This window comes from Nicotiana sylvestris, chromosome 7 (assembly GCF_000393655.2).
Source record: "Nicotiana sylvestris chromosome 7, ASM39365v2, whole genome shotgun sequence".
NCBI classification, from domain to species: Eukaryota; Viridiplantae; Streptophyta; class Magnoliopsida; order Solanales; family Solanaceae; genus Nicotiana; species Nicotiana sylvestris.
The window spans coordinates 22,103,982-22,176,070 of record NC_091063.1 but is presented as its reverse complement, the minus strand read 5'-3'; the positions used below and the strand labels follow the sequence as shown (position 1 = coordinate 22,176,070).

Below are 72,089 nucleotides of genomic sequence, written 5' to 3'. Positions count from 1 at the left end.
CCGAGACTTCCTTGGGGTAGAGTCATTCTTTTTCGGCCAACAGCGCCCTTTGCGGGTTTTCGCTGGCTGACCTCTCTCATTTCTCTTCCTGTCATCGCTTGATAGCACTCTTTGTGAGTTTTTTTACTAAACAAGCTCTCTCATTTTGGTTTCTCTTCTCCCGTCGCCTCGTGGTGCCCGAAGGTTTTCACCGCCGAGACTCTCTCATTTTATTTCTCTCAACTCAGGGTGTGCCGGTTTCCATTTGTGATGCTTATTGGTTTCCCACTATCTTTGGTAATTGATTTGAAGGCTTGTACTTGGTAAAGAGAGGTAGCTGATACTAACTTCTAAACTGCTCGACGTGCCCCGGTTTCAATTTCAGGGTGAATGGGATTTTATTGTTGGTGTGACTGAACCTCAGGGAGAGGCTGCCTACGTATCCTTTCGGAATCAAGTCAAACGTAGTTCAGGCCTCAATCAATGTTTTGTTTTTTGTTTTTTTTTTTTTAACTTTTTTTTAGAGAGGATTGGGTAGTGTTTGGGAGTAGTGGGGGATAAAACCTTCGCCATTTTCAAATGTGTCAGGATCACGGGAGTATGATCTAGACGTAGTATCTCTTGACTGCATCTGCATTTACTGCTGTGTCGGGGTCATTTCCTTCGATATCACCTAAATACAAGGCTCCTCTCGGCAATATCTTCCTTACGATGTATGGGCCTTTCCAATTTGGGGCAAACTTTCCTTTTGCTTCTTCATGATGCGGCAGAATACGCCTTAGTACCAGCTGACCTACTTCGAAATTCCGGGGTCGGACTTTCTTGTTGTAAGCACGGGCCATCCTTCGTTGGTATAACTGTCCGTGACAAACTGCGGCCATTCGCTTTTCATCAATCAACGTCAATTGCTCCAGTCGAGCCTTAACCCACTCGCTGTCTTCGATTTCTGCTTCGACAATGATTCGAAGCGAAGGAATTTCTACCTCTGCCGGTATTACAGCCTCGGTCCCATAAACCAAAAGATAAGGAGTCGCTCCCACCGATGTGCGTACCGTAGTGCGGTACCCCAATAATGCAAAAGGTAACTGCTCATGCCACTGTCGGGAACTTTGGATCGTTTTCCTCAAAATCTTCTTGATGTTTTTGTTTGCCGCTTCCACAGCACCATTGGCTTTTGGCCGATAAGGAGTGGAATTCCTATGCGTTATCTTGAATTGCTCGCATACATCTCCCATCAAGTGACTGTTCAAGTTTGCTGCGTTATCTGTAATGATAGTCGCAGGAATACCGAAGCGACAGATAAGATTTGAGTGTACAAAATCCACCACAGCTTTCTTAGTGACCGACTTGAGAGTGACAGCTTCTACCCATTTTGTGAAGTAATCGATGGCAACCAGTATAAACCTGTGTCCATTCGAAGCCTTCGGTTCGATTGGTCCAATGACGTCCATGCCCCATGCGACAAATGGCCAAGGTGCGGACATGGGATGCAACTCCGTGGGAGGTGCATGAATCAAATCACCGTGCACCTGACACTGATGACACTTCCGGACAAAGCTAAAGCAATCTTTTTCCATGGTCATCCAGTAATAACCTGCTCGAAGGATTTTCTTCGCTAAGACATACCCGTTCATGTGAGGTCCGCACACACCTGCGTGTACTTCGTGCATGATCTTTCTCGATTCCTCGATATCGACACATCTTAGGAGATTGAGGTCTGGGGTCCTCTTATATAACAATTCACCGCTTAGAAAGAAACCACTTGCATGTCGCCTAATGGTCCTCTTCTGATCTCCAGTAGCGTGCTCGGGGTACTCTTGTGTCTTCAGGAATTTCTTGATGTCATGGTACCAAGGCTGCGTATTTGATCCCGCCTCGATTACACTGCAGTAACCGTGTCTTTCCTTGATTTGGATTTCCAAAGGATCGACGTGGGCGTTGCCCGGGTAGGGTAGCATTGAAGCCAAAGTAGCAAGTGCATCTGCCAGTTCATTGTGGCACCTCGGAATATACCTGAACTCTATTGATGTAAAGCGCTTGCTGAGGTCCTCCACATGTTGTCGGTATGGGATAAGTTTGACATCCCGAGTTTCCCATTCGCCTTGAGCTTGCCGGATGATCAGGTCAGAATCTCCCATAATCAGTAAGTCTTCGACATCCTGATCGATTGCCATATGCATGCCCATAATGCAGGCTTCATACTCAGCTGTATTGTTTGTGCAAAAGAAACGCAGTCTAGCTGTGGCGGGATAATGCTGACCGGAAGGCGAGATCAAAATTGCCCCAATCCCTACACCCTTGGCGTTCACGGCTCCGTCAAAGAACATCTTCCAAACATGAGCTTCCTCCGAGATCACTTCTACGGTGTTTACTTCTTCATCTGGAAAGTAGGTATCCAATGGCTGGTATTCCTCATCGACCGGATTTTCGGCCAAATGATCTGCTAACGCCTGGGCTTTCATTGCCGTGCGAGTGACATAAACTATGTCGAATTCCGTAAGCAAGATTTGCCATTTAGCCAATCTCCCAGTAGGCATTGGTTTCTGAAATATATACTTCAAAGGATCCAACCTGCTTATGAGGAACGTAGTGTGGGCTTGGAGATAATGTCTCAGCTTTTGAGCAACCCATGTGAGAGCGCAACATGTCCTTTCCAACAGTGTGTATTTGGCCTCGTAGCCGGTGAATTTCTTGCTCAAGTAGTAGATTGCTTGCTCCTTCTTTCCGGTTACATCGTGTTGCCCGAGGACGCAGCCGAAAGAGTTCTCCAAGACTGTCAGATACAAGAAAAGTGGCCTCCCTGGTTCTGGAGGGACCAAGACCGGGGGATTCGAAAGGTATTCTTTGACTTTATCAAAGGCTTCTTGACACTCAGTCGTCCATTTGATCACCGCATCTTTCCTTAACAGCTTGAATATGGGCTCACACGTGCTTGTCAGCTGGGCAATGAACCGACTGATGTAATTCAACCTGCCCAACAGACTCATCACGTCTTTCTTTGTTCTCGGGGGAGGTAGATCTCTGATGGATTTTATCTTAGTTGGATCTAGCTCGATTCCTCTCCTGCTTATGATGAAGCCCAGAAGTTTGCCCGACGGAACTCCGAAAGCGCATTTGGCTGGGTTTAGCTTCAAATCATACTTCCTTAATCTCTCGAAGAATTTCCTCAAGTCTTGGATATGATTATCCTGCGTCTTAGACTTGACTATCACATCGTCTACGTACACCTCTATTTCCTGATGCATCATGTCATGGAAAATGGCAGTCATGGCCCTCATGTAAGTAGCCCCCGCATTCTTCAAACCAAATGGCATGACCCGGTAGCAGTAGGTGCCCCAAGGCGTGGTGAAGGCAGTTTTCTCGGCGTCCTCTTCATCCATCAGTACCTGATTATACCCAGCGTAACAATCTACGAAAGACTGTATCTCGTGCTTGGCGCAATTATCAACGAGGATGTGGATGTTGGGCAGTGGGAAATTATCTTTAGGACTTGCTCTGTTCAGATCTCGGTAATCTACACATACCCGAGTTTTCCCGTCCTTTTTCGGTACTGGAACCACATTTGCCAACCAAGTTGTATACTGGACCACCCGAATTACTCCCGTTTTCAGTTGTTTGGTGATCTCCTCTTTAATCTTGTCACTGACCTCAGTTTTGAACTTTCGTTGCTTTTGTTGAACTGGGGGACAGTCAGGATGAATCGGCAATTTATGAACCACTAGATCAACACCTAGCCCCGGCATGTCATCATATGACCAAGCAAACACGTCTTTAAATTCAAAAAGAAGTTGAATTATCACCTCTCGCGTTTTCTTGTCCGTGTGAATGCTTATCTTGGTCTCCCGGATTTATTCCGGGGTTCCTAAATTTACCGGTTCAGTGTCATTTAGATTCGGCTTAGGTTTATTCTCTAAATATTCCAACTCTCGGTTTATCTCCCTAAAAGCCTCTTCCGCATCATATTCTGGTTCTGGGTTCATTAATTCGCAGTTAAATAGCTCATTGTGATCTGGGCGTGAAGTCCACAAGCATGTCATATTTAAAGCCGCATTATTAGGACTGAAAAGAAAGATAAAAGGCAAAATAACAAAAAATTAGAACAAAAGAAATAATAGGAAAGCAACGATGATTTTTTTTATTTTCTTTGGAAAGTTGGAAGACAACAATGTTTACAACTAGGGATTCAAAACAACAAAAAGAAGAAAACGTTCAAGTTATGTCCTGGAGATAACTTGTGACACAGGAAAGGTGGCAGGACAGGTCTACCCGGACTTCCGTCTAGTCGGGAATGGCGTGGCCTCCCAGTTTTGGAGTTTGGCGTTTGGCCCCATGTACATCATCTCAGCAGTGCTTGTGCCTTCACCTGGTTGAACCATGTGGACCTCGTAGAGCATTTCCCTCATTGCCCCACATATCTCCTCGATTTCCTCAGCTGTGAAGACCTCATCATCTTCTTCTTCAACGTACCTTGGCCTGATGAAAGTTGCATATAAATCCGGCAGTGGTTGAGGTAACTTCCAACCCTCATTTCTCATTTTCTTTGCCCATTCTTCGTCTGCTGGAGTAGGTTTGAAACCTAGTCCAAAAGGTTTCTTGGTGACTGGCAAGGTAATGGGTTCTGTTATTCCTTGGAGGGTTCGTCCAAGTCCTTTACCTGGCCTAAATCCATGCCGGATCATCTCTTTGGCCACCATAACCGAGGCGTTAGATAAGAAAGGCTGGGGGCAGGGTATTCCCTCTTCGTGCTGCTCGGCCAGTACAATCTCGAAAGCTTGATAGACCGTATGTTCGCTCCCTTCTTTCGGTTCAAAATACGGGATGGACGGGTCCCGATAAATGGCATGTTCATCTTCCCCATGGACCACGATCTCTCGGTCTTCGTACTCGAACTTCACCATCTGGTGAAGAGTGGAAGGCACGGCTCCTGCCGCATGGATCCAAGGTCTGCCAAGGAGAAAATTGTAGGATGTGTCCATGTCGATCACCTGGAAGGTTACTCGAAATTCGACTGGTCCTATGACCAACAACAGGTCTATTTCTCCCATGGTATCTCTCTTGATGCCGTCGAAAGCTCTTACGCAGACATTGTTGGGTCGGATTCTTCCGGTCCCAATTTCCATCCTTTGTAGCGTGGAAAGCGGGCAAATGTCAACACCTGATCCCCCATCCAACATTACCCGCTTGACATAATAGTCTTCGCATTTAACTGTTAGATGCAAAGCCTTGTTGTGTGCCGCTCCTTCCGGGGGTAGATCGTTCTTGCTGAAGGAGATTTGGTTGACGGCGAAGAATCTTTCCGTCATCCGCTCTAATTGCTCAACCGAGGTTTCAACTGGCACATATGCTTCATTCAGGGTCTTCAGTAAGATCTTTTGATGCTCGGCCGACCTCATCAATAATGATAGCATGGACACTTGCTCGGGGTACTTGCGCAGTTGATCTATCACTTCGTAATCCGGCATTTTCATTTGTTGGAAGAACACTTCCGCTTCTTCAACACTTACGGGCTTCTTTGGCGGGAAGCGCCTTTGTGTGGCGTTGTTCAGTTCTTGGGTATTTGAATACCTTCCAATGAAAGTATTTTCTGGAAGTTCTCCCATGACCTCTTTACCTTTGTACATTACCAAAGTCTTTTGATAATTCCACGGCACTGTGGACGGGTTGGTCATTGGCTTTTGTGGCACGCGTCCGATAACCACTGGCTCATTCAGCCGAGGTGGTTGAATCGTCCCCCGGACCACATAGGCCCCTTTCGGCACGTACATAGGTTTTGTCTTTTTGATCCCGAAGTTCTGCGCCTTCTCAGCTCGACCTCGTGGTATGTAAAGAACTTCATTTTTTACAGGTACCACTTTCTTCTCTACCTTCTTTTCAGGCTTGTTCTTTATAGCCTTGACCTCTTCCCCCTTTTCTGGTTTCTGGTCCATTTCGGGCCTCTTCCCCGTGTCGACAATGGCAATTATAGCTTTCAAAGCAGGATCGAACTCTTTGTCTTCACAAATCATTCCGATCAGCGGCCCATTATTGTGAGCAGGTAATGGATTGTTAGTTACGTTCGGGATCTCCTCGTCCCTTAGCACTATTTTCCCTTGCTCTATCAAATTTTCGACCACTCTTTTCAACGACCAGCAGTCATTTGTATCATGTCCCTCGGCCCCTGAATGATAGGCGCATCTGACTCCGGCTTTGTAAGAAGGTGATGTTGGGTTTTGCCTCGTTTGAGGGATTGGTTGTAAGAAACCCAACTGGACTAGCTTCGGGAACAAAGTAGAGTATTGTTCACCGATGGGCGTGAAAGTTCGCCTTCGAGGGTGGCTCCTGGGGGCGGAAGTTATTCTGCGGGGGTTGTGGGTTATAGTGGTTGCGGTAAGGAGGCTGATTTCTGGGAGGTGGAGCTGGGCCTCGGTTGGCTTGTTGTGGTGGATGGTTATAAGGTTGGGCATTCATGACCATATAAGGTTGATGAGCATATGCCAAATTTGAGTGGGGGTAGTAGTGTTGTGGGGCTCTTTCCGGAAAATGGGGCCTGGGATGACGATACTCCCTTGCTTCAGAGGCTGCCATAGTCGTTTCTTCCTTCTTCTTCCCCCTTGTCGTTCCTCCGGACCCGCTTTGGACGGCCTGGGAGGTCGCCCTTATGGCTGCTTGACTCAGAATCCTACCTGTTTTCAAACCATTTTCCACCATCTCTCCAATCTTGATCGCTTCCGCGAATGGCTTACCCATGGCTGACATCATGTTTTGGAAATAGTCAGACTCTTGAGCCTGGAGAAAGGTAGTGACCATTTCCACTTCATCCATGGGAGGTTTCACTCTCGACGCCTGTTCACGCCACTTAATAGCATACTCTCTAAAGCTTTCCGAAGGCTTCTTCTTCAAATTCGACAGAGAGTTTCGGTCTGGCGCAATGTCGATGTTATACTGGAATTGTTTTACAAAATCTCTGGCGAGATCATCCCATATATGCCATCGGGACATTTCCTGATCCATATACCATTCCGAAGCTATCCCTACTAGACTTTCCCCAAAATATGCCATTAGCAGTTCTTCTTTTCCGCCGGCTCCCCGCAATTGGTTGCAGTATTTCTTAAGATGTGCAATGGGGTCACCGTGCCCATCGTATTTCTCGAACTTGGGGGTCTTGAAACCCGTTGGCAGGTGCACGTGAGGGAACATGCACAGGTCGGCGTAAGAGACGCTCTTTTGTCCGCTCAATCCTTGCATATTCTTCAAACTTTGTTCAAGGCTTCTCATTCTCTTGGCAATCTCATTTTGTTCTGCAATTCTGGGGTTCTGATCCTGTCCCGGTGTAAGCTCGCACTGAGGCGGTAGAGGATTAGTACCGGTAGCAAACCTAGTTGGTTCCATTGAGAACGATGGTGCTTGGAATGTAAAAGAGGATGAGTCAAAGCTTGGTTTGTACGTGGTAGGCTGTGCTGTAATCGGGCAAGGCGATGCAGTAAAGATGTTCATGCTTGCATCAGTGGATGACATTCGGGGATGAGGCTCAGAAGGCGATCCAGCAGAGAAGGCTGAGGTGGCTGGGTACCCAAATGGGGTAGCAGGATAATTTATGGGGACATTAGACGTTCCACTTGACCTGGAGAATAATTCCGGGAATCCGGGGACGACACTTGGCGGCTCTTTCCCATTATTCCAGTCGTCCAGCATTTCCAACATGCGGAGCCGTAGGATTCTATTTTCCTCCGCAGTCGCGGATTCAGGTGTGAGGACGGCTGAGATTGAGCTCTCCTCAGAAATAGGGATCGTTTGCAATGGGATTTCTGAAGACATTCCCACACTTCCTTTTGACCTGGTGAAGTAAGTGTGAGTACCGCTTCTGGCCTTAGCAACAGGTAGTTGAACGCTTCTCCTTGACCTCGTGAAATATGAGTGCGAGGCCAGACTTTCACCAAACCAACCGTCTTTTCAAAAACCCTGGAAATACTCAACGACAAACGCACGGTTAATTTGTAGAAAATAACAGATAGTTAATTTCATGTTGGGCATGATGCACCTATACAGTTAAGTGGATTACTATATGTTTGCTACGAGAGCATGCGTCATTCCGGCATTTTATTAGTTTTTTTTTCTTTTCTTTTTCTTTTTCTCTTTTGTTTTTCTTTTATGTTTTTTTTTATTTTGCAGTAAAAGAAATGCGACCGGATCCGATGAGGATTGCCTACGTATCACGATGCCTATGTGAATCAGATCATTACGTAGTTCGAAAAACACAAATGATCGTAAAAGAAACAACCTCTTTATTGTTGAAAATGTTCTATTACAAACTACATTTGCAAAAGAAAAAACGAACTTTGAAAATAAACCTAGATTCAAAAATAGACTAAAAATCACCCGGATGGGAAAAACAAGCAGAAGATGCTAAGATACAGATTTGACCTATGAATGCATTATGGTTTTAAAAATTGGTGTCCGCGGGGCATCGTTCGGCCTTGCCGCGGTCCTAGGCGTGAGATCCCTCTCAAGTTGCTCCAGCTCGTGCATAGTCTGCTTGACATAACCCATTACTGCTGAGAGGACGGTAACGCTGGACATGTTCTCACATCGTAGACATCGTCTGGTGATGGCATGGGCAATGGCCTTGATCCTATCTCTGGTTTGCTTCTTCTCCACGAGTAGGCGTTTTATCTGATCGCTGCATGTCTTAAATACTTGAGCATCTTGTATATGCTGATGCTTCAGTCGCCGTACTTCCAACTTCATCTGGGCTATTGAGTCGTACCAGTATCTGCTCTCCATTTGGAAGTCCTTGGCCTGACTAGCTGCTTTGATCTCAAGTGCAACCATCTCTCTCTTTACTTTAGCCACAGTCTTCTCGTGGTTGCCTTCCAATTGATTCAGGTACCGGCGATGCTCATCTGCTCTTGCATCCCACTGTGCTCTGAGCTCTGCTATGATGTTTTCAGATTCCTCTTAACCATCTTGCCATTCCCTGATTTCACCTTTTAGCCTCTTTATCAGCTGCTCGTCTGATCGACGCCTTGGTTGTTTATCCGCATCCACCCTTATCTGTTTGATCTGGGCTCTGAGCATTTCATTTTCTTGAATTAACCTGTTCCGCTCTCCTAGATCGGTAGCAACTTGCACGTTGTGTTCATATTTCAAGCTTTCTACTTGTTGCTTTAACCTGCTGATTTCGGCGCAATAGCCTCTTTCCTTTGCTAACCAATCCCACTGCCTTTGTGATGATTCGGTAAAATTCCGGATGTGGGGTCTCTTAGCCGGCCTTTCATGCTCGGATTCCCTTCTATACCATGCAAGGTAACCTGGCGCCGTCTCTCCTTTGGCTCGATCCCGCACGCAAGTATCTGATTTCAAATATTGACACTCACTCCAGATTTGGCGAATCTTTGCTTCTGGGAATTGTCCGTTAGGACTTATCTCAACTGCTTGAGCGCTAAGATCTTCCTCATGAGGTACTGTCTGGCATCTTCCGAACTGTCTCAAAACTCGGCAGGGTGCGTAAGGTTGAATGCTCTTAAGCCCCATCAGCAAGAAATGAGTTTTAGCTGCAGACATATATAGGATCTCATCAACAGGCAACCATCCCAACGTCCATTGTATTTGGCTGGCCGTAAGAGCTTGAAAGAATGAAGTCCATGCCAAGACTCCTTTGGGCAAAATGATCTCTTTGGTTCTCGTGTAAGATTCTTCTATGCAGGTCTTTTCCGGGGAACCATGGCTCAAAATCTCGGAATGATGGCAGAGGTGCTCGGTCATCCATATCTGTAGGAGCAAGTTACAACCTTCGAAGAAATCTCCCCCAGCTTTACAAGCTGTAAGAGCTCGAAAGATGTCAGACACCACCATAGGCGCGAGAGTACTGTCACTTTGCGTGAGTAAAGTGCTGACGACCCCGGATATCTTCAAATCAATGTTTCCGTCTTTCCTTGGAAATACCAGAAGGCCTAGGAACATCATCATGAACGCTACCCGTCTGTGCTTGTCCCACTTCTGACGAACTCCTTTGCTGCACAGTTTGTTGATTGGATTATTGAATCCCCCTCGTGACCGTACCTATCATATATGAAGCATGGAGTACAAAATCCGGCTGCCAGATCCGGGTTGTGGACTGTTCTAGGTATTTTCAATGAATCTAGGAACCGATGTACCGTGACGACTCTTGGGGCGACCAAGTATTTTTCCCTCAAGGGAAGTTCAGTATTCCCGATGTATCCGGCCATTTCTTCCAAAGTCGGGGTGAGTTCAAAATCAGAGAAATGGAAAACATTGTGCGCCGGGTCCCAATAGGTAACCAAAGCTCTTATGATATCTCCCCGAGGCTGGATTTCCAATAAACCCACAAGACCTTTCAGATATTTCTTAACCTCATTTTGTCCTTCAACACCTAGATCATTCCACCATAGCCGTAACTTGACAGGGATTTTGGTCATTATTGAAAAATGTTCATTTTGCATCGTGCTCATCCTGCACATTTATTAAGGTGATTTTAACAAAAATGACTGACTCAAAATATTTTACAGAGGGGACCAAGCTTTGAACACGGCCTTTAAGCACTTCGGGGACGAAGATTTTAAGGCTGTGTGGGTCTACTAGATAAAAATGCTAAACAAGACCCAAAGGTGGCTATTTATGCAAAGTCAGCCTTCCGGCGTCCCTTTCGGGAACATTCGGCTATTTATGACAAAACAGCGTCACCCGATTTATTTACGACTCTTTTTTAAAGTTTGAAACGCATTTTGAAACGCATTTTTATTTATTTAATGATTTTGGCTATTTTAGCAAAAATGGGGTTGAACCCGACGAGGGTTGCCTACGTATCTCACATCCGGTGAGAATCAAACCGGTGTAGTTCGGGCATATCATGAATCAAATAAACCTAGAAATCAAGAATAAGTATTTTTATTATTTTTGAAAAGAGCTAAAGACTAAAGAAAATATTTATTATTATTTTTTAGGCAATATTTGGACTATTAGTCTGAATTTATAAAAAGGGGTACTACAAAGAAACAACACATTTTTTTTGAATTATGAATTTTCCGTTTTTTTTTTACTTTTAAATAAATACCTTCTTCTTTTTTTATTTTGGAAATGATAAAAAAGAAAATTTTTGTATTTTTTTTTAATAATTCAAACTAAGAAAACAAATTTTGTTTTTATTCTTTTCTTTTTTAGAAAAATTCCGGCGAGGTTTTGACACTACTTGGACATTGGTTTTATTTTTCCAAAATAAGTAATTATCTCCCTACGCTGCTATTTTCTTTTTTAGGAACCGGTCAGCATGCGGAACTGAAGCAAATAAATGCGCAAAACAGATAGGAATGCAGCAGGGTGGTCTTTTCATTTCAGGTTGCCTGTCCTAGACGGACCCAACCCCTGTGTTGAGCCCCCTAAGTCAAATGCAACATGATGCAGATAAGCGTTCCTACTAGGGATCCGGCATGAAGTGAAGTTATTCTAGGTTCGTAACCTGGGTATTTGTTCTAGACTGTGTACCCGAGCGGACAACTCGAGTCGAGGAGGGGGCTACGTACCGGGGACCCGCGAGATCGTCCGGCTTTGTAACTTGTCCGACCTCTTTCTTATTTCAGGTATTGACACTAACAGAATAGGGAGTCTCGACCAGCGAGCTTCTCCCCGGAGGTAAGAAGAGAAGGGTTTCGGCACAGTTTATATACAGTTCAGATAATATCAAAGCGGTAAAAGACAACATTTAGCACGTTATGCAAAAACATGTAATAAAGATCAGATAATAAAGCCAAATATAACAATTATTCTAAGCTCGAATTCTTGAACCCTGAACCAGTGGTTCTGGGTTTACTCCCCAGCGGAGTCGCCAGAGCTGTCACACCTCCTTTTTGCGCGCCCCGCCCCGAAGGGTAAAATGCGCGAGGGGAGTTTTTCCAATTTAAGTGACAATATTCGAAATGAGATTATTTATTTAATTCAGAGTCGCCACTTGGGAAAGGTTTGGCTTTTGGTGTCCCAAGTCACCGGTTTATCTTGAATCCCAAATCGAGGAAATTTTCGACTTTTCCAAATGAAGTCTGCGAACCAGAAATTCTAAGTAAGGAATTCTGTTGACCCGAGGGAAGGTGTTAGGCACCCTCGAATCCCGTGGTTCTAGCACGGTCGCTTAAATTGTTATAATGGCTAAATATCTGATTTAAATACATGTTATGACTTACGTGCTTTTATTAAGTTTAAACCGCTTTTATTATTATCGTTTATTTTTTTTATAGAATTTGCAACGTCGCGAAAATGTATCTCGAACCACGTCGCAATCAATGCGCCTGTAGTTGTTGACCATTTCGACTCCGTTGAGATTTGGATTCGGGTCACATCAATGTGCACCCGAGTTTTAAGAATGTAATTTAATTAAGTCGTGCCTAAAGGGTCTAGCGCGTTATTATTTTGTAGAAGGCCATGAAATTCACTAAACGGCCTATCCTGAATTCTAAATAATTATTATGGTTATTTATTGAGGGCCCCGCAATTTTGCATTTTTATTTGGCGAGGCTCATCTCTATTTTAGAAAAGGATATCCTAAAGTGGCTACATTTCTAATACATTTGTCTCTAGGAAGATAAAGGAGAAAAATACTAAACTTACTTGTTTAAGCAACTAACATACTAAATCCCTACTATATATGATGAATCCAAATTTTTGCTTGATCGCCTAATTGGTTGTTTATGAGGTAAGAGCTATCTCATGCCTCGCCTTTAAGGAATGAATAAGTTTTGTTAATTTGCTAAGGGGATTGCAAGCAAACTAATAACGTACACTAAATTTGCATTAAGAAACGACCTTCCAGTTCGGATTGCAGAACTAGCCCATTTGGTATTGATAAATGAAATTAGTTGTTTATTAGGAAAACCACTATTGATTGAACTCAGAAAAGTAGTCGCGTTATTTCGAAACGATGAATCTATATTGAAGCTCATATCGAAACTATGTAGAAAACAAGTAGTCCAGTAGAAGGGTCAGCATACATTATTACCTTGTTAATGTAACGCTGCAAAAGAATTAGTTTGGGGCACATCTTATCTTGGAGTCAAATAGAAACGAATGTAGCAGATTCGATGGTTCAGTGATCTAGGCAAAAATACATACATGTGCTTGCTATGATTCTATGTTTATGGTATCATAACTGAAACAAAGCTAACGATTGCATGCTTTAAAACACATCTGATTTATCAAGCCAATGCTATCTACTTGTTCATCTCAACTTAGAATACATGTTAATTTATACAGAATGTTTGCAGTTTGCAGTTAAACAAATACAGGCCCAACTAACATTCAACCTATTTTTAACACCAATGTTATAACATAAACAAATGTTCATTTCTTTATTTCTTTATTTCTGCTTCAACTTCAAACTTTCAACAATACATGGTTTCAGAGGTTGTGTACCTGGAAATATTTGACAATTGAAGAAGAGGGCAATCAGCAGAGTAACAATGACAACAAGTGCAGCAGCAGTAACAGCAGGTAACAAAATCCCAATGCAAGATGCAGTTATAGCCAATGGGAAGAGGTAACAAAATGACAGCAACAAACAGGGGAGTGGGCTCAGAACTCAAACGGTCTAACTCCAAAAGAAAACAAACCAATAAGAACCAAACAGCAGAAACCTGACTGATACTTGAGAGGAAATCAACACTTATTTGAAACAGGTCAAACAAACTGGGAATCGAACAATTAGCAGGAAGAAAAGACAGTTTATGCTTTCTGTATAGCCACCCTCTATCTCCTTTCTTTCCAAAATCCAAAATCAATGTTCAGTTTTGAACTTATGCTTGAATTATCAAAAGAAACCTTTTCCAGTTCCCTCTATCTCCTTTCCTAACATCAGGTGGTATTCTTTTCCTCTCCTCTCTGTATGTGTATATCTCTGTGTGTGCTTATTTGTATGTATTTCAAGCTCTCTGTTTTCTCTTATATCCTCACCGTCTGTGTATCCCCCCGTCTGTATGTATATATATCTGTGTGTATTTTTCCACCCCCTATCTCTGTATCTATTCTTCCTTTATAAGCCTTTACATTACCCCTTTTAACAGCCTGTTTAGAATATCACAACACCCCTCCCATGTGCCTTCCATTTTCAGATCCCAATTGGCTAATTAAGTATGAACAAAACCCATGATATTCCCTGGCCGACTCACTTTTAGTAATGTTTATTATTTCTGAGGTTAAAGTAGAGTACGGGCAGCAGGGTATAATCTGACAGTATGTGCTGTCAAACCATTTTTAAATCAAAAGCTCTTTTATGCAGGAAGCAGGCTGTGCACAATGCACATGCTATCAACTCAGATTTCAATTAACAATCTACCCTCAGATTCAAATATAGCGACTATAAGTGAACCTACTTGATCCTTACTTTGATTCAACAAAGTTGCAGCAAGCAACAGGTGCAATCGTTAACATTTGAACTACTGAAATTAATTGACGACATTTGTCGACTCGACTATACTAGTTATAACTCATACAGTCGTAACCAAAAATCAGACATTTAATAGTATCGACACATGATTCGAATTATACTGACTGAGCAAAGTGATATTCGAGGAACCAATTGCTCAATCAACATTTGAAGCTCAATTATTGCACAACAAAATACATACATACACGCTTATCAGAACAAGTAGAAGAAGATACTCAAACAAACGACAAAGGTTCAGGCAAAGTGGACAGGGCATAGTTGATAAAATTCGGGGACAACCATTACACAACAACAATAACAGCCTTTCAAACAAACATGGACTAAAGAACAAAGAAAAGAGAACAGAACTCACCTCAAATCTCGAAAAATCAAAAATCTTAACTCGGACTCGGTCAGGCTTTTCTTAAGGCTGAACGGACTTTAATCGAAGTGTTTCTCAGATGAGAAACACTTTGATTAAGGTCCATTAGACCTTAATCCTTTGGTTTGAACAAAACAACGGACCAGTGACGAGGAACCCTAAGGTTCGAAAACCAAATCCGGGATTCATGCTTCCCTGGTCAGATTCGGACCAAACCAAGTATGGTTTGGTCACGAGGGGGGTCTGGGGAGTGTCTGGTATGAATTTAAGGCAGATCGGTGTAGATTAGGTTCCGACTCGAATCTTCAAATGAAGATTCGAGAAGGTGGGATAGGATTCGAGGTGTGTGGTTGGTAGATTTGGGTTCAGGACGGCACGGGGGTTCTATGGTGTTAAGGGAGAGGTCACCGGCGTCCGTGACGCCGGCTTTCATGGTGAAGGATACAGGGGCGGCTAGGGTTTGAAGGGGACGGGTTTGGTGAAGACGAAGGCTGGGGTGTTGGATAGGGGGCAGGGTATGGTAAAGGGTTTATATAGTTAGTGGGTAGGTGGATCCTGGCCGTTGGATGAGATGCGATGAAGGGCCAGGATCCTTCAGCTTGAAGGAAACTGTGTCGTTTCATCTTTTAGAGGGTTTGGGTCAATCTGGGTGGAAACGGGTCGGGTTCCTTAGTGGGTTATGGGGAATTGATCTTGACCATTGATCAATTTGAGATCAACGGCCCAGATCAACCTGTATTAATACGACGTCGTTTGGACTCTCTGGGTGTTCAGCTGGTGTGGATCGGGCAGGCTTGGTTTTGGGCTATTTGTTTGGGCCAATTTTAATAAATTGGCCCAATCCGGAAGAAGAAACCCCCCTTTTTTATTGTTATTTCTTTTTCTTCTTTATTTTAAAAACAAAACTAAGCAACAAAATCAAATTGAAATTAAATACACACTCAATACAATTATTTGCACACACACTAAAATATTTCAAAGCAGGTAAAATCAAACAAAACAAAATTACGGACGAAGATGCCTATTTATGATTTTCTATTTAACGACCGGATTATGGTTCGAATTATGCATGACGCACACATTTTTTTGTATTTTGTTTTAATGAGGTAAAAATGGGCAAAAATCACAAATAATTAACGAAGTGCCATGTAAAAATCCAAAAATTGTACAGCAGGGCCAATTATTATTATTTTTTATTTCTTTTGGAGCGATTGTCGTGTGAAGCAAAAATCACGTGCTCACAGTATCACATTTGAATTATTGTACTTGAAAAGTCAAATCATTGCCTTGTTGATAATTCATAAGTGTTGTGGGTAATTGTTGGTCCCAATTGATGTGTGTTTGATTCACCTTAGGTTGGCTGAAATAACTATTTTCTTGTGGAGGTGGGAATAACCTTAATTGCTTGAGGACAAGCAAAAGCTTAAGTTTGAGGAAGTTGATAAGTAAAGAATTTGACTACTTATTTGCACCCTTTTACTTTCATTTTAGCTCAAAAAAACTAAAAGGTATTCTCAAGAACTGATAGAATGTGCTTACTAGCAGGATTATTGGAAAATGAGCCAAAGAGATGAAAATCAACTCAAGAAGGAGTAATTTTGGACAAGGACTAAAACAAAACAAAAAAGAGCAAAGTGTGAACCACACAATATTGTGTGCGGCTGCAGAGCATGAAGAGGACTCTGGTGGATTTTCTTTGCAAAATGCGGACCACACAATTATTGTGCGGCCGTAGAAGATGAGGTTCAGAGATATGTGATTTTGGTCCATGAAGAAATGTGGACCATTATTGTGCGGCCGCATAATCAAAAGTGCGGCCCACTCAGAAATGTATGGTCCGCAGAAGTCTCTCACGTCAAAGCTCAAGCTCAAGAGTGCGACCACACTCATAAATATGCGGTCCACAGAATGTGAAGAAGTGTGGCTTAAACTAGAATTGTGCGGCCGCAGAAGTCCATCCTGTTAAGCCAACATCAAAGTGCAGACCGAATACAGAATTGTACAGCCACAGAACCTCCACATGGGCAATTTTGTTCAATATTTTCTGCTGTGTATAAATAGTCTTTTTTGTCAAAATTAGGTTAAGTTTTGAACACCAAAAAGTAAATAGCCATTTTATCTTTACTACTTTGGGTAACTTTGTGATAGTTTATCATTTTAGCATTGGAATTTCTTTCCTTTATCATTTAATATGAGTTTAATCTTCTTTTTCCTCTTTAATTTCTTCATTTTTATCTATGAATAACTAAATTCTTAGCTAGAGTTGTGACCCAACCCTAGTGTGGGTACCTAATAGGTGTTTAATTTAGGGCATGTTTGTGATTGAGTGAGTGATATTTAGCCTAATTCTTGCTTGGAATTAAGAATTAATGGTTGCAAACATTGATTCATGCCTAATTGACTTAGACTCTACTTGAGAAAGAGAGACTAAGTCTAATAAAACTTGGCCAACAAGGAATTGGGGTGAACTCAAGAAATCGATAGCCCCAATTAAAGGGTTAAATCTAGATATAGTAAGACCCGACTTGAGCATCTATCACTTGTTTTTTGCATTGCCCATTTGGATTTGAGGAAGCTAAATTAGGCAAAACCACTCTAACTACCGGGAGGTATAAAGTGGGTAATTGCGTGTGATTGATATATTACTACCCTGACCAATCAAACTTACCCTAAATCCCACAATCCATTAGGTAACTACCTAGGTGGAAGTTACGGCCCTAGATCTTTTATAATCTTGAAAAACAACAATACCGAAAATATCATTCTCTAGCTTTTCATTTGCAAACATTAGCATAAAAATTAGAAGTAGAAAGAAACAACCAAACATGTGGAAGTGCATTTTGGGCACATCATACACTTGGTCTAGATATATACTTAATCCAATATAAGCTCTCTATGAAAATCGACCCTGACTCACGTTTGGTAATTATAGTTGCATCGACCGCTTCATAATCCCAATTAGTAGTGTGAATTTGGGCGACATCACAAATCGACAAAAACCCTAGCTTTAATATGTAGGACCAACACGACAAAGGACCACCAAAAATAAAAGTAACATAAATAAATCTAGAAATGTACAAAAAATAGCTCATATAACATAAAAACATCACACGCAATAGACATAAAGTTGTCAGTTCCCAAATATTCCCTAACCCTACAATTTAATAACTTAAAGCTGTAAATACTTACTTTAATCGAATGATATTGCAAGATAGTGCTGGAAATCAAAGGTGTTCATGTTTTGTGTGCACCAAATCGGACCAAACCACGGACCCTAAAGAAACCCTAAAATCGCCATTTGATGGTTTAGATAGAGAAAATGAGAGAAATGGTAAAAATAAATGTTTTGTCCTTGGGTATAAGGTAAAAGAACTGACTCACATAAAAAATAGTGGGTCGGATCGGTTAAATGGTAGAAAATTACCCAAATACAATGTCAGCCCCACTATGCCACGTGAACAAATGAAAGAACGCCACATTATTTAATTAGAGACCCACATGAAGTTCCGTTAGTCGCGGGAGGTAAATTTGATAATAAAATTAGCATCCTATATATTTTCAGACGGATAGATGGACAGAGGGATTTTATAAACCATTTACCATACGATAGGGGTACTTTAGGCCCTTTTCCGTAAAATTTATCACGTTAAAAATAATTTAAGAAAACCTTTTTCTACTAATTTATCACAAATTATATAGCATGGAAACAAGAGCAAAAACTTGAAGCAAAAGGTTAACTATCATTAGTAAAAATAATAATAATAATCTAAAACGATGGAAAGAGACAAAGAAATGGAGGGAGATTCGTATGAAAAGAAAGGCATGAGCCAACTCTGGAAAAGATGGACGTAGATAAAGTAGGTCAAAAAGTTGGAGATTTGGAATTAAAATAAAAAAATATAAAGGATAAAATAGAGTAATAAGTAAGGGTACAATTATAAAAGAAAATAGGAAACAATCCCACCACACTAAATCGATTATTTAATAAAATGAGCTTTTGATTGTTTCATTTGATAATACAATACAATCAATTTTAAATAAACGATCAAAATAAATATTATTTTGGGATAACAATGCAATATGATACAATGTGTAACAATCATCCAAAGAAGCTATAAATGGTAAACTAAAAAAAACCCAAAGTATTGGTGAAAATATCTAGAACTTTCTACTTGAAAGGAAAAAAAAAGAGGGAAACATCTCATACGTCCATTTCCCCCCCGACAATCGAGTCCAGTCATTGTGTTGGATCTCTAAAACCGGAATAACATCATAAGCTGACATGGACAACTCTAATTGGTTAATACCACGTAGTCATTGCCACGCAACAGAAATTAGAACATGGTGTTTCTCTCTTTTTTACTCCTAGCCCTCACTATTAATACTTCTAAATTCTCTTTGACAGAAACGACGAAAGAAGAAAAGAATGGATCGAGCTTCGTTTTTTCCACTTTTATTGATAGTTGTACACCTTATTGCCACAGCCAATGCATTGTACGGACCTTCATCACCAGTTCTTCAGTTAACTCCTTCCAACTTTAAGTCTAAGGTATTTTTTATTCCACCTCCCTATTTTTCTCCAATTTTCATTCAAGACCCAATTTTAAACATAGATTCACTTTGATTTTAATTGAAGGGGATAACCCAATTTCTTATATCAATTTATTGTCTTGTTAAAAGGTATCTATGTATGTATCAAAACGCGAGATCGTTGATTATGTCATTCTTTCTTGTTATTTGGACTCATTGATGTTCTATTAATCCTTAGTAGCTATAATGCACTGATTTACTGAAATTGTTTCCTATATGGTAGTGGTAATGATCTGTAGACTACCTTGACACTGTAAAGTTAACATTTTTAGTTTTGGATAATTGAAACAGAGTTAAAAAGAAGCAGCAATCCGTTTAAACTTCCATTGCATTCTCAAAATAAAACTGAAACATTTAAAATAAAATAAAATAAAAATTGGGTTAAAACTAGTGCACATATGAATCTTTATGAAATGTGTTTATATCCTACTTTCGTGGTGTTTTACTGCCTTATGTCAGCCTTTTACTGTAATCGACACAACAAAGCTTCTTTAAATTGCATTTAAAAGAGCTTCAACTTTTAATGGGTGATTACAACAACAACAACAATGCCCGAGTTGCAAGCAAGTTGGGGTCGGCTATATGAATCCTCATTCCTTTCATTTAGCTCAACTCATCATCATCATTTACCATAATTCTCTACCAAGTCTAAAACCTATTCCTAGCTAGTAGGTATTACAAATATGAATTTTCCTCTTCCATAATGCCCTAGCTAAGTATGTATTGATTCCAATGATTTGTAGGTCTTTCCCATGTGATTTTAGCTTTTTACTGTAATTGGCACATGCTTCTTTAAATTGCGTTTAAAAGATCTTGAACTTTTAATGGGTGATTGCAGGTGCTAAATTCAAATGGTATTGTTTTAGTTGAGTTCTTTGCGCCTTGGTGTGGTCATTGTAAAGCTCTGACACCCCATTGGGAAAAGGCAGCTACTATATTGAAAGGTGTTGCCACCGTAGCAGCTCTTGATGCCGATGCTCACCAATCCCTTGCACAGGTATGGTAAACTTAATGTTATCTGAAGGTGCATATTCAATTACTAAATCAATTCTAGTAGTGTTATGTGTTTTGAAACATGAACAACAACAACAATTACTATGCCTCCATCCCTAATGAGTTGAGGTCGGCTAGAGGAATCCTCACTGTCTATGTTGCTCCATTTAAATTCATCTTAGGACAATATGCAAAATAAAAATAAAAATAAACAAAAAGTACTAGAAGTTCTTTATATTTTTCTACTGATGTATAAATCTCTGGAAAGGTTAAACGCTCTTAGAAAAGTATAGGATGTAAAATAAAAGTGCTAATAGGACTCAAACATATTCTCAATTAATAGGTATCGTTGTCCAATAGTTTCTTTTTCCTTTATGCCCTATCTTTTGCTGAGTCTTCTTGGATCCCAAGGACTTGTAGGTCATGCAAAACAATACCTCCCCTTTTAACACCTTCCCTCACCCTGGTTCTAGTGGTCGACGTAGAACATGACAATACCATCTCAAGCGGCTTTCTCCCATTTTATCCTCTGTATATGCTACCAGAACCTTCTCACAAATATGGTCATTTCTAATCATGTTTAGTCCTGTATGATTGCACATCCATCTCAGTAGCCGCGCCTTAGCAACATTCATCTTGTAGATGTGTTTGACTGTAGCTGCCCAACATTCACTCCCATATAACATTCATAACTCTTTAATTGTTTTAAAGAACTCGCCTTTCACTTTGGTTAACATTCTTCTATTAAATCTGCACGGAGTTCACTTAAGAATATTTGTGGATTGATGAAACTTGCTTGAATGATATTGGTTATGGCCTAGAGATAATGCCCCGAAAAGAGAGATAATGTGACGAAAAGAACGGTGAGGTCTGATGATTGATAAAACTGAAAGAACATGTTAATATGAGATGCATGTTGTCTTCCACTGAAAAAAATAGAAAGGCGAGATGCATGTCTTTCATTCAATTACCTTGTGTCAATTTCTGTTGACGTATTGTAAGGGCGTGACATGATATGACCACTTTGTGCAAATTCTTCATACACTAAAAGTTAGTTAAAGATATGCACATCCTCATACTAGATGCTTCCACTGTAACAAATAATACCCGTGCCAAGATTCATATAATGTCGATTGATGGCGCTCGAATTATGGTAAAGTGTTCAGTTTATGGCTTCTAAGCTTTGTAATTATGACTGAGGCATTCCAAGCAATCTTAACATGATAAAGAAACATCCCAGAATATATATAACTTGACGGTATGTCAAGAGTAAAGTGGAGGAGATTATTAGCTAAAGGAAAAAAAAAGAATTCTTGCTATCTCGCTTAGGTTCTGTTCTTCAGACAAATACTTCAAAGCTTGAGATAAACATAAGATTCACACACATGTAGGTTCAATGTACTCCATAAAACTACCTCAATTGAATTTTTTTTTAATCTCCTCTGTTGGTGGAGGTTCATAACCAAAATATCTAGCTAGGCAGATATAGAAGTGCAATATGTGCCCAGCTTATTTTTATTGAGCTGTTTAATTCCGCAGAAATAGTTAAAACCCATGAAGTTAAAGAATCATTGACCTTGTTCTTAGTTTTCATTTTGAGTTTCACAGTGGCTACTGAAGCTTCTAGGACTTGGTATGTAGCTTAACTTTTTTTCTAAGAAAATAATACTAGGAGAACTGTGAGCTAATCTAAAGTAGCTCTACACAGAATAACTCTTAGCAGTACGATTAAAATCTAATAGAATTTGGGAAGAAGCTGGCTGATAAACTTTATGGCTCTACGCCCCTACCTCTCACTTTTCACATCTTTTTAGGTGCACGTTTATGCATTTTATCAATTGATGAACTATTCTTAAACTTAACGATGCCAAGCGGCATCAGAATAACAATTATCAGACTTAAGTTTTCTGTTTCACACTTTTAGATGAATTCGGAAGTGATAAACTGACACATGTTTTTATGATTTAGGAATATGGAATCAGAGGATTTCCTACCATCAAGGTGTTTGCACCTGGAAAACCTCCTGTTGATTACCAAGGGGCACGTGAGGCGAAACCAATTGCAGAATTCGCATTGCAGCAGGTAAATATCATTGTTTACATTGTTTGAAAGTCAGTCTGTACTGGGGCTTTCTATTTTCCAACTTTTGTTTATGTTAAAAAACTTGAAAGTCACCTAGCATCATGTCTTTTTCCTCCCTTTTTTACGATTTCAGCTCCAGTGAAAGCCCTTTGTCTCGAACAAATCAAAAGATTCTGCCGTTCATATTCTTATTACTAAAAATGCATTGGCAGATCCAAATCTAGTGTTAAGATGAATAAATTCCTTTTGGCGATATCTAGTGTGAAGCTGTATCCTGTTTACTTGTCAAGAAAAAGGATTCTATGGTTTCTCCTTATATTTGATTGGACAAATGTATCTTTGTTTTAAGCATGACTTTCTATAGACATTACGCATTTGATTGGTAGTAATTAACCTATTTGATTGAAATTCATCCTGTCGAGCTTTTAATCATTATGTCTTGCACAACCAATGGAATAATATTCTTGAATCCTTTCTCCATGTCCTGCTTGAGTCTTCATCCAAAACCTGGGAAGGTTTTGATGTCAATTGCTTTGCTTACAGATCAAGGCACTGCTGAAGGACCGAGTACATGGAAAAGCTACAGGAGGGTCTTCCCAGAATTCTGAGCCTAGTGCATCAATAGAGTTGAACTCACGAAACTTTGATGAGAAGGTGCTTAAGAGCAAAGATCTCTGGATAGTTGAGTTTTTCGCACCTTGGTAAGTTTCAACTGTTAAGACTTTAGTTTCTTCATCGCCAGCCGCTAAATTATTTGTACTTGCAAGAGTCCAAGGACCTTTTTGTTGGTGTATATATGCTGTTTCTTTCTTTCTTTCACATGATGATAACCCATTCACTGCAAGTATTTCTGAATGTTTCAGTTGAGTAGTTGAATTAGTCTTTAAGGACTAGTGCGGTGGTGCCGTGCAGAGTAAAGATCTGTAAATGACTCTAGGTTGTTATAATCATTAACCCCTAAATTCCATGGACCATGATTTAATCTTATGATTCCAGTTTCTCGGGGAAGAAACTGCAGGACATTGTTTCACCTGATGTAAACTCTGATAATTAGGTAATTAGCTATTCACAAATCTGAGAGAAGAAGTATCAGACATTGGAAGCTGAGGTAAACTATATGGTAGAGAATCTCAGTTTCTCTATAAGGTTGGAAGTTATAAGACCCTTAACATTTAAGGCGAACCTTTTTACTCAAGTTTATTTTTGTACGAAAAGGTTACTCTAAGTTTCTGAAGACGCGTATGCTAAAGGTATATGTGAATGTGATGGATAAGTCATACGTTACCTCCTTCATCCAACTTTTCTTATTTTCTTCCCAAAGACCCTTCTCCCCTTACTTTCTTTTAGATTATGTGTTGTTTCCCTTTACCCTTTTTCCTTTGGTGTGCTGTTTCTATTAACTTACCGAGGTCTTAAATTTAAATGGCTTTCTTAAGGTGTGGGCACTGCAAAAAGCTTGCTCCTGAGTGGAAGAAAGCTGCTAAGAACCTTGAGGGTAAGGTGAAGCTGGGCCACGTAGACTGTGATGCAGAGAAGGTAAGTTTGGAATCTTATGATCAACTGGACATCTGTCATCTTATTGCATTTAGCTCTTCTTTTCTTCTTTTAAATAGTAAGAGAATAATAGAGAACATGTGAAGGTGGTTGCCGCAAACAAAATTTTGACACATTATTACCGTGAGTTCTAAAGTGAAACCTCTCAATAATGAACACCCCCCCCCCCCCCCGCCCAAATCAAAAACCACATCCAAAGAAAAAAAAGAATTAAATAATTTAATATCTATACTTTCGTTCTTGATGGTTCTCTGATTGTTCGAATTTTCTGGCCTGCAGTTCTTTATTCCTCTGATAATTTCTAACTCTATAATCATATGTTTCTTTCTTTCTGTTCACGTACTTTCTCCAGCTTTGATTAGGAATATTTGCTTAGCTTCCTTTAAAGTAAAAAGCTCATGAACTTGCTTGAATTAACAAGCACTTAACTCCAAGTTCTCAGTCCTACTCTGTTAAAAAGAATGGGAATAAGCAGGGAAATAAAGAGCTACTGTAAGCACTAAACAACATGGTAGGAAGGGACATTCTGTTGGTACCTTGTAAGTATTTTTAATAGCACCTCCTTGGTGCGATATTTATAATACACCTACCATTTCACAAAAAGAAAAACAAGCATCAAACAAAATGGTGAGATAAGCTTGGTTTATCATCCACGGTGTGGGATAATACTGGGTATGTTGTTGTAAGCTTGGTTTATCATATGTAATTACTAATTACATGGAAAACGAGGATGATATGGTTGTTCTCATCCCTTGATTTGGCATTACAAATTGTCAAAATAGAATTTCTAATTGGAGTTTCTTTTAACTTTTAATACCTTATTGAGTGTGCCACTTCTAATCAGGGTCTGTCACCAGTCTTTGATGAGCAGGTACAACGTCCAAGGTTTCCCCACAATTTTGGTATTTGGTGCTGACAAGGAAAGCCCTGTCCCATATGAAGGTGCAAGAACAGCGGCAGCCATTGAGTCGTTTGGATTAGAGCAGCTGGAAACTAATGTTGCACCTCCTGAAGTGATTGAGTTGACTAGCCCAGTAAGCTCACTTTAATAATCCTTTGAACTCTTCTTCCTTTGTCTTGCATTTCATACCCATTGAAATATGACTAAATTTGATCTCTTTCCTAATGAAGGATGTCATGGAAGAGAAATGTAATTCTGCTGCAATCTGCTTTGTTTCATTCCTGCCGGATATATTAGATTCCAAGGCAGAAGGAAGGAACAAATACCTAGAAATGTTGTTATCTGTTGCGGAGAAGTTCAAGAGAAATCCCTACAGGCAAGTGTAGTAGTGTACTTAGCTACACATGTTGCATTCTATTCTTCAATAGAAATGATCTGAGGTGTAATAAAATCAAGTGGCTTGAACTATTCTCGAATATAGAGATAAACCTAATTATTTTGGTCAATTTTACAGTTACGTTTGGGTGGCTGCTGGTAAGCAACCAGACCTTGAAAAGCACGTCGGCGTTGGTGGTTATGGATATCCAGCTATGGTAGCTTTGAATGTGAAAAAAGGAGTATATGCACCTCTTAAGAGTGCATTCCAGCGCCAGCCGATAATGTAAGTAGCTTTGTCCACATCATTTTGTGTTCTCCACTGTGTTTGGGATTGAACTTGACAGTATTCATTCTGTATATACAGAGATTTTGTGAAAGAAGCTGGACTAGGTGGAAAAGGTAATCTTCCATTAGCTGCTACACCTTCAATTGTAAAGACTGAAGCATGGGATGGAAAAGATGGGGAAATCATCGAAGAAGACGAGTTCTCCCTTGAAGAACTTATGGGCGACGACACACCAAACAAGGATGAGTTATAATTCTTCTTCACTCTCATAGAGTATTATGTTAAGCTAGTTAGAAACAGTTTTGACGTAACAAAAGCCGTGTATTACTATGTTATAGTGAATTCATCATCAGATTGGCCTCCCCAGTTCAAAAGATTTTATTTTTCCTTCCTTTGTTTCCTGGAAGTTTACATGGATTGTTACTGTTGGGGATATATCAGAAGTCACTTTTCCTGTTGTTGTTTGCTTGTTTTCTTCTATATTACGCAAGTCAGTGCTGTAACAGGTTTAGAACATCTAATATTTATTGCAGACTATAGTTGTATCGAGTCCATTAAATTAGACAAATGTCATAAACTAAGCATTGCTGGAAAAAATGGGCATATATTATGAGTCTTGACTTGCTGAGTGTTTTTTCACGTGCGAACTTTAGATTATCACTGGTCTTAAAGTAGCCTTTTTATTCCCATTGATTTTGACATGGTTATTTAGTATTGACTTGCTTGTCCCTATAGAGATAGTACAATAACTAAGAAATCATGAATTAGATCGCATTGTCATGAGTTCAAAATTCAAATCAAATTGGAACCCCCCCCCCCCCCCCCCCAAAAAAAAATCAAATCAGCTACATTCTGTTCAGTGGTAACTAATTGTGTCTTTTTTCTTTCTCTATTAACTTTGTAAAAAAAAAAAAATATTTACATTACTCACCTATTTGTTGCACCTGTGTTCTCTGAAATGCATTTGTAGAGTTGCATGTTATTTGAATTTGCACATTGACAAATAGTTCCAAAATAGAATAAACCGTATTCAATTCGATCGATATTGAAATACATAAAAAAGTTTATGCGCTCCTTTTATCTTTTTGATGAACCAATTGTTTGAACAATAAAATAATATAGAACGAGAACAATCCCAAGAAAATGTAATTAGCAATTAAAAGCACCCATTTTATATATACTTATCGTACAAGGGATCGGATTAAAGAACATCACGCAACAATACCCGTAATGTAACTAGAAATCCACTCAATTCGTACTAATTATATATGGCTTTATGGAATAACCAAAGCATGCAAATAGATAATCTCCAACTTATAATTATTCCAAAATCTTGGACAGAGCTGTTTTAACCACATGATCGGCGATGATACGATCTGTTTTTTCCGTTGGATGAAATGCATCCCAAAATATATATTTATTTGCATCTTTACATGTGAAAAGATTATATCGATCACATGCGTAACCCATCTCAAATAGTCCTGTTGCGCAGCAAGCGAGTGAAGCTACCTCAAACCCTGTCAAATAACAAGATTATCATAATACTATGAGTTTGTGTTCCCAACACCGACAGTGTAAACCGATCATATTAAGCTGATCACCTATAATAACATGCAAGTATTATATATGGTAGTAACATAGAAAGTAGAGTAATAACCTAAACCAATATTTTAGTTACATGTCTGATAGTGTAAAGAATTTTAAACTATAATAAGTGTATAACTTAACCTCTAATAAGTACTACATTATATTTAAGACGTTATAGTACTAGTAGAAAATAGTTGAAATCAATATAGAGGAGTTCTTTTACGGGATCATATTTAAAACTTATTATGGTACTTCAGTTTTAAATACAGTTAAATCTCTCTATAACAATCTCGTTTGTTTTGGATATTTTTGGTTGTTATAGTGAAATGATGATATAGAGAAAAAATTATTGTAGCATAACATGAAATATTGGTTCCAAAGAAAATTTGATTGTTATAGTGAAGTGAGGTTATGACCAATATAGAGGAGTTTGACTGTAAATATCAAAAAAATATTTTCTTAATTAACTGGGGGCGGGGGGGGGGGGGAGAGAGAGAGACGTACCATATATGGAAGGCTTTTTAATCATTTGTAGCATAATGTTGTAAGGATTAGAGAGAACAACTTGAATCCCAGAAAGCTCTTTGTTTAGCTCAATAACCAATCCACTCAACTTATCATTAAAATTCATAGCCACAACATTGTAACTCTCCAAACATTCATTCCCATTTGCCATGTTTGATGTTCTTTCTAGTGGCATACACCCCATTGGAGGAAGTCCACCTAGTGATATTTTTCTTGCTCCAAGATTGTACAAATTGGTTACAAAATTCTTGGCTATTCCAATTAGGAAAGTTTGGTATTGATCCACAGTGTATTGAGATCTCCTTTGAGGCATTGTGTAGTAGTTTTCAAGAAAGTCATTTGTTCCAAGACTTAAGGCATATAATGCCTCACTTATTACTTCATTTGCCTTTTCATCACCAAGATAAGTCCTTAGTTTCTTTTGATATTCTTTGTAGTACTCCAATTCTTTCCATAAGGGTATCACGCCCTGCAATTTTGGATCATGTACAAGCTATTTAATAAAACGACAAGAGTACATAGTAAGATTATGATCGTACTATGTTTATCCTATTTTATGTAACACTCTTTTCTTTTTAATATATTTAGAAAATAAACAACAACAAACAACTAAGTCTCAACTTATGGAGGTAAAAACTATTTCTGATAGACCCTCGGCTCAAAAAAAATAAAAATAATTCTCAGCAGAAAATATGACACCACTTTGTATTGTAAACAATTTATCTTAGTATTCGTATTTGACCCTAACAAAAATAACTTTTTTGGGGCCTCGCTTGATAGGAAAATCGATGTTTTATTAGGGGAGAACAATAAGAAGTGACATGTGAAACTTTTATGTACTTTTGGGACATCCGATGAAATTTGGAACATGTGAAACTTGTATCACCTTTAATTAACTCTTAATAGTAAGATTAATTTTAATACCTTGCATATTTTTTTTTGTCAAAGTATTTTTTTATTTCTTAAACTTTGTATTCAATCAAACTGCTATCAACTTCCAAAATGTTAACATATTATTAGCTAGTCAACCCAAATACACTCTTAACCTACTGTCATGCTATTCCTTTAAGCCCAAGACCAAACAATTCTTTTTTCAAAGGTTGCAAGTATACACATTATATGTAGCTTATTTTTCTTTTCTTAGAGGCTTTTACTATAAACTTTGATCGCACATCCAAATCTATAACACTGGCCAGTGGCGATCTAGTGCATATTTCATAGGTTTTCAGAACTCAGTAACTTTTGTACGGTCCGTATATTTCTATTCAGAAGTCCACTAACTATCTACTCCTATACTACACTTGAAATCGATGTAGAAATCTATAAAGTTAAATTTTGGATTTGCATATGAGATTACACTGCTTAACCAACGTAGCAGTATACTAGTAAAGCCTAAACCCTAAACTCTAAACTCTTAACCAAAGTAGCAGTACTACTATTTACATTATTAAACTGTTCTACAAGTACAATCTCTAAAGTCAAAAACATGTTAAGAATATTACAAATTAAAGAAGCTTACAAGAACATTAGCAGTGGCATTATCATATCCAGTTCCAGCAGAGGCAAAACTAACTCCAACAGCAAAATCAGAAATATTATAAGCTGGATCCAAATATGCTGGAACTGTTGGTTTTAAACCAGCAGCCTCCGAAATAAAATCAGTTGTAATTCTTCCATTAGAAAATCGACCTGTCGGCCGACCACCTGCAAAATCTCTACCATATGGCATAAAATCACTCCTCGCAATTGTCTGAATATAGTTGTTATTACCCGAATCAACCGATGAATCGCCGAAAACAATAATTGCAGGAATTTTGGCATTTGTTTTGGCTAGTAATAACAAGAAAATTTGAGTTATAATTAGGAGCCATGATATTCTATTATGTGCCATTTTAATTTATCTTGGTTATTTTCGTGCTATGTAGTTGAGTGGTTATATAGTGCAAAAATTAAAGGCTAGCAGTGAAAAAAGAAGAGACCAAAGTCATGAATGAACTAATTTTGTTGGGGGTTATAATGAGGAGTAATAAATAAGTGTGCATTTTTAGGGAGTACAGGGACAAAGACACAGAACTACACGAGGGTCATTTCGTGTTGACATTGCAATGACGGAAAGTGGATTTTGTAAAACTACCAAATCCAAAAAAAATAGGTGCATTAATTAATTCATGAATTCAACTACTTGTTCTGGCTCTGACCTAGAAAAGTTTAATTTAGCCTTTTCCACTTAAGAAGTGCACTAGAAATGATCCTATTAGTCTTGTGGTCCTCCAACAACCATACATATTGTTGTTGAAACTTCGAATATATATGCTTAGGAGTACTACTTTGAGTTTGACATCACATTCTCTAATACAGATTCAAGATTTGAATTTTATGGATTCAGTTTCTGAATTTTACCATATTTTATTTAATTTAATAGGTTCAAAATTAATTATTTATTGTCAAATTACACAATGTAAGCACATGAATTATCAATTAACCGTGAACTTGATATGATCTGTAGAGAGAGAAGGGAGAGGAAGAAACGTCTGTCTATTTCATCTTGTTAGTTAACACTGTTACAACACTAAGACCCTTTTAACAACCTAACTTCTCTTCTTCTAATGTAATACATTTCATCCACAAAGTTTAACTAATTGCACATAAGTCCCTGCTTCCTTAATGAAGCTTCTAATTATAAAACTTCCCTTCAAGCTGGAGAGTGGAAAACATCTATCCCTCCCAACATGGACACTAGAATCTGGTGTTGTGTAGTACCTAGGGTTTTGGTCATCATGTCTGCAACTTGTTCTTTTGTGGAGATGTATTGTAGTGAGATCTATCCACTTTTGATTCTTTCCCTCACAAAGTGACAATCTATTTCTATGTGTTTAGTTTTTTCATGATAGATTGGATTAGCAGCAATTTGTAGAGCTGTTTTACTATCGCAAAACAGTTTTACAGGTGTTTGGACTCCAATCCCTATTTCTTTCATCAACCTTGTAAGCCAAACTATTTTAGACATCACAACTGGCATGCTCTTATATTCAGCTTCTACAGAACTCCTGCTCACAGTCTGCTGTTTTTTAGATTTTCGAGAGATCAAGGAATCTCCCGACTTCACTATGTATCCTGTAACAGACCTTCTTGTGTTTGGGCATGCTGCCCAGTCTGAATCATAGAAGGTTGTGATTTGTTTCAAGGTTTTTTTTTCTCAACAACACACCTCTCCCTGGACACCTTTTATATATCTTATTACTCTCAATGATGCCTTAGATGAGATTATTTTGGATGCTGCATAAATTGGCTTAGCATCTGAACAACAAAGCATATGTTAGGCCTAGTTACGGTCAGATATATCAGCTTTAATTTCCTATAAGCTTCTGGTATCCACCTATATAACGCAATTCTTCATCTCCTGTCATCCCAACATGCTTATCATAGTCTACTATTTTCAACTTCTAATTTTGTTCAAGGGGAGAACTTGCATGTTTTTCCCAACTTAGTCCAACTTCAGAAACTAGACTGAGTGCATATTTTCTTTGATTGAGAAGGATATCCTTTTGTGATCTCAAGATCTCTATACCTAAGAAGTACTTCAACTTCCCTAAATCTTTAACTTTGAAACACAAATGCAATATTTTCTTTGTTGCTTGTATCATAGTTTGACAACTTCCTATGATCAGTAAGTCATCAACATATACCAAAATAATCACCATATCTGCACAATTCTTCTTTGTAAAGAGTGAGTGATCATAGGCACTTTGAAAATAGTCTGCCTTTGTTAAAGCATCAGTTAGTTTAATATTCCATTACCTAGATGCTTGTTTAAGGCCATAGAGTGACTTTGACAATTTACAAACTTTTGACTCCCCCTGTCTATGAAAACCTTGGGGCATATACATATAAACTTCTTCATATAGGTCTCCTTGCATAAATGCATTATTAACATCCATTTGAAATAGGTTCCAATTCTTTGATGCTGCTAGACTGATTGTAGTTCTGACTGTTACCATTTTTGCTACAAGTGAGAAGGTCTCATGATAATCTAGACCTTCTTGTTGTATGTAGCTCTTAGCCACAAGTCTAATTTTAAATCTCTCTATCTCTCCATTTGTCTTGTATTTAATTTTGTACACACACATAGAGCCAATGACTTTCTTACCATAGGGTAAGTCTACAAGTTCCCAAGTGTTATTATATTCTAAGGCTTTGATTTCATTCTACATAGATTCTACCCACCTAACATCGTGTGATGCCTTTCAAAAAGAAGTTGGTTCTACTTTTATTGAGAATGCTGCCAAATAGGTTTGGTAATGGATTGAGAGATGATCATAGGACACACTGTGAGATGGGAGTAAGGACTATGTCCTGATGATTTCCAAGTAGTAACATAATCCTTTAGCCATACAACACACTTTACTCCTCTAGTTGATTTTCTAATCTCAACTGGAGGTGCAACTTGAGTTACACATGGTTCTGTAACAGGTTCTGGCAGTGCCTGATGCACTTGATCAATTATCCCCCGGTGATGCACTTTATCACTTATCTCCTGCTTTGTTTGCTCCTCTGATTCAAGAGTTGAATTCCCTATTTCAGGAATAACTTTTTGTTCCTAGGGCGGTCCAGCTTGATCATTATTATAATCACTCTCACAACCAGGTGATAGAACCATGTTATTTCCCTCTGTCATTCCAGCTGCTCCTGTTGTATCACCATGCTGAAGGCTAGAGTTGGTAGTATCTGTTGTGCTGAGAAAAAATAGATCATCTTGCTCCATGTTATCTGTCTTAAAAGGAAATATGCCCTCTCTAAAACTGACATCTCCGTTAATAAGAAAGGTGCTAGTATCTAAGTCAAATAGCTTATATCTTTTTTGAGTTTCTGAGTACCATATGAAGACTGTCCTTCTTGCTCTTGGTGCAAATTTGTCACAATTAGGTAATGTGCTTGCATAAAACAGATAACCAAACACCCTTAAATGTTCAAATTTTGGTTGTTTTCTATGTAGCATCTCAAAGGGGGATTTGCCTTCTAATACCTCTTAAGGCAGTTTATTGATCAAATATACAGCAGTCTTCACACAGTCTTCCCAAAACTTCACTAGCATATCCCTTTGAAGCCTTAAGGACCTTGCCATCTCTAAAATATATATGTGATTCCTCTCCACAACTCCATTCTGTTGTAGAGCGTATGGACAACTGCTTTGATGTACAATACCAAGGGATGCAAACATATCATTGCACTGATCATTCAAGAAATCTATGCCATTGTCTAATCTTATTGTTTTGATCATAGTGTCAAACTGATTCTTAATCAAGGAAAAGAAGTCTTTTAATACTACAATTACTTCATTCTTTGAATGCAATCCGCAAATCCATGTATATCGACTAACGTCATCAACTATTGTCACAAAATATTGCTTCATGTCATAGGTTGGAACTTTATATGGCTCTCATACATCAACATGCACAAGTTGAAAGATACTACTAGATTTACTACTACTATTTGGAAATTTAAGTGTGCTATGCTTGGCTAGAGGACAAATTTCACAGGTTTTATGTAAGTTTACATCCACCTTATTCTTTAGTTCATCCAACTTTTGTAAAGTATTCCGAGATGCATGTCCTAATCGTCGATGCCATAATGCAATATCCACTTTCTCCCTTTTGAAAGTCCTTGTTGCTACTAATTCTTCCGTTCTTAGTCTGTAGATCCTACTGTCTTCCCTAGTAATTTCCAGTACCTTGCCATTGTAGATCTCCTGAAACACACAGAAATCAGGGTCGAAGGTAGTTGAGCAGCACAAGTCTTTAGTTAGTTTGGACATCCAAAGCAGGTTAAATTTAAAATCCGTCACATATAACACATTTGTTATCTTTTGTTTTCCCAAAATGAATGCATCTCTTGAGTGTGTATTCTTTGATTTATCTCCTGTAGGCATTTCTACTCCATAATTATTTTCTCCTTCAATTTCTTTAAGACTCTCTAATACTTCCTTGCAGAAGGTTATGTGGTGTGATGCCCTTGAATCTTTATCCAGTCATACACTTTCCCTTTGGATACACTAGATAGCAATGACTCAATACCTAGCATGTTTGATGAGCTTGTTGCAGCAGCAGATCCTTCTCCCATAGAAGACTTGGTCAGCAAATTGACTAGGTGTTTGTAATGCTCTTTTGTCATAAAATTCCTTGGAACCTAGGCTTTGACATCTAATCCTCCCTCTACATTCACAGTGTTAGCATAAAGTTTGTATGCACCTGGTTGCCCTTTCTTTATGCTCTTAAAATTAGCTGAATACCCTATTATTTTGTAATAATTCTCCTTTAGATGGCCTTTATAGCCACAATTCTCACAGATTAGTCTTGGTTTCTTTCCTTTGAACATTTGTCCCCTACCTGCTAACATAGTTAGAGGATCTTTGTTTGTTTCAACAACTTTTAATGCTCTTTGACTTTCCTCTTGTACTGAAACTGAGTATGCTTGATTTACAGTGAGTACTAGCCTTCTCTGCAAAATGTTACTTATTATCTGGCCATAACTCTCATTCAGCCCTATAAGGAACTGCAGTAACCTCTGTCTCACCACATGGTCAACATATGGCCTTAATTCCTCACAATCACATGAAGGTAGTGGTGCTAGAATATCTAGTTCATCCCACAAATTCTTCTATCTTTGAAATATATATTGTAATACTTCACATTCAAGTTGGAGTATTCATTTAATGTTACTTAAACTATAAAAAAACCTAGCTAATTAAATGGGCAAAAGCCCATTGTAAATGACGGCAAAACAACAAAAGAAAGAAAGGCAACAAAGGGTCGAAGCAGAAGCTTCAGAAAACGCAAAGAAAAAAATTCAAACAGAGAAGAAGAAGAAGAAGAAGAAGAAGAAGAAGAAGAAGAAGAAGAAGAAGAAGAAAAGGATTTTAAATACGCAGTGGTTCTTACATGTAATACTCGAACTTCGCATCTGGGTTCTTCTCTTCTGGTAATTTTTTTTGTCTCTGTTCATATATTTGAAGGGTTGCACAAGGTATAAGAAATTTAATACCAATAAGAGTTATTCTGGGCAAATTATGCAATTGAAAGTTGGTCGATATTACTGCAGGATAAATTCACTTGGAAAAAAGACGGGTATTGATGTATTTGTACTTAACATAGTCTCATTATATATGATCTTTGTTAGGTGTAAATTAATGTCACGACCCGGATTGTCCACCCTCAGGAGTCGTGATGGCGCCTACTAATGTGAGCTAGGCAAGCCAAGCCTTTGATCTAATTACTTCATTAACCGATTATTTCTTTATAACAATTATAAAGCGGTAACGTGATAACAGCTGAAATTCAAATTTAAGCAGAAGAAAACAATAAAATATATGAAAATTGTATCTATTACAACTACTTAAGCCTTAACCACCCAAAACCTGGTGTCACAGTGTCACAGACGGTCTAAGATTTACTACATACAAAGTCTGAAGAAAATGACAATACACTGTTTCTGAATAAAAGAAAAATGAAACAGGAAATAGGAATTTAGGAGACGCCAAGGCCTGCGGACGCCTGCAGATCTATCTTGGATCTCCGCGTGGACTGAAGGTAGCCTCCACACTACGGTCCAAAAGCTGCTCCGAGATCTGCATATAGTGCAGAGTGTAGTATCAGCACAACCGACCCCATGTGCTGGTAAGTGTCTAGCCTAACCTCGGTGAAGTAGTGACGAGGCTAGGACCAGACCATCAAATAAACCTGTGCAGTTATATAATATATAGCGGAAAGTAAAGCAGGAATAAACAAGTAAAGATGGGAGGGGAAAACATGATTCGGGAAAAAACAGGTAAAACAGAATATCAAGAGAACTATAAAGGAATCAAAATCCAACTACTAACATGTAGCAAATCATGTTAATGAAATCATGTTAAAGGATGTTAATGATTGAAGGAAATGAGTTAAAATTAACTTACAATCGATTTGGAAGAAGAGTTGTTCTTGGAAAATCGCCCAAAGGAGTTTGTGTTTTGAAAAGATGTGAAAAATGGGTTTAAAATCGTCTAAGTATAAAAGTTGCAGGTCTCAGATGTGGGAATTGCGAACAAGGGTTCGCAACGACCTCTGCTGGCTTAGGAATTGTGAAACAGGGTTCGCATTTGCGAACCCTTCAGAAATGCTGAACTTTCGTATTTGCGAAAGTAGTGTCGCATTTGCGATACATAGGTCACATTTGCGATCCTGGCCCATTGGCAAATCTTCGCATTTGCGAGCCAAGGAAGGCCTAGGCTGGTTTCGCATTTGCGATCCAGCCTTTGCATTTGCGAGCTCGCATTTGCGAGCCAGGCTTCGCAAATGCAAAGCCTGCAGGCCTCGGCACACCAGCTAAAATTCTGCAATTTTTCTAAGTTCCAAATGCACTCCGTGGCCTATCCAAAACTCACACGAGCCTTCGGGACTCCAAACCAAATATACACACAACCTCAAAAACATCCCACGGACTTATTCGTGTACTCATATCCCCAAAATAACATCGGAAACATCGAATTAAACCTCAATATCAATGAAATTTATCAAAACTTCTTAAATATCAAATTTTGCATTTAAGGTCCGAATCACGTCAAACGGATTCCATTTCTTACCAAGCTTCATAGAATCATCTTAAATCATATATAAGACCCGTACCGGGTGCCAGAACCAAAATACGGGCCCGATACCAACATGTTCTAATCAGATTTCATTTCAAATTCCTTTAAACAATTTCAGGAAACAATTTTCTTTAAAAATTCATTTCTCGGGCTTGGGACATCGAAATTCAATTTTGGGCACACGCCCAAGTCCCATATTTTCCTACGGACCCTTCAGGACCGTCAAATTACGGGTCCGAGTCCGTTTACCCAAAACGTTGACCGAAGTCAAATTAATTCATTTTATAGTCAAAATTTATCGTTTTTCACAGATTTTTACATTTAGGCTTTCCGGTTATGCGCCCAGACTACACACGCAAATCGAGGTGATGCTAAAAGAGGTTTTTAAGGCCTCAAAATGCAGAATTTCATTTTAAAACAAGTAAAAATTAAGTTAGGGTGTAAGGATTGAGTTTTTGTATTTAACTATATTGCAATGACAATATCGAATTTGGGTTTGAACGTGGTAAGTCTAGTATTGAGCACAAAAGATAAGTACCAATTAAGAAGGAATATTATGGACAGTAATATTATTTTAGTTTCAATTTATGCACACGATTAAGGAAATTGAACAGTACAAGGAATAAATCATATAAGTTCCTTTTTATTTAAAAGATTTTGGACTAATTTAAATTACTCATATCATGGGTAAATATAATTCGATGAACTGATGATAAAATATAAAACTCGAAGGATTGGGTATTCTAAATTAGTGATGGATTTAGCCTAAATAAGGCAATTAACTTGAGATCGATATTATGTAATTATTGATTAATTGGAGGAATTTGTACGAATTGCTCGAGATGAAGCATTTGGTATTTTAGCATGAGTACTGTGAGTAGTAATCTTACCGCAATTTGTATTTTCATAACTTGCATAATTTATAATAATTTTTAATATGAATATGTTACCGATTATTTTGAGTTGCATGTGGGACAAGTCTTTTACTCGATATGATACTGAAATAGTTATTTGACATGATTACCATTATTTTAAATATTCTTGTTGTCACTAGATATGTTTTACCATTACTTGAATTTATTGTTATCGAAATGAAATTACATGATTTGATAAGAACTGAAATGCCTTATATTGTTCTAAAATATTTTCCAATGAGTATATACGGATTACAGAGACAAATATAAATGGGAGTAGACTTTGAAAGATCTCGTAGCTAACGGTAGGTTCGTTAGACCTGGTGCACCTTATAATTATCGAATACCGTTTCAGCCCTTGCTAGTGGGAAGGTAGAACTAGCATACAATTACTGTGTTCCCTCGAGTAGGGACTACCGTTATTTGACTTCTTGCGAAGAAGTCCACAGTTATACCGATTAGATGATCCTTCATAGAAAACCTCCCAAATGTGAAAATATTGATATTATACAGTGGTTTCGAGCTTATTACTGAATTATTGATTGAATTATATTACATGAAAACATGACGGGACTGAAAATTATTTATTGTTTCTTAAAGGGAATCTTTATGATACTTTCTGTTTAATATACTAGCATAATTTTTTTTGACTTGTCCCCAATAAAAATGGTTGTGGTTAAGTGTTATTACTCACTAAGCTAGAAACTCATTCCTCGCTAATTTTTTTTTACAGAGACAACAGTTGACGCATGTGAGGATTTCGTTAATTAGAGCACAAAGTTGATAGTTCTTGGTGAACCTCTCGCTTGTTCACGTGGGCGGAGATTTTGTTTATTATTATGGTCTTTTACTTGAACTCTTAGAGTCGTTCTATAGTCATTATTTTAGTGTCATGAGTATTCTTTTATTATTATAGTCTTATGCTGAGTATCGTTCTTTATTATCAAAATTGGAGATAAATTAGTATTTCTGGTTGTTAGTGGATTGATTAGTAATGGTGAAGACTTGTTTTGGTTAATTGATAAGTTTTCGATTATTTGGTTTGATATTAGGATGGTTGGTTGTTGATTTTGAGACATGAAATTTTTTGGATAGCCCAAAAATAGGGGAAACTCTATCCATTTTTCTGTAAAATACTGATGAGGCTTACTTGGGAGCACTTGCTCCTAAGCGCTAGTCACGATCCTAAATTGGGTCGTGACAAAGTTGGTATTAGAGCTTAGGATTTAAGTCCTGATTCATGAGGCAATATTTAGTAGAGTCTTGTTTATGGGTATGTAGGCGCCCATACTTATTATCTTGAGGCTATTGAACATCTAGGAATGTTTTCCTTTTTTTCATTCTTTGATCGTACGTTGAGATAACTTGTGATTGACTTTGGAGTATTTCTTTCGTAGATGGCTAGAACACGCACACCCTCATCTGCTGTATGTGGTGCTGGACGTGGTACTACTTGGGGTGGTGGTCAAGTTGGGGTTCATCAAACTAGAAGACGGACTGCTCCTCAACCTGAAGTTGGGAACATAGGTCAACCTGAAGCTGCTATGCCAGATCAAAGGCAAGGGCAAGGAGTTCAGGACGCTCCACCACCAGTGCCAACTGTTGTACCTATTGTTGCCTTACCTGCGGACGCAATGGCAAGGTTATTGAATGTGTTAGATGCATTGGTTCCCACTCAGGGTGGAAGTTCAGCTCCTCAGGCTACTTTACAAACACAAGCACCAGCACAGACTTAGACTTTCGGGAATAAGGAAGTATCCATACAAGAGTTCCTGAAAATGAAATCACCAAAATTCACAAGTTCTGATAATTCAGCAGATCCCTAAAGTTTCTTGGATGGGACACTCAAGGCATTACATGCTCTAGGATGTTCTAGTGAGAGAGTCGTGGAGCTCGCAACATACAAACTAGAGGATATGACCAACACATGGTATGAAAATATATTGCTAGGAAGGCCAGCACGAGCAGCACCACTGACATAGGATGAATTCTCTAAGTTGTTCATGAATCATTTTCTTCCAGACAGCCTGGTGCAAAAATATGCCAGAGACTTTGAGAGATTGGTTCAGACTCTAGATATGGATGTGTCAACATATAACACCAAGTTTTGTAAGCTGGCTAAATATGCTTCTTACTTAGTGCCTACCGAAGAAGCTTGAGTTCATAAGTTTGTTGATGGATTGGTTGGTTGTCTATACACTACAGTAGCCCCACAGATGAAGATTTTATCCTATTCTGATGCAGTCGACTTGATAGAAGATTGAAATCAAGGGATGTGTTGGCCCAAGAATAGGTGAAGTTTTGAAGAATGACAAATAAACTCAGTCATGGACCAGGTCCATCTTGTGAAGCATTGTCATGATAAACCTACACATTTGAGATGCATGTGAAGGAGATAAGTCATACTGATCAAGCAGCAATATCTCCTGATCTGATAAAAAAAGTTGCATATTGGATAAGGGGAGAAAGTCTTCTTATATGAAGAGAACACAATCCGGATAAAGAGAGTGTTAGAGTTTGATATCTTCAAGGACTCAACTACGATAGAAGATCAGAAGTTGAGTCCCAATCAAACTCTGATTTCTAACCTATTAAATGACAATGATTGTTCTCTTTTACAGGTATTGCACAAACGCAGAAGTTAAACTAAATTGAAAGCAAAAGAGCAAGGCGATTTTGCAAGCAATTTATGTGAGATTTGAGTGTGCACTCCAGAAGCTACTTGAACGAGATAGAAGAACCAGTTCCATTGTGTTTTTTCTTATTCTAGTTCAATTGTAGTAGGTGGTTTAAAGTTGTACCTTTCAGCTTTCATAGAAGCAATTGTATTAGGTACTTTGAGTATTCAAGTTATAAGCAATTGTACCTGTGACATGTGTATATATGACTCACTGATCTCTTACAACATTTTCTCTATTATGGCATTTGAAGCATGTTCAAGGGAGTTCTATATGAAGAACCTGGTTCATCAGTATGGGTTCATATGAAAGCTCAAGTATATTTTCTATACTCTGCACAATTAGAAATATTAATAATTCAATCATGAGCAAAAATCCTATACTTGTCAAATTCCTAGAAAATTCTATCTGTTGAGCATTGAACCAGTTCCGTCCATCTAGAACTCTAAACTGTGATTTTTGCCTAATATCTAGGGAAGCCAAATCTATCATTAAAATTCTAGAATTTCAGTTTGATTAGACTTATATTTGACCCCTGAAAAAGTTGTCGTTACTTATTTAATGTCTAATTCGCTTTAAATACACACCGCATCTCCAGTCTTCTTCACAATTCTAAAACCGTCAAAAATTCCTCTTCAATTCTAGTTGCCCTCTTCTCCAAAATTCCCAAATTCTCTCAAAAAATGAAGAATCATGTCTAACCCACAAGATCATCCTGACACTCCTCCACCACCATCTCCCTCAAATTCATCCTCATCTACTCCACCTAGTGTATCTCCAAAACCTAGGTTTCGAAGGCAGAAAATGCTTGCTCGAAAAACTGTAGCATATGGGGCTCTGAGGAAGGTTTTAAATGAAAGGTTGAAAGCTAGCCAAGTGAAAGAAAGCCCAGCACCAAAGTTTGATTCTAGCTTTGAGTCTGAATCGTTTTAATCCGCGACTGAGGGAGATGGACATGGGTCTTCTGACTCTGAAAAGACTCAAGAATCTCCTTTTGAGGTAAGTTCTTCTATGGTTGAAAACTTAGAAACTAGGTTTGTTCTGGTTGGACCCATTAGGGATGTTGAGTTGCCTGAGATGAGTAGGAGTGGAGGTAAAAAGAAGTCTGAAAAAGAAAAAGAGAGAGAGAGGGTACATGTGTTAAAAAGAGGAGAAAAGGGAAGGGAGTAGTTCTTGCTATATGTGGGGTTGCACAAGATAGGTTAGATGAGAGTGGCATGAAGTCAGGGGGAAGTGGTTTTGGGGAAACAGCTGAGGGGTTGGTTCATCTAAGCAAACAAAGAGATGAACCTGTTTTATCTACTAAAGAAACCTTGGCTGACCTAATGAAAAAGGTTGGGGCAAGTTATAACCCAAAAAACGCAAAGCTACTACACCAAAAGCCCCAAATGTTCCTAAGGCATCCAAGAAAAGAAAATCCTCATCCCCAACACCTACTGCCTCTTCAGTTCCTAGGGGTAGAGCCACAAGAAGCAGGGTAAAACAGAGTGAATTTGATCTACAAAAGGCTTTATAAGAAAGCAAAAAAGGAAAAAGGATAAGGGAAAGGGAAAGGTTGCAAAATCCTCAGAGGCTGTTGAGGAAGAAGAGATGGAACTGGTCTATCAAGAAAGGGGTACAACAGTGGAGGTTCCTACACCCAAGCCTAAGAAACCCAAGACTTCCTCCAAGAAGTCCTCCTCTGTGCCTGTAGTTGCTGAACCCACACTAGCCAAGAGGACAAGATCTGCAGTGAAAGCTAAACAAATCAAAGTTTCTGATGATGATGATTGGAGTGGAGAAGAAGAAGAAGAAGAAGAAGAAGAAGAAGAAGAAGAAGAAGAAGAAGAAGAAGAAGATGAATCTGAGAAGGAACATGATAAGCTTGCCATTTTTGGCAGAAGAAAAATCTTAAAAGGTAGATTATTGAAGGACCTAGTAGAATCAGGGATGATGAGATTAGTAGACTCTTTGGATGCTTAGGTATGGAAGGACATGGTCCTTTAGATGGAAGGTAGGCTATTTAGAAACGAGTTGATTGAATTTATGGCAAATGCTGTTGTTAAGGATGGAGTTGTCAGTAGCCAGGTGAAGGGAGTTCAAGTGCAGTTTGATGTTGTGAAACTGGGAGAGATTCTGGACATACCCTCTGAAGGGTTTGATGACTATACTAGACAAATGTGGCCATGCCTGGACTCCCTCCCCACTGCCCTTGAAATCACCAAAAGATTTTGTGATTCAGAGAATGTGAATAAAGCCAGAGCTGTGCAGAAAAGTGAGATGAGGCCTCAACACAAGGTGGTATTTGAGTTTGTCAACAAGTGCTTATTGCCAAGACAGGAGAGAAGGCATACTGCCAACTATATGGATCTGGTTCTTATGAAATGCCTAGAGAGAGGAAAGCAAATCAACTGGCCTGCCCTCATAGTCAAATTGCTAGACAGGGTCATAAATGGTTCTAAGGCTCATGCTACCCCATATGGCTTCATACTAACCACAGTTCTGGACGAGCTCAATGTGTCTCTGAAGAAATGGGAAATAGCCTCGAGCAAAGAACACTTTGGCATCAAAACTCTTCTTGATTGTGACTATCCAGTCAATGCCATCCTAGTTAAACCTGGTTCATCCTTGAGGACACCCATCAACAGCAAGGTTAGGACTTTGGCTCAGAAATGTGCAGCTAAGGATGCTGAAATTTCTAGGCTCAAGGCTCGTGTGGTTGAAGTGGAAGCTGAGAGGGATGGAGTTCTTCAGAACATGCTGAATCTTCTCAAAACTCAACCCTCCAGTTCCTCCAAGCCTTCGGACTCCTAGTTTCTGTCTCCTGAAATAGTTGTAGTATCCCCTAGTGACCCAGATTAGAGATTTTTTTTGTTTTTTTGCTCATGGTTTGGACGTTTTTCTTTCTTTTTGTGGATTGTTAGTGGCAACATATCTCTCTCAATGAAAACTGTTGTTTTCTCTTGTTCAATGATTATTCTGACCTTGATAGTTTAAATATGTTTATTTGATTACTGATGATTGCACCATGATTGCACTTGCAGTTGCCCCAGTGGCCATGAGTACTTATTAAAATCTGGAATTCACACTGTGTATGCAACGTTTTGATGATGCCAAAAAGGGGAAGAGATATTGTGCTTTACACATTATTCTAAAATAAGTGATATTTATAACCTTATTAACCTGGTCCTTGATGAAAAGAAAATTTTCTAAGTTTAGTGTTGATGGTTAAGTTGAGTTCTTACAAGTTTTTTGATCAGTAAAAAGCACAGAGTTTGTCATCATAAAAAACGGGGAGTTTGTTGGCCCAAGAACATGTGAAGTTTTGAAGAATGACAAATGAACTCAGTCATGGACCAGGTCCATCTTGTGAAGCACTGTCATGATCAACCTACACATGTGAGATGAACGTGAAGGAGATAAGTCCTACTGATCAAGCAGTAATATCTCCTAATCTGATCGAAAAGGTTGCATATTGGATAAGGAGAGAAAGTCTCCTTATATGAAGAGAACACAATCCGAATAAAGAGAGTGTTAGAGTTTGATATCTTCAAGGATCAACTACGATAGAAGATCAGAAATTGAGTCTCAATCAAACTCTAATTTCTAACCTATTAAATGACAGTGATTGTTCTCTTTTACAGGTATTTCACAAACGCAGAAGTTAAACTAAATTGAAAGCAAAAGAGCAAGGCGATTTTGCAAGCAATTTATGTGAGATTTGAGTGTGCACTCCTGAAGCTACTTAAACGAGATAGAAGAACCAGTTCCATTGTGTTTTTTCTTATTCTAGTTCAATTGTAGTAGGTGGTTTAAAGTTGTACCTTTCAGCTTTCATAGAAGCAATTGTATTAGGTACTTTGAGTGTTCAAGTTATAAGCTAACTTGAAGTTGTCGCAACAGTTGAGGTTGTGTGCTACAAGGGATTAGAGTTAATCCTTAGGTTTACAAAGAGTTTTTGTAAATGCTGTTTTGGCTCAGTGATTTTAGTGGAAGTTTGGGAAAATCCTACTGAGTAGTAGGTCGTGTTTTTTTCACCTTTTGAGCCAGGTGTTTTCCACGTAAAAATCTCTGTATTCTTTATTTTATGTACTTTTTATTCTGCAAACAGTAGTAGTTAGAACATTCTAGAGAGAAAATTGGGTACCAAACAAATCACCCCCCTCTTGTGTGGTATTGACGTTTAGAACATCAGGATGTGATAAGCGTGCAACTAGTGACTTACATAAGAAGGCCAAGACATGAGGGGATTTTAGTGGCGGTTTTAGTGAAAATCAAAAAGTAGGAAATTAGGGACAACAACAACAGGATTCTCAGACAGGGACACACCTATCTTCACAGTTCATATACAGATCACATTACAGACAGGGTAATATGGGACCATCATCTTCTGAACATCGTAATTCTGGGCAGATATATGCCACTACTCCAGTCTGTCAAACCTGTAGTAGATCACATTTGGCTAATGTCGTATTCTAACTAGATAGTGCTTTCGGTGTGGCCAGTTGGGACATCACTTGAGGGATTTCCCTCAACCTCCGAGAAATTTCAACCAGGTTTCTATTCAGTCAGCTGCATCTAATCAAACTACTCGTAATACTTCAGGTGCCACAGATACATGAAATAGAGGTCAAGGTGCTGGAGACCGCGCTGATCTGAATCAAGGACAAGGGAATGCTATTAGAGGTCAAGCGAGAGTTTTTGCATTTATTAGACAGGATGCTCAGGCCTTAAATGTTGTGGTTATAGGTATTCTTTCTGTCTGTTCATTTGATGCATTTGCATTGATCGATCCAGGATCTACTCACTTCTATGTGTCCTCGTACTTTGCTTTGAGGTTTAGTAGACATCCTAAGCTATTGAATGGCCCTTTTTCTAGTTGCTATTCCTGTTGGAGAGTCTCTATTAGCTGAATACGTGTATTGTGCTTGTCATATTTGGGTTGAGGGTAGAGATACTCTAGTTGACCTTATTGTACTTGATATGATTGACTTTGACATGCTGATGGGAATGGATTGGTTATCTTCTTGCTATGCTATCGTTGATTATCATGCAAAGATAGTCAAGTTTGAGATACCAAATGAACCCAGTTTTGTTCTAAAATGGGGTCAGGTTCCAGAGAATTACAAAGTTGTACTCCCTCCATTTCATATTGAATGAGGTACTTTCCTTTTTAGTCTGTTCCAAAATAAATGATACATTTCTAAATTTGGTAATCCTTTACTTTTGAGATACTAATATTACCCTTACCATCCCTCCTTCAAAAATCTGACACGGACCCACTGAATTTAAGAGTAAACGGTTTGTGATAGTAACTTTATTAGGTTAGGTTAACAAGTCAAATGTTTAAAATGTGAAGCCACTACATGTCAGATCTTTTCAATGCTTGTTGGTATGTGGCTTCTTCTATTTTGGTTCTTTCATATTTTTTGCTGCAGTTACAATTATTTTCGTGGAAATTGGAATATTGCGAGCCTATGTAACTTACTTATGTGCTTCATTTTTTATCCTAAATTACCAATAAAGACACATTAGTTGAAGTTATAAAGTGACATTATTTGACCAAAGTCACTAGATAATCAACCACAAATACTACCATGATTCAAGACCTATGGTGATGAAAAACACCATTAAATTTTCAAAAATCCGCAACTGCTTATAAAATGGATTTTATTCTAAACCATCTGTGACGACCCGACCGGTTGTTTTAAGAATTAATGTCCCGATCCCCTATTAACTTCTTTCCGCAAGTTTAATTCTACTATTCTGATCTTCCAGGATGTTCGGTGTCGAGTTTCGGAGAGTTTTGGGACACTTAGTCCCTAAATGAGAGCTTAAGTGTTGAAAAGTTGACCGTAGTCGGAACAGTGAGAAGACGGCCTCAGAATAGAAATCCGATGGTTCCGTTAGCTCTGTTAGGTGATTTCGGGCTTAGGGTCATGTTCGGATTGTGTTTTGGAGGTCCGTAGCTAAACTAGGCTTGAAATGCCGAAAGTTAAATTTTTAAAGTTCCGGTCCGATAGTGAGATTTTTATCCGAGGGTCGGAATAGAATTTCGGAAGTTGGAGTAGTTCTGTAGTGTTGAATGTGACGTGTGTGCAAAATTTCAAGTCATTTGGACGAGGTTTGATAGGCTTTTTGATCGAAAGCGTATTTTGAGAATTTTGGAGTTCTAGGGCGTGAATCCATGGTTAATTCGAGGTTTCGATATTTGTATTAGGTGTTCTAAGGATTGGTAAAAATTTGGATAGTTGTTTGTGACTTTTTGGTGACTTTGGTTGAGGTCTCAGAGGTCACGGGATGAATTCGGATGGTTGACGGAAAGATTTTGGAATTTAAGTTGCAGCTTCAGCTGCTGGTTCTGTCATAACCGCACCTGCGATTTGGGCTCCACATGTGCGGTGCTGCAGAAGCGGCTCAGTGGATGCAGAAGTGGAAATTGGGAACTTCTTCAGGAACTGCAGAAGCGGTGGTAATTCCGCAGAAGCGGTACCGCATCTGCAGATTGGGAGTCGTAGATGCGAAAATTGGCCATTAAGTGAAAAGTTATAGATGCGACATTATTTCCGTAGAAGCAGGACCACAGATGCGGTCCCAGGGCCCACAAAAGCGAAAATCGCTGGGCAGAACATATAAATTCTTGCCTTCGCGAAATTTAGCCATTTTTCATCTTTTCAAGACGGAATAAGCTCGGGGAGCACTTTTCAAGAGAGATTTTCTGAGGAGTTCATTGGGGTAAGGTCTTTGGTCCCTAAACTCATTATTGGAATGATTTCTATCAATTTAAATATGAAAAGTTAAGGAAAATCAGTGGTAATTGGGGGTTTAGGGCTTGTCTAATTGGAGGCTTTTGAGTGATGATTTGAGAGGTCATTTGAGGTCCGATTTTGATGCTTTTGGTATGCCTAAAATCGTGAGAGTGTGAGGATTCTGGAAATATAAATTTTACCCGATTCCGAGATGTGGGCCCGAGGGGCATTTTGGTCATTTTACATAATTTCGCGTATTAGCTTAGAATTAAATTGTAGAATCAGTTACTTGAAGTGTTATTTACATTATGCAATTGAATTGAATAGATTTAGGCAATTTGGACTCGAGTACTCGTGGCAAGAGCGTGGTTTCGGGTTGACTTTGAGCCGATTCGAGGTAAGTGGCTTGTCTAACCTTGTATGGGGGACCTTTCCCTTAAGATATGATATATTTGATAATTGAAATGCCTTGTACATGAGGTGACGAGTGCGTACTTGAGCTGATTGTTGAAAATCCGATTTTTCCTTAAGTATTTCAATTGAATTCTTTTTTCTGTTTTATTCTACTTGTGAATTTAGCCTGTTGCTAGTTTAGAAAAGCATGTTTAGTTGACTTAATTGCCTATTTTCTTAAACTGCCTTAATTGCATTACGTGAAGCATGTGAAGTAATTGTTTACTTGGTACGAAATTTAGCTTAATTGGGTATTCTTGTGTTATTGCCGTGTGTTTTTACTTTGGGACTACGGGACGGCATCCCGGGAGATCCCCTGTACATATTTATGATCTGAACTGAGGTGCGGGATACCAAGAGATCCCTAACACATATATTAAGGATACCAAGAGATCCTCGGGATACCAAGAGATCCCTAGCATATATTGAGGATACCAAGAGATCCTCGGGATACCAAAAGATCCCTAGCATGTATATTGAGGATACCAAGAGATCCTCGGGATACCGAGAGATCCCTAGCATATATTGATGATACCAAGAGATACTTGGGATACCACGAGATCCCTAGAACGTATATTGAGGATACCAAGAGGTCCTCGGGATACCGAGAGATCCCTAGCATATATTGAGGATACCAAGAGATTCCTAGCATGTATTGAGGATACCAAGAGATCCTCGGGATATCAAGAGATACCTAGCATATATTGAGGATACCAAGAGATCCCCGGTTATGATCCTTGTTATGAGTGGTACTTCCGTATGGTTTGACTTCATCTCTGTTTTCCGTTATTGTACTCTTATTATCATGTATAGCTTCTTACTATAGATTCACAATTGTACTGCTTATCTTATCCTATCATCTTTATATTTATTTAATCTTAGCAGGCCCTGACCTTCCTCATCACTACCCAACCGAGGTTAGGCTTGGCACTTACTAAGTACCGTTGTGGTGTACTCATGCCCCTTCTGCGCATGTTTTTCATGTGCAGATCCAGGTACCGCTACTCAGGCCTATCATCCTTGAGGAGGCGACTGCTCTAGAGACTTCGAAGTACATCTGTCGTGTCCGCAGACTGAGAAGTCCCTTTCTGTTCCTACTTTTAGTATTTAGCCCTTATGTATTTTTCTGTTCTTATTAGACATTCCGGAGTTAGAGCTATATAGTATTGATCTTAGCTTGTGATTCGTGGGTTTTCGGGTCTTGGATTCATGTATTGGTATTGAGAGTTAAACATGGTGTAAGCCAAGCGGCACATTTAAACACTGTTACTACTTTATTTTTGTTTTAAATTGTTTTACTTTCGCAAAATAGTCTTACCTAGTCGTAGAGACTAGGTTCCGTCACAATGGTTCACGGAGGGAGAACCGAGGTCGTGACAAGTTGGTATCAGAGCTTTAGGTTTATAGGAGTCATGGATCACAAGCCGGTTTATTAGAGTCTCGCTGATCGGTACGGAGACGTCTGTACTTATCTATGAGAGGCTATGTAACTGTTAGGAAAATTTTCACTTCATTTGATTCCTTGTCGTGCGATATTTTGACATCACAATTCTAAACTTCTATCATCTATTCTCTCACAGATGGTGAGGACATGTGCTACCCGAGATGATCAGGCACCCGTGCCCACTACTGCAACCGTCAGAGGCCAGGGCCGGGGTAAAGGCCGAGGGCGCGCACGTGGTGCAGCCAGAGCACCTGTGCGATCTGCCGCCGAGGTACCACCCGCAGTTCCAACCAGAGTCCAGGAACCTGATACGCCTACTGCTACTACTACTCGCCCTTCAGGAGACTTTGGTGCAGTTCATGAGCATGTACACCACCTTGGCTTAGGCAAGGTTGCTTCCCCTTGCTGCAACCACATCTCAGGCCAGGGAAGGAGCACAGACTCCCGCCGCCCGCACTCCTAAGTAGCGAGTACATGTTGAGCAAGTCCCTGAGATTATTCCTGAACCGCTTGTAGTGCCAGTTCAGCTCGAGGACAGGGCAGCGGCTTCCGAGGAGGAGCAGTTGAGGCTTGAGAGGTTCAAGAAGTACAAGCCTCCTATATTCAGCGGTCTAGCATCGGAGGATGCTCTGGGATTTCTAGATGAGAGCTACCGCATTCTCCGTACCATGGGTATATCAGGATCGAGCGGGGTTTCCTTCACTACTTTCCAGCTTTAAGGAACCGCCTATGAGTGGTGGCGCACCTATGAGTTAGACAGTCCGGGTGAGGTTGCTTCACTAACTTGGACGCAGTTTTCAGATCTGTTCCTGAGATAGTATGTTTCTTAAAGCCTCAGGAACGCGTGGCGCGCAGGGTTTGAGCATTTGTGCCAGGGTGCTATGACTGTCTTAGAGTATGTTGTCTGTTATAATAGTTTGGCTAGGCATGCACCAGCCTTGGTTTCTACTGTTCGCGAGAGAGTTCGCCGGTTAATTGAGGGCCTTATTCCTAGCATCAGGTCTAGCATAGCTCATGAGTTGGAGATGGATATTTCTTATCAGTAGGTGGTGAGCATTGCTAGGAGGATTGAGGGTATGCATGATAGGGAGAGAGAGGAGAGGGAGGCCAAGAGGTCTCGAGAGTCGGGCCATTATTCTGGTGCCCGTAACCCAGCTGTAGGTCGTTATGGTAGGGGTTATATGAGTCGTCCTATTTATTCATCTCTTCTAGCAGCCAGTAGTGCTCCAGCTCCTCCTAGACCTCAGGAGCCTTATTATGCACCTCCGGTTTCTAGCGCGCCTCCTGCATGGGGTGCTTTCAAAGGTCAGTCCAGCAGACCTGGTCCGAGATAGTCACAGCCGCCACATCCTCCCAGAGCTTGTTTTGAGTGTGGTGACACACGCCACGTGGTGAGGGATTGCCCTAGACTTGGGAGGAGTGCACCTCCACAGAATTCTCAGCCACAGCATGCCCCGTAGAGTTCCCAGGCTATGATTATAGCTCCAGTTGCTACCCCACCTGCTCAGTCAGCTAGAGATGGAGGTCGGGGAGGTGGAGGTTGCCTTAGAGGGGGAGGCCAGTCCAGATACTATGCCCTTCCTACTCGTACCGAGGTTGTTGCCTCCGATTCTATCATCATATGTATTATATTGGTTTGCCACAGAGATGCATCGGTTCTATTCGATCCAGGCTCTACTTACTCTTATGTGTCTTCTTATTTTGCTCCGTATTTGGGTGTATCTCAGGATTCTTTGAGTTCCCCTATTTATGTTTCTACTCCTGTGGGAGATTCTCTTGTTGTGGACCACGTCTATCGATCGTGTTTGGTTGCTCTTAGTGGTTTTGAGACCATAGCCGATTTATTGTTGCTCAGTATTGTAGATTTTGATATTATCTTGGGCATAGACTGGTTGTTGCCCCCATTATGCTATTCTTGATTGTCACGCCAAAATTGTGACACTGGCTATGCCAAGTGTACCGCGTGTTAAGTGGAGGGGTACTTTAGATCACACTCCTAGTAGAGTTATTTCTTTTCTTAAAGCTCAGCGTATGGTTAAGAAGAGATGCGACGCGTATTTAGCTTATGTGAGAGATGTCAGTATTGATACTCCTTCGGTTGATTCAGTTCCAGTAGTACAGGATTTCCCCGATGTGTTTCCAGCTGATCTTCCAAGCATGCCGCCTGATAGAGATATTGATTTTGGCATTGATCTGTTGCCTGGCACTCAGCCTATTTCTATTCCTCTGTATCATATGGCTCCTCCTGAGTTGAAGGAGTTGAAGGATCAGTTATAGGAATTGCTTGATAAAGGTTTTATCCAGCCTAGTGTATCACCTTGGGGTGCTCTTGTCTTGTTTGTGAAGAAAAAGAATGGTTCTATGCATATGTGTATTGACTATCGCCAGTTGAACAAGGTTATAGTTAAGAACTATTATCTTTTGCCTCGTATTGATGATCTGTTTGACCAGCTTCAGGGAGCACGTGTGTTTTCTAAGATTGATTTGCGCTCAGGTTACCATCAGTTAAAGATTCGGGAGCCAGATATCCCGAAGACTACTTTCAGGACTCGGTATGGTCACTACGAGTTCCTTGTTATGTCATTTGGGCTGACCAATGCCCCAGCAGCCTTTATACATTTGATGCATAGTGTGTTCCAGCTGTATCTTGACTTGTTCGTCATTGTCTTTATTGATGATATTCTAGTGTTTTCCCGGAGTCGAGAAGATCATGAGCAACACTTGAGGACTGTGCTTCAGACTCTGAGCGAGAAGAAGTTATATGCTAAGTTCTCGAAATGTGAGTTTTGGTTGGATTCAGTGGAATTCTTAGGCCACGTGGTATCAAGTGAGGGTATTCAGGTTGATCCGAAGAAGATAGAGGCCGTGCAGAGTTGGCCCAGACCATCCTCAGCTACCGAGATCTGTAGTTTCCTTAGTTTGGCGAGTTACTACCGTCGTTTTGTGGAGGGGTTTTCATCGATTGCAGCCCCCATGACCAGGTTGACCCAGAAGGGTGCTCCGTTCTAGTGGATGGAGGAGTGTGAGGCGAGCTTTCAGAAGCTCAAGATAGCTTTGACCACAACCCCAATTTTGATATTGCCTACAGGTTCGGGGTCTTATACGGTCTATTGTGATGCCTCAAGGGTTGGCCTTGGAGCAGTGTTGATGCAGGATAGTAGGGTGATTGCCTACGCGTCCAGACAATTGAAGATACATGAGAAGAACTACCATGTTCACGACCTTGAGTTAGCCGCCATTGTTCACGCCCTGAAGATTTTGTGCCATTACTTATACGGTGTGCCTAGTGAGATTTATACTGACCATCGGAGCTTGCAGCACCTGTTCAAGCAAAAGGATCTAAATTTGCGCCAAAGGAGGTGGTTAGAGTTGCTGAAGGACTATGATATCACTATTCTGTATCACACAGGAAAGGCCAATGTGGTGGTCGATGCTTTGAGTCGCTGGGCAAAAAGTTTGGGGAGTTTGGCTTATTTACCAGCATCGGAGAGGCCTATGGCGATAGACATTCAGGCCTTAGCCAACCAGTTTGTGAGACCGGATCTTTCGAAGCCCAGACGGGTTCTAGCTTGTGTGGTTTCTCGGTCTTCCTTGTTTGATCGTACCAAGGAGCGGTGGTATGATGACCCCCATTTGCTTGTCCTCAAGGACAAGGGTCAGCACGGTGATGCCAGAGATGCGACTATTGGTGATGATGGGGTATTGAGGATGCAGGGTCGGATTTGTGTACCCAATGTTGATGGGCTTCGAGAGTTGATTCTGGAGGAGGCCCATAGCTCGCGGTATTCCATTCATCCGGGTGCCGCAAAGATGTATCAGGATTTGAGACATCACTACTGGTGGAGGCGGATGAAGAAAGATATAGTTGGATTCGTAGCTCGGTGCCTTAACTATCAGCAGGTGAAGTATGAGCACCAGAGACCGGGTGGGTTGCTTCAGCAGATAGAGATTCCGGAGTGGAAGTGGGAGTGGATCACCATGGACTTTGTAGTTGGGCTCCCATGGACTTTGAGAAAGTTTGATGTTATTTGGGTGATTATAGATCGGCTGATCAAGTCCGCTTATTTCATTCCTGTGTGTATTACTTATTCTTCGGAGCGGTTGACGGAGATTTATATCCGTGAGATTGTTCATCTGCATGGTATTCCAGTGTCCATCATTTCAGATAGAGGTACTCAGTTCACATCACGGTTCTGGAGGGCCTTTCAGCAGGAGTTGGGTACTCGGGTGGAGTTGAGTATAGCATTTCACCCTCAGACGAACGGATAGTCCGAGCGCACTATTTAGATTTTTGAGGATATGCTCCGTGCATGTGCGATTGAGTTTGGAGGATCTTGGGATCAGTTCTTTCCATTGGCGGAGTTTGCTTACAACAACAGTTATCAGACTAGCATTCAGATGGCACCGTGTGAGGCTTTATATGGTAGGCAGTGTAGATCTCCGGTGGGTTGGTTTGAGATGGGTGAGGCTAGACTATTGGGCACAAACTCAGTTCAGGATGCTTTGGAGAAGGTTAAGGTGATTCAGGATAGACTCCGTACAGCCCAGTCCAGACAGAAGAGTTACGCAAACCAAAAGGTTCGTGATGTTTCCTATATGGCGGGTTCTGCTTTGGGTTTCGCCTATGAAAAGCGTTATGAGATTCGGGAAGAAAGGAAAGTTGAGTCGATTTATTGGCCCTTTTGAGATATTAAGGCGTATTGGGGAGGTTGCTTATGAGCTTGCCTTACCTCCCAGCTTGGACGGAGTTCATCGGGTATTCCATGTTTCGATGCTCCGGAGGTATCATGGTGATTCATCGCACGTGTTAGATTTCAATTCAGTCCAGTTGGACAAGGATCTATCTTATATTAAGGAGCCAGTGGCAATATTGGACAGGCAGGTTAGAAAGCTGAGGTCAAAGAACATTACATCCGTGAAGGTTTAGTGGCGGGGTCAGTCGGTCGAGGAGGCAACCTGGGAGACCGAGCAAGATATGCGCAGCTGTTACCCTAATCTTTTCACTACTTCAGGTATGTCTTTATGCTCGTTCGAGGATGAACGAATGTTTAAGTGTAGGAGGATGTGACGAACCGGCTGGTCATCTTAAGAATTAATGCCCTGATCCCCTATTAATTGCTTTTCCCAAGTTTAATTCTGCTATTCTGATCTGCCGGGATGTTCAGTGTCGAGTTTCGGAGAGTTTTGGACACTAAGTCCCTAAATGAGAGCTTAAGTGTTGAAAAGTTGAACGTAGTTGGAACAGTGAAAAGACGGCCTTGGAATGGAAATCTGATGGTTCTGTTAGCTCTATTAAGTGATTTCGGGCTTAGGGGCGTGTTTGCATTGTTTTTTGGAGGTCCGTAGCTAAATTAGGCTTGAAATGCCAAAAGTTGAATTTTTGAAGTTCCGGTACGATAGCGAGATTTTTATCCGAGGGTCAGAATGGAATTTCGGAAGTTGGAGTAGTTCCATAGTGTTGAATATGACGTGTGTGCAAAATTTCATGTCATTTGGACGAGGTTTGATAGGCTTTTTGATCGAAAGCGTATTTTGAGAATTTTGGAGTTCTTAGGCGTGAATCCATGGTTAATTCGAGGTTTCAATGTTGTTTTAGGTGTTCTAAGGATTGGTACAAGTTTGGATAGTTGTTTGTGACTTGTTGGTGCCTTTGGTTGAGGTCCCGGAGGTCTCGGGATGAATTCGGATGGTTGACAGAAAGATTTTGGAATTTAAGTTGCAGCTTTAGCTGCTGGTTCTGTCATACTTGCACCTGCGGTTAGGGTTCCGCAGGTGCGGCACCGCAGAAGCGGCTCAGTAGACGCAGAAGCGAAAATTGGGAACTTCTTCAGGAACCACAAAAACGGTGGTAATTCGGCAGAAGCGGTACAACATCTGGGGATTGGGAGTCGCAGATGCGGAAATTGGCCATTAAGTGAAAAGTCACAAATGCGACATTAGTTCCGCAGAAGCGGGCCCGCAGATGCGGTCCCAGGGCCCGCAAATTCGGAAATCGTTGGGCAGAACATATAAATTCTTGCCTTCGCGAAATTTAGCCATTTTTCATCTTTTCAAAACGGGAAGAAGCTTGGGGAGCACTTTTTAAGAGAGATTTTCAGAGGAGTTCATTGGGGTAAGGTCTTTGGTCCCTAAACTCGTTATTGGAATGATTTCTATCAATTTAAACTTGAAAAATTAAGGTAAATCAGTGGTAATTGGGGGTTTAGTGCTTGTCTAATTGGAGGCCTTTGAGTGATGATTTGAAGGGCCATTTGAGGTCCGATTTTGATGCTTTTGGTATGACTGAACTCGTGAGAGTGTGCGGATTCTGGAAATATAAATTTTACCTGATTCTGAGATGTGGGCCCGAGGGGCCTTTTGGTCATTTTACATAATTTCGTGTATTAGCTTAGAATTTAATTGTAGAATCAGTTACTTAAAGTCTTATTTACATTATGCAATTGAATTGAATTGAATAGATTTGGGCCATTTGGAGTCGAGTACTCGTGGCAAGAGCGTGGTTTCGGGTTGACTTTGAGCCGGTTCGAGGTAAGTGGCTTGTCTAACCTTGTGTGGGGGACCTTCCCCTTAAGATATGATATATTTGATAATTGAAAAGCCTTGTACGTGAGGTGACGAGTGCGTACTTGAGTTAATTGTTGAAAATCCGGTTTATCCTTAAGTATTTCCATTGAATTCTTTTTCCTGTTTTATTCTACTTGTGAATTTAGCTTGTTGCTAGTTTAGAAAAACATGTTTAGTTGACTTAATTGCCTATTTGCTTAAACTACCTTAATTGCATTACGTGAAGCATGTTAGGCTAGAATTAACTGTTTACTTGGTATGAAATTTAGCTTTATTGGGTATTCTTGTGTTGCTGCTGTGTGTTTTTACTTTGGGACTACGGGACGGCATCCCGAGAGATCCCCTGTGCATATTTATGATCTGAATTGAGGTGCGGGATACCAAGAGATCCTTGGCATGTATATTGAGGATACCAAGATATCTTCGGGATACCGAGAGATCCCTAGCATATATTGAGAATACCAAGAGATCCTTGGGATACCAAGAGATCCCTGGCACATATATTAAGGATACCAAGAGATACTTAGAATATATTGAGGATACCAAGAGATCCCCGGGATACCAAGAGATCCCTGGCATGTATATTGAGGATACCAAGAGATCTTCGGGATACCGAGAGATCTCTAGCATATATTGAGGATACCAAGAGATCCTCGGGATACCAAGAGATCCCTAGCATGTATTGAGGATACCAAGAGATCCCTAGCATATATTGAGGATACCAAGAGATCCTCGGGATACCAAGAGATCCCTGGTCATTATCCTTGTTATAAGTGGTACTTCCTTGTGATTTGCCTTCATCTCTATTTTCCGTTATTGTACTCTTATTATCATGTATAGATTTTTACTGTAGATTCTCAATTTGTATTGCTTATCTTATCCTGTAATCTTTATATTTATTTAATCTCAGTAGGGCCCTGACCTTCCTCATCACTACCCAACCAAGGTTTGGCTTGGCACTTACTGAGTACCGTTGTGGTGTACTCATGCCCCTTCTGTGCATGTTTTTCATGTGCAGAACCAGGTACCACTACTCAGACCTATCATCCTTGAGAAGGCGACTGCTCTAGAGACTTCGAGGTACATCTATCGCGTTCGCAGACCGAGAAGTCCCTTTCTATTCCTGCTTTTAGTATTTAGCCCTTATGTATTTTTCTGTTCTTATTAGACATTCCAAAGTTAGAGCTATGTAGTATTGATCTTAGCTTGTGATTCATGGGTTTTCGGGTCTTGGATTCATGTATTTGTATTGAGAGTTAAACATGGTGTAAGTCGAGCGACACATTTAAACACTGTTACTACTTTATTTCCGTTTTAAATTGTTTTACTTCCGCAAATTTTGGTTTTCTTTCGCAAAATAGGCTTACCTAGTCGTAGAGACTAGGTGTCGTGACGATGGTTCACGGAGGGCTAACCGGGGTTGTGAAACCATCACGATCATAGAAGTTCTATAGAAGTCCAATCTTCTCTCCAACAAAATCATTTTAGCATCTCAAGAGAAAGAAAAGCACTAATGAAATTTTATACTCCTATTTCTTGTTAGGTCTTCAAAAAATTGAAGGTACCAACTAGTAGTAATTTCAATAAGTAATTCGTCATCCTTATACCATACCAAAGTACAAGTTAACCATATTTCCAAAGTAGAGGTTACAAAGTATTTACAGAAATAGAGGTTACACAAAAACTACATGATACCCAATGCTACAAAACAAAGACGAACTTTACAAAAATAAGTTGCAGATAACCTTGATCTATTACTCTAGCTTAAAATAGAGCTAGAGCTTCATTAACAATACCAATGTCGCAACAAACTTGAGTAGGAAGAGTTCCCTGTCGCTCTAGCATGTCCTTTTTCATATGTGGCACTTTGTAGTTGTTTCCACCTTTATCTTTCATCACTTTAACCATGTAAGATTGTATAGTCAGAAACACATGATTCAGTCGTTCAACTTTCATGTCATTAAACGATTTCTCAACTGCATTTACTAACTCGTCAATAGTTTTTGGAGCCATTTGATGTTGAAGAGACTGAATAGCTCTAGAGAATCCGAGGTCCAAAACATTTAAATCTGGACTGTTAGGAGGTTGAAAGCAAAGCCTAATATCGAATCCATCTTGTCGAGCAATTTCAGTAAATTGCAAGTCATTAATACTAAGGTGATGTCTCGCATTATCTTGTTGGATAAAAATTGGAGCATTTGATTGCGAAATTGGCCATTTTGATCGAATTACTGGAAGAACTTTTTCAATTAAACAAGTCCTAGAGACATCTTTAGTGACTTATAAAATAGGCTTTGTTTCTAATGTTTCAGCTACTCTGTTTTTGTTATTCCTTTTGGCAGGTTCCTTGAACACAAAAGGAAATATTCCTATTTTTCCTGAAAATAACTCAGTTCCATCTTCAGTAAGCCTAGGGCGCGCAACAACAGCTATAAATATAACTTTTGTTATGAAATTTTTACTTTTACAAGATCTATATGGGTTTGGCTCTTGTTCTTCGGGGAGAAGATAGAACTTTTCAGATTTTTTCGACAAAAAGAATCATTTTTCATCTATATGAACATAATTAAACATGTCTGAAAATATAGGATTTGAATTTAGCGTACTAGACTCAATCATTGATAGACAAAATTGAAGTATTGCCTTCTTATTTTCCTCTGTCAAATGAGGCTTTATGGCATTGGTATGTGACCTTATAGCCCCTTCTGTGATGCGTCGAAAAATAGTTGACGTTGACATATCCATAGCACATGCCAAAGATCGAATATTTGTTCGTCGACAAAGAGGAATTTCTTTTACCATATTAATATCGACATGGATTCATTTTCTCCCAACTCTGCCTAAAAGATGCGGAGACACATTTAATGGAGAACCATTAGCGATACTTAATTTTGTCTGCTGCCAAATTCTTTCCACAGTACTCCTTGAAGTATTAAATAAAATCACAGCTTGCTTTAAAGGCCCATGTTTAACAACTTCATTTTTGCTTTCCTTCAAAAGCCATTCGGCAACAGCATGACGCTCCTCACTTTTTAGTCGTCTTTGTCTAATAATTGAGTCTAATTGCGAGTAACTCATTTGTGTATAATTAATCGCATATGCTAGATAAAATAGGATTAAAGGAAATAATTAGAATGTAAGAGAAAATTAGAAACACCAGAAGATAAAACATAATTATGAAGAGAAACAGTGAAAGCATAAGTGAATAATCTCAAATATCTCTACATAAATAGACAAGCTTTTCACCAAATTAAAAAAGAGAAATTTTTGGCGCCACAAGAATGAAAGAGACAACTTTTTTGGTGCCACAAGAATTGAAGAAATTTCACATACGTAAGAAATTTGACGCACTGGACCTTTGATCTTAGAGTAGCCATTGAAGTAAATATTTTTTGACTTAGTTAATGTGGCAGAAGATGTGACATGTGGGCCACATTTGACTTAGTATCTACTTTATCATGATTTACATTAAAAAGCTAGCATGTGGGCCCTTAAGGGTAAAATTGGTACTTAAGGTGATTTGGCAATAGTCTACTCCTATTTATTAAACTTCGTGCCGAGTCAAACTACCTCAAATAATATGAAACAGAGGGAGTATCTTTTATGAAGGCTCAACGACTGTTGAATAAAGATTGCTTGGGTCTCATAGCTATTGTAAATGACACAAGAAAGGAAACAATCAGTATAGAAAATGTACCAGTAGTGAGAGAATTTTCTGATGTATTTCCTGAGGATTTACCTGGATTGCCTCCAATAAGAGAAATAGATTTTGGTATTGATTTATCACCTGACATACAACCCATATCAACACCGCCATATCGGATGGCACCAGTAGAGTTGAAGGAGCTAAAACAACAACTGCATGATTTGTTATATAATGGTTTTATCAGACCAAGTATATTTGCATGGGGTGCACCAGTACTGTTCGTAAGGAAGAAAGATGGATCCCTGTGAATGTGCATTGACTATAGGCAGTTGAACAAGATAACAATACGCAATAAATATCCTTTGCCTCGTAGAGATGACATGTTTGATCAGTTACAAGGAGCTGCCCACTTTTCAAAGATTGACCTCTGTTCTGGTTATCATCAACTTAGAATCAAAGATAAAGATATTTCTAAGACTGATTTCAGAACTCGATATGGGCACTATGAGTTTTTTGTGATGCCTTTCGGACTGACTAATGCTCCAGCTACATTCATGGATTTAATGAATAAGGTGTTCAAGCTGTTTCTGGATAAATTTGTAATAGTATTTACTGATGATATCCTGATATATTTTCGTAGCTAAGGAGAACACGAGAATCATCTTAGGATTGTGTTGTAGACATTGTGAGAACCTCGGCTTTATGGTAAGTTCTTGAAGTGTGAATTTTGGCTAGACTCGGTATTATTTCTGGGGCATGTTGTATCCAAAGATGGAATTATGGTAGATCCTAAGAAGACTAAAGCTGTGTAGAAATGGCACAAACCTACTTCTTCTACAGAGATTCGTAGCTTATTGGGCTTAGCAGGCTATTACAGGCATTTTGTGCAGGATTTCTCCAGAATAGTAGCGCCACTGACAAAGCTAACATAAAAAATGCAAAATTTCAGTGGATGGAGGAATGTGAGCAGAGCTTTTAGAAACTCAAAATGCATTTGACAACTGCACCAATATTAGCCTTACCATCAGGTTCTGGAGGATTTATAGTATTTTGTGACGCCTCGAGGGTGGGATTAGGATGTGTTCTCATGCAAAATGGCCGCGTTATAGCTTATGCTTCAAGACAATTGAAAAAGCACGAGCTAAACTATCCTACGCATGATTTGAAGATGGTTGCAGTGGTATTTGCTCTAAAGATTTGGAATCATTACCCATACGGCAAAACTTGTGAGATTTATACTGACCATAAAAGTCTGAAGTATATCTTTCAGCAGAGAGATCTGAATCTTCGGCAGCATCGGTGGATGGAACTACTCAAAGACTATGATTGTTCTATTTTGTATCATCCTAGAAAAGCTAATATGGTGGCTGATGCATTGAGCATAAAAACTATGGGGAGTTTGGCACATATAGCTCTTGCAAAGAGCCTTTTGGCCAAAGATATTCAGAGACTAGAAGATACATGTATCAGATTTAGTGTTGGAAATTCAGAGGCATTGTTGGCTTGTGCTCAAGCTAAGTCTTCATTAGTTGAGAGCATTAAGGCCACCCAATATGATGATGAAGGATTATGCAAATACAGAGATGAGGCCTTAGCTGGAAAAAGCAAGGATATAATTCTTGAAAGTGATGGTGTTCTTCGAATGGGCAATAGGCTATGTTTAGCAGACGTAGATGGGTTGAGACATGCTATTCTAGAAGAAGCCAACAACTCTAAATACACCATATATCCTGGATCCACAAAAATGTACCATCACCTTAAGCAATTTTATTGGTAGGAAGGTATGAAGAAAGATATTGCTAACTTTGTTTCTAGTTGTTTGACTTGTAAGTAGGTCAAGGCTGAGCATCAGCGACCCCCAGGACTACTACAACAAATTGAGATTCCACAATGAAAATAGGAAAGAATTACTATGGATTTTGTCACCGGTCTACCATGAACCCTTAGAGGTTATGACTCTATATGGTGATTGTAGATCAACTGACGAAATCAACACACTTTTGCCAGTGAAGACTACATATGGTGGAGTGAGGTATGCACATATATTTATGAACGAAATTGTCCGACTTCACGTAGTTCCAATATCCATCATATTTGATAGAGGATCACAATTTACCTCACACTTTTGAAAATCTTTTCAAGAAGCATTGGGTACACGAGTAGATCTTAACATTGTATTTCATACACAGACAGAAGGGCAGTCTAAACGTACTATACAGATCTTGGAGGATATGTTGAGAGCTTGCATTCTTGAGTTTGGAGGTAGTTGGGATGCTTATCTACCTTTAGCTGAATTTGCTTACAACAATAGCTTCCAGTCCAGTATTCAAATGGCACTGTACGAAGCATTATATGGTAGAAGATGTCGTTCTCCTATCGGATGGTTTGAAGCTGGTGAGACTAACTTAATGGGACTTGACCTAGTACAAGAAGCTATGGACAAGGTCCAGTTGATCAGACAGAGATTGCTTGCAGCTCAAAGTAGACAAAAGTCTTATGCTGATAAGAGAAGAAGAGATTTAGAGTTCACAATTGGGGACAAAGTGTTCCTACGAGTCACCCCTATGAAAGGTGTGACACGGTTTGGGAAAAGAGGCAAGTTGAGACCCAGGTTTATAGGACCGTATGAGATACTAGACCGATAGGAGCTGTGGCTTATCGTTTGGCACTACCTCTTGAGTTGTCCTTTATTCAGGTAGTGTTTCATGTCTCAATGCTAAGAAAATGTATATCAGACGCATCTCAGGTGCTTGAAGCACCAACTATACCGCTTAATGAGAAGTTGTCTTACGAGGATGAGCTGATGGCAATTGTTGATAGGCAAGTAAGAAAGCTATGGTCAAAAGAAATTGAGTTAGTAAACGTTTATGACGAAATCATACAGTTGAAGAAGCTACTTGGGAAATAGAAGATGCTATGCGAGTCAAGTACCCTTATTTATTTCAGTCTACAAGTATGCACTTGTTTAAATTCGGGGACTGAATTTTATAAGGTGGGGTGAATGCAATACTTCACATTCAAGTTGGGATATTTTTGTCATTTAATGTTACTTAAACTAAAAAAAATAAAAAAAGAAAACCTATCTAATTAAATGGGCAAAATCCCATTGTAAGTGACGGCAAAACAAACGAAAGAAAGAAAGGGGGGAAAAGGGTCGAAGCAGAAGCTTCACAAAACGCAAAAAAAAAAAAAAAAAAAAAAAAAAGAAAAGAAAAATCAAAAGGAGAAGAAGAACTGGAACCAAACCTTACGAAATTTTAAATATGCATTGGTTCTTACGGGTAATACTCAAATTTCTCCTCTGGGTTCTTTTCTTCTGGTAATTCTTTTTGTCTCAGTTCATATATTTAAAGGGTTTCACAAAGTATAAAAAATTTAATACCAATATGAGTTATTCTGGGCAAATTATGCAATTGAAAGTTGGTCGATGTTACTGTAGGATAAATTCACTTGGAAAAAAGAAGGGTATTGATGTATTTATACTTAAAACTAGTTTCATTATTATGCACACGGTTAAGAGAATTGAATAGTACAGGGAATAAACCATATAAATACCTTTTTATTTAAAAGATTTTGGCCTAATTTAAATTACTCATAGCATGGGTAAATATAATTTGGTGAACTGATGATAAATTATAAAACTCGGAGGATTGAGTATTCTAAATTAGTGATGGATTTAGCTTAAATGAGGAAATTAACATGAGATCGATATTATGTAATTATAGATTGATTGGAGGAATTTGTACGAATTGCTCGAGGTGGAGCATTTGGTATTTCGGCACGAGTACTGTAAGTAGTATTCTTAAAGCAATTTGTGTTTTCATAACTTGCATGATTTACACATGATTTTTAATATGAATATATTACCGATTATTTTGAGTTGCATGTGGGACAAGTCTTTTACTCAATATTATACCGAAATAATTATTTGACATGATTACCATTATTTTAAATATTTTTGTTGTCACTAGATATGTTTTACCGTTACTTGAATTTACTGTTATCAAAATGAAATTACATGATTTGATAAGAACCAAAACGCCCTATATTATTTTAAAATATTTTCCTATGAGTATATACGGATTACAGAGACAAGTATCAATGGGAGTAGACTTTGAAGGATCTCGTAGCTAACAACGGGTTCGTTAGACCTGGTGCACCTTGTAATTACCGATTACCGTTACAGCCCTCGCTAGTGGAAAGGTAGAACTAGCATACCGTTACTGATTTCCCTCGAGTAGGACTACTATTATATTTGACTTCTTGTGAAGAAGTCCACAGTTATACCGATTAGATGATCCTTTCATTGAAAACCTCCCAAATGTGAATATTGATATTATACAGTGGTTATCGAGCTTATTACTGAATTATTGATTGAATTATATTACATGAAAACATGACGGGACTGAAAATTATTTATTATTTCTGAAAGGGCATCTTTATGATACTTTCTGTTTAATATACTAGTATATATTTTTTGGCTTGTCCCCAATAAAAATGGTTGTGATTAAGTATTATTATTCACTGAGCTAGCAACTCATTCCCCGCTAATTTTTTTACAGAGAAAGTAGTTGACGCAGGCGAGAATTTTGTTAATTAGAGTGCACAAGTTGATAGTTCTTGGTAAGCCTCACACTTGTTCGCGTGGGCGGAGATTTTATTTATTGATATGGTGTTTTACTTGAACTCTTAGAGTCGCTCCATAGTCATTATTTTAGTGTCATGAGTATTCTTTTGTTATTATAGTCTTATGCTGAGTATCATTCTTTATTATCGAAGTTGGAGATAAATTAGTATTTCTAGTTGTTAGTGGGTTGATTAGTAATGGTGGAGACTTGTTTTGGTTAATTGATAAGTTGTCGATTGTTTGGTTTGATATTAGGATGATTGGTTGTTGATTTTGAGACATGAAACTTTTTGGATAGCCCAAAAATAGGGGAAACTCTGTCCGTTTTTCTGTAAAATACCGCTGAGGCTTACTTGGGAGAACTTGCTCCTAAGCGCCGGTCACGATCCTAAATTAGGTCGTGACATATATGAAGTAACTGAGTCTGTACCTTCTCTAAGTGTTGCAATTTCAGTCCAAAGCCGATAGATCCTAGTCAAATTATCTTTGACAAACCTTTCTTTGAACTCGTCCCAAACCTTTTTGCACTTGCCTCATACATGATACTCGGTACCAATTCACTTGATATTGTGTTGCTAAGCCATGATGACACCACTGCATTACACCTACCCCATTGCGCAGACAACTCGCCTCTGTATGAGCTCTTAAGGCAGGTACTATCCACAAACCCTAGCTTATTCTTCACCAAGAGTGCTACTTTCATCACCCTACTCTGCAAGACATAATTTTCTGGCCTTGTGAGCTTTAGCGATATCAGTGTCATTCCAGGCATATCTTAATCGCGAATGAATTATGAGGCAATTGATCGACCTCATTGTCCGCCATTTTTGAGCTTCAATTTCTTAGAAACAAATTGCAGATCTAAGCAACTACAACAATCGTTGTTCTAAAACCATGTCAAATTACACAATCTAAGCACATGGATTATCAATTAATCGTAAACTTGATATGATTTGTAGAGTGAAAAAGTTAGAGAGAAGGGAGAGGAAGAAACGTGTGTCTATTTCATCTTATTAGCTAACACTGTTACAGCACTAAAGCCTTTTTAACAACCTAACTTCTCTTCTTCTAATGTAATAAATTTCATCCACAAAGTTTAACTAATTGCACGTAAGTCCTTGCTTCCTTAATGAAGCTTCTAATCATAAAATTTATAAATATTTAATAATATTTTGGAGCAAAAATGCAGAGTATGAGCGAGTTTATGAGTTCAAATGAACCCATAGCCTCTAAACTAGATACACTCGTCTCTAATAATACCAAAAACATGCTTCGATAACAGATCTCCTGACGAGTAGAATTTTTTTTTACTGCATGTTCTTTTTTCGTTGATGAACTTAGTTATGTTAATCCAAATTAATTCTAGCTATAAATGTTAGAAATTAAAGTAACTTAAACTAGAGATATTTAATGTGGCACACATATTAGGTATGTATGTAATTAAATGTATTGATCTGTATTGAGTATTAGGTCATGTATAAATATATGATTACATATGTAAAATATATCCGATGGTTTCCTTGATGGAAGAAAATATTTTATTAGAAGTCCCTAGAACAATTGTATTTTAGTGAGAAGTCCCTGGAGTATAGTGGTGGCAAAATAGTTAAAAGAAAACAGTTATTCACCCATATTATTCATTAAAAATGGGTTGGATAATGAACTTTTAAAAAACTGGTCAAATATGGATAAGAACCATATTATCCACTTAGCAATGAATAACTAATGGATAACTAATGGGTTTAACTTTTACATTTGTAAAGTCCCAAAAATGAATATATTCAAGAAGCCATGGATAATATGGATATCCATATTATCCGCCGGTTAACCCGTTTTTATCCGTAGTCAATATGGGTCGGGTTGAATAATTTATCCATTTTATGTTACTCGTTTTCGACCGGCCTATATCCGATCCGACCCGTCCATTTGCCACCTCTACAATGGTGGTGACTCATTTATGGCAATTCTGAATGAGTTAGTTCAATGTGGCTCAACGCTAGAGGATTCTGGTTACTACACAAATAATAAATAGTATATATAAAAGTCAAGGTTTACATTTAATTCATGTAGAAGAAAACTTGCCGTTTCGAAGCCAACAAATTTATATATATATATCTTTTAAATAACCTTTGGACATAGATTTGGTTGAAATTTGAAAATCGAGTTTTTGAATGTGTAAAAAAATATTCATATATGGAGTATAATTTTTAGCTAGCGTTTGGACATAAATTTAGTTGAAACTTGAAATAAAAGTTTTTTAAGTTGTGTCGAAAAATTATTTTAGAAATTGAAGTTGTATTTGGACATACATTTTATTTGAAAAAAAAGTTGTGAAATTTTGTGATTGAAAAAAAAATTTCACCCAATAACTGATTTACTTGAAAAAAAAATTCAAATATTTTCCGAAAACTGATTACGTTCCATACACAAACAGTGTTTTAAAAATATTTGAAAAAATGACTCAAAACTATTGCCCAACGGATGCGTATACTCTGTAGTGTAAAAAAAAAGCATTATTTTACATTATTAGGTCAAGTGAATGACAATTACACATTTGCTATAACAGATTAAATTATAATGCTAGTGTAAAAATTCCTCACATTAATTTACGAAATATCATCTATCCATCAAATTAGGGATGTCAATGGATATTCGAAAATTGACTAAACCGACCGAACCGTACCGCACCGAACCGATTTTTAGGTTTCTTTTTAAGAAACCGTAGGTTTTTATATAAATATATAACCGCATCGATAATTAGGGTAGATTTTTTATTTTATAAAAATAACCGAAAAAATACCGAACCATACCGAATAAACTTTACATGTAGAAAATATATTTATTTAGTAAGTTTAAAAATAATAATGCATTAAATTTTCTTTGAGCCTTGGAATTATGAAAACTATTACAAGCCAACAAGTAATTAAACTCAAAATACTAATTCCTAAAACCTATTATGCTACTTCTACTTAAACTAAGTTATTTCAAGTATCTTTATTAGCAAGACACAAAGTATTCTAGCGATTATAAGTAGCAAACTATAGTGTATTAAATATGTTTCCTTTCATATAATTTAGATTTATCTTTTTGAATATTTAATCTTCTATAGACTTTATTCTTGAGTCCCAGCTTCGTATATCTTTCAACTCGTGTGATTAATATTTTCTTTGTCTTTGTTTGATTTCTTTTACGCTGTTGTAGAATAGATGATGGATCTATACTCTAGCCATCTTTTTTTTTAATTCATCACTCTTTAAACAGTTAAAATGTCTAGAGAGTTTTGCTAAGTCCTATAAAAGAACGTATGTTATTGCAATTCTACTTCTACTGGTGAATTTTACATGATATTAAAAAAAATACCGAAAATTAACCGAACCGTACCGATACCGAAGAGAAACCGACATGATTGGGACGGTTTCGAAAAGTCTAATTTTGATTATACATAATAGAATAACCGAAAAATTGGTATGGTACAAATTTTATAAAATAACTGACCGAACCGAACCCTTCACACCCCTACATCAAATAAACCCTTTTAAGGGTTCTATAAATAAAATTCTAAATTATGTACGATGCAGAATGAGAGGATAGTCACATCTAGTTGAGAAACATAATTACTAATTTCGTACCAACCAACCACCGAAAGAAAGGAGGAGGTCATTCACTGTTGAGCAGAAATGGAGGTGGTAGTTGGATATATTTTATATTTTTCAGATAATATATATCTAAGCAATTCGACGTTATAATTCATTGCGTTTGTTTCTTTCCTTTTTTCCCTTTCTTTGTTTTCGGTGTTAACTCAAGACCGTCAAGAGTAATAGTATTTTGCATTTAATCAGTAGTACAAAATTTGCCTTTTGTTTCACCTTACAGACAAAAGAATTACTCCTATAATTAGAGAAGTTGTCCACATTTGAGAAAATATCTAAAACAACTGTGACAATAGATCAAACAGTTGGGCAGACCGAGGCTGGTATGTTATCATTAATCGACACAATATATTTAAAAAAATTAGAAAAACTACATAGTATAGCCACTTTAAAAAATAATAATCGACGAATTATATATTTTTGTATATTAATGTATAAAATACAAAAAAAATATTTTCTATACATAATAATTATATATTTTTATATATTGGCTAACGGATGTAATTATTTTTTGGTCGATCGACCAAATGTATAATTTGTACAAAAAAATTTGTGTGCGTAATTTCATATTTTCTTGATGAATTAACCTAAATAGCCGCTCACCTAACCAATTAAATTAAAATAGACATATATATATATATATATATATATATATGTGTTGATTATATAATCAATACATAATCTATGTATAATGGCTAGGAAAAATAAACAGCAAATTCAGCCGGCTATTTTAGTAAAACCAGCCAAGCAAAAGAGTATGGGGCTGTACCAGTTAAGGCCCAGAAGGGAACCTGCAAGCTCAAACAAAAACTATGGACTGGCCCATAAGACATCCCTAGCTAAAACGTTCGACAAACAAAGGATCTTTATACAAATAGCCGGTCATATTTATTGTTTACTTTTTTTAGCCATATACCTAGATTATACATTAGTTATCATAATTATATACACACAATATATAAATTATATATATATTATACCTTCATTAATTATTTTTAATTTACGTGATTGGATTAATTCTTCGACAAAAAAACTGTGAAAGAAAGTTACAATTGGATAATTACATGTGGAATTTTCAAAGAGAAACTTATGAACTGAATGCACAAACATTCCAAGAAATTCAAAAATAGCCAGATTTACAAGTGATCATTCAAAAATAGCCACAGTTTCAAAAGTAATTAAAATTTAGTCATTTTTCATGTAAAGATAAATCTGAACAAAAATATTGTTCAAAATCCGGAAAAATACTCCAGTATACTGGAGTTACAGCATAAGTATACCGGAACTCCAGTATAATTTACTGGAGTTCCAGTATAAATATCGGTCCAACATAATATACTGGAGATTGGAGCACCGATGCTCCAATCTCTAGTATATTATACTGGAACTTTCAGCGTGTCGGAGTTCCAGCATAATATGCTGGAAGTTCATATACAGGGGCACCGATCTCCAGTATATTATGTTGGAACTTTCCGTATTGCAGCAAAATAGTGACTATTTTTCAATAATTTTGCAAACGCTGGCTATTTTTGAATGACCAGTCCGAAAACTGGCTAGCCCCTGTTATTTTTACCTTATTATTTGTGGTTTCTCATCTACCTCTACCAAAGATAGAAGAACAAGTTGATGATGTCAATACATGTGTAAATAAAAAGTACTAATATTTAACAAATAAATGAAGATAATATTTTTCAACTTCTAAAAAGTAAAGAGGGGAGAAATTGTTGGGAACAACTTGCCTACAGCCTGTCATTTACATAAACTCTTATATTAATTAACCATGGTGAAATAATATAGTGTGGTTTTTTATTCGGTGTTCGGTATTCATATTGTGGCTCGATTAAATCCAGATTCGTACCGGAAACTCTCACATTGGGAGGTAAAAGCACTCTCTAACAAAAGTGGCTTCGTATTCGAGGCTCGAATCCAAAAACTCTGATTAAGGATGAAGGAGTACTTACCAAATTACCATTCCACTACCATCCTTGTTGGTGAAATAATATATGAACGTTCTTATATCAAGTTGTCACTTAATTTTGAAAATTTAAATTTTGAAAAATAATTTTGTGTAGAGGAGTAGGAATTTTTCAGGAAAATTACTGTTTGTAGTACCAACATCACTGTGTACCCTGTTTTCTTCCTTTACTTCTATTTATAATTTGAATAATTAAATACAGTATAATTTCCGATGGCGGCCGGTTTTCGGCACTTGTGATGGTATTATCTTATTCATATTGAACAAGAAAGTAAAATTGTTTATCTTAATATAACCACGAATAGTAAAGTTGCTTTCCAGGAAAGACTATGATCGTTCTTTTGAATGCTCCATTTCCTGATATTTTGTGAAAACAACAAAAAAATGGCTGTAATTATAAAGATACTAATTTTACTGTACGTGCGTTGCACGTGTGCATTACGTTAATCAATATAAAACGTATACAAATTATTAATAAAATAGCAATGGAGATAAAACTAAACGCAATATGTGTTTAAATGATGAAAAAGATATTAGTACATTGATCTAATATATAGCTGAATTCAACATTTTTCGAATGAATTTAGTGTAATTAATTCTATAGTATTTATCATTATTAATATTTTATTATATAAGATACGAATATGCTATAGTGTTGTATCGCATCCAGCATCTCTTTGTAAAGTCTACGCTCATAATGTCATTGTACAAAAAAATATTTCTCCATTCAAAGTTAATCAAAATTATAGCCAAATGAACCTCTTCTTGTGTGAAATAGTTATCCAGATTCTTATTGATTTAACTCTAAATTTTCTTCTTTGCACGCTCATCCATTATCAATTAAAAGTCGATACTATCCTAAACTCACTCTGAATGCACTCTTCTAATAACAATTTTAAAATTTCAAGAGTTCATAATGTTGAGGCCAATTTTTCAAAATTATCGAGGGGAAAATGACCAATTTATAGTTATTTCAAGAGTTCCAAATACATTAGTTTAACTTAGAAGTAAAAAGTTAACTGTAGTTGCAAATTCACATAGTATGGTTGTAGCTTAAATTATTTCTAAATTAACACCATATTAGTTCAGACTTCTAGAAATTTAAAATTAAGATTAAATCAAAACTCTTAAAAATTTAACAGGAAAAAGCGAACATACGTTGCTGATGGATAGTTCATATTTTTAGGTAATCAATTATTGGTAATTTGGAGAGAAAAATACTACTATATACTTTAGAGGCTAAGAATTAAAAAATAAATTTTAATGGCCACGTACTAAACTCCAAAAGAATATTTATAAAAACTGGTCAAATAAGGAAAAGAATTAATAATGTAAATTTTAATTGAATTTGAAGACCTAAATATTAGGATCTTCTTAAATAAAATATTAGTTGATTTTGAAGTCCTAAATATTAAAAAAATAATTAAATGACTATTTTGTCTAGTATAAAATTAACTCTTAAAGGGTAAAAAAGGTGAACGGCATTTCGATAGGGGCTTAATACTTTTAATATAGTATAGACATACATAAATATAGATAATAGGCTTGTATAATTTGTTATAATTAAATATGATATTAAATAATAATTTAGGTGCTTAATTGAACATGAATTAATTACTTTATATGATAAAATAAGAATATTTAAAATACATATTTAATTATTATGCATTGAAATAATTTTAGTTAGACGTTATTGTATTAAATAATTTAATTTTAATTTAATGTATGTGATTTTATATCTCCATTTTTTCATTTTTAATTAGAAATTAATTGAAGTCGCCATTGTTGTCATCTTGATTTTATACGTATTGCACAAAGGATGTATTGTCAATTAGTACAATTTACATAAGGTAAACTATTTATTAATTTTAAACTTCTAAATATTAGTACTTTCTACCTATTTTAATAAGGAAAGATTTAATATGCAAAATTTTAATTAATTTCAAAATCCTAAATATTAGGAAACTAACTGAAGTTACAAATTTGTCCATTATAAAAGTTAAAAAGGGTAAAAGGCGAAAGACATTTACTATTTTCTGGACATATTTACTATATATATATATATATATTGTTTTTACCTATGAGAAATAATTTGGTATATGTCGTTTTTTCCTTTTTTCGATTCACACCCTCGTCCTCCTTTTCTTTTAGCCAAACGTATATTAATAAAACTCCTAAGTAAAAGGATTGAAAATAATGGATTATAACCTAAAAAATATATAAATACTTAACGAAACTTTTGCATAAAATATTTATAGAAATATAATCGGTTAGTGTTAAAAAAAAGAAAAGAGACTCCTATAGCTAAAAGGATTCCAAAGTGCTGATACGTTTCCTAATACTCCTATGACTTTAGGAATTGAAAGTGTTCCATCCAAAGATTTTTACATGTTAACGAAACGTACAATTTTTTTTTTTTACAGATATGTTATATTACATTACACAGCTTAAATAAGGAAGGATTTGGTACACAATCTTTAATTGATTTTGAAGTCCTAAATTTTAGGATGAGTTAAATTACTATTCCTAAATATTAAAAAATAATTAAATTACTACTTTGTCCAATATAAACTTATTTTTTTAAGGGTAAAAAAGTCGAACGACATTTCGCTAAGGGCCTTCGCACTTTTAATATAGTATAAATTCAATAGAATTTAATTTCTATATTCTAACAAGATAAAAGAATTATACAATATTTGGTCACCTTAATCATTATTGTAATTAAATTTCAATAATAAGTGGATGTGATGTCGAACTCCCTTGCACAAATCGAAAAGCATACATGTCTAGCTAGTCCGATAGTCATATACCCTTGACCTTGAGACTATAAAAAAGTACAATAAATACTTTCTTTTCAAATTCTTCGTGCCGCCCTCTTTCACCTTCCATCCAAGAATAGACACAAGGGGCGGATTTACTTTAGGCTAAGCTATGTTCTTCGCTGAAAAAGTCCTATTCATGGTGACCTGGTTGTATTGGGAGAAGCTGTAGGCATTATTGCACGCCAGTCGATTTGAGAATCGGATACTCAATTTAACATTAAAAACTTTTCATACAGGAGGAGTATTCACGGGGGTACTTCAAAACATGCGCGAACCTCGTCTAATGGAAAAATCAAATTCAATGAGG

The 72,089-nt window shown here is 38.2% G+C and overlaps 3 protein-coding genes across 3 annotated transcripts; 2 read left to right on the top strand and 1 right to left on the bottom strand.

Annotated features, from left to right (window-relative positions):
* Nucleotides 1-19,135: 19,135 nt before the first annotated feature.
* Nucleotides 19,136-26,009, top strand: LOC104249871 (protein disulfide isomerase-like 2-3). The gene is made up of 9 exons (XM_009806382.2): nucleotides 19,136-19,314; nucleotides 20,194-20,352; nucleotides 22,317-22,430; nucleotides 22,974-23,131; nucleotides 23,867-23,966; nucleotides 24,842-25,018; nucleotides 25,116-25,261; nucleotides 25,400-25,546; nucleotides 25,628-26,009. The coding sequence occupies exons 1-9, from the start codon at nucleotides 19,192-19,194 to the stop codon at nucleotides 25,800-25,802; spliced, it is 1,299 nt and encodes a 432-aa protein (XP_009804684.1). The 5' UTR covers nucleotides 19,136-19,191; the 3' UTR covers nucleotides 25,803-26,009.
* A 689-nt stretch (nucleotides 26,010-26,698) lies between these two features.
* Nucleotides 26,699-29,757, bottom strand: LOC104249872 (GDSL esterase/lipase At4g26790-like). Its single transcript, XM_009806383.2, has 3 exons — nucleotides 29,181-29,757; nucleotides 27,641-28,130; nucleotides 26,699-27,066 (listed from the first exon to the last, which is right to left on the bottom strand). The coding sequence occupies exons 1-3, from the start codon at nucleotides 29,550-29,552 to the stop codon at nucleotides 26,870-26,872; spliced, it is 1,059 nt and encodes a 352-aa protein (XP_009804685.1). The 5' UTR covers nucleotides 29,553-29,757; the 3' UTR covers nucleotides 26,699-26,869.
* A 10,809-nt stretch (nucleotides 29,758-40,566) lies between these two features.
* LOC138872831 (B3 domain-containing protein At4g34400-like) lies at nucleotides 40,567-41,835 on the top strand. The gene is made up of 4 exons (XM_070151251.1): nucleotides 40,567-40,719; nucleotides 40,819-40,966; nucleotides 41,071-41,207; nucleotides 41,395-41,835. Exons 1-4 carry the CDS (start codon nucleotides 40,567-40,569, stop codon nucleotides 41,833-41,835), a joined length of 879 nt encoding a protein of 292 aa, XP_070007352.1.
* Nucleotides 41,836-72,089: the final 30,254 nt, after the last annotated feature.

Coding starts and splice junctions, on each gene's coding strand:
- LOC104249871 (XM_009806382.2), top strand. CDS start 19,192: ATGGATCGAGCTTCGTTTTTTCCACTTTTATTGATAGTTGTACACCTT. Junction 22,431..22,973: donor CAGAATTCGCATTGCAGCAG/GTAAATATCATT, acceptor CTTTGCTTACAG/ATCAAGGCACTGCTGAAGGA. Junction 23,967..24,841: donor TAGACTGTGATGCAGAGAAG/GTAAGTTTGGAA, acceptor GTCTGTCACCAG/TCTTTGATGAGCAGGTACAA.
- LOC104249872 (XM_009806383.2), bottom strand. CDS start 29,552: ATGGCACATAATAGAATATCATGGCTCCTAATTATAACTCAAATTTTC. Junction 28,131..29,180: donor ATGCCACTGCTAATGTTCTT/GTAAGCTTCTTT, acceptor CCAAAATTGCAG/GGCGTGATACCCTTATGGAA. Junction 27,067..27,640: donor TAAAAAGCCTTCCATATATG/GTACGTCTCTCT, acceptor GTTATTTGACAG/GGTTTGAGGTAGCTTCACTC.
- LOC138872831 (XM_070151251.1), top strand. CDS start 40,567: ATGTCTAACCCACAAGATCATCCTGACACTCCTCCACCACCATCTCCC. Junction 40,720..40,818: donor CATATGGGGCTCTGAGGAAG/GTTTTAAATGAA, acceptor TCCGCGACTGAG/GGAGATGGACATGGGTCTTC. Junction 40,967..41,070: donor TGAGATGAGTAGGAGTGGAG/GTAAAAAGAAGT, acceptor GGGTTGCACAAG/ATAGGTTAGATGAGAGTGGC.